Here is a 72,089-nt window from a genome sequence, read left to right as displayed (position 1 = left end):
CTTACCACCCCTAGTACTCCCCCTATTAATAGGCTGCTTGTATAAATCAATCATTGTCAGCATAGGTCTTCTTACAATTGTGTAAACAAAATTTGATCGATTGCACAGTAGGTACATTTCATGTATTGACAACATCTCAAACTTTTATATAAAACTAATGCTGGAACCATTTAATGATACAGGTTTTACCCAACAACCTTCAAAAACTGGCATCATGGTCAGTACAGAATCATTGTTCTTGGGTACAGGACAGTCTTAGACCTAAGAAATGCTTAAAAATGATGCATGTCTTATGCTTTGGAGACTCTGGCAATAATATTAAGCAAGATGTTGAGAAAAAGGAGATCTGAGAAGTGACTAATAAACCATGATATCCCAGACAACACTACCATCTCCTGACATGCAATCACATGTATATGACATTTTTGACCTTGTAACACAAGGGACATTTTTGTTTCACTTCCCAGCTCTGTGGCATTAGGCACAAAGACTGCCTGGTGACTGTACTGTTAGCTTGCTTTTTAGAATCATTTTTATTGTGTAGCACATTCATTTTGTACTGGGCAGTCTATTAAAGAAAAAGACAGTTGACCTTGAGGGCAGGAGTGGATGCCCAGACCTCAGTTCCCCCAAAACAGGAGTGTCAAACACAAAGGGACAAAATTAAAATCTTAAACAAAGTTGCAGGCCAACCTTGCAATTTATTGAAAAAACATTGAGGAAATTCCCTTCTCATTAAATGAAAAACCTTTTCATATGGAAACAAGAGGTTTTGCGCCACATTCAATCTGGAACAAGCTTATAATAGAGAAAGAGGCATAAAAGTTAAATTTTTTTTTTTTTTTTTTTTTTTTTTGAAAAAAATGTTATGCCTCTTTCCATTTGTAGCCTTCTGAGCTAAATTTCAACGGTAACCTTCTTGCACAGGTTAACAACAATATTCTTCTATGAAAATCCAGCCATTCCTTGAAGTAGCAAGAAATGGTACAGTTGGGGGGGGGGGGTGCTGGAAATGCCAGACACAGCCAATGTGGAGCTAAATCTTATGAGTGGCCCGCCTCTGAAACTCCCTCTTTATTGAAACAGCGCCACAACTAAGATTCCCAGCATTATTTGCGATCTAAAAGTCCCAATATGAGGCCATGCATAGGCAGAGAGCCCGCTAGTCTATAGATGCGGCTGATGCCGGGAATCGTAGTAGCGGCACCATTTCAATGCAGTGGCAGGACAGCTGCAGTTCATATCCAGGATTCCTTTGGGGAGCAAAAAAGGAAAAGAAAGGATGTTGGGGGCCAGATTTGGCCCCCGGGCCAGAGTTTAACACCCCCTGTTCCAAAAGCTAACTTCAGGAAACAGTTTGCCTCTCATGTCTTCAATTTACACAAACAACCCAATTCTCACAGCATTACAGTTTTCTAGGACTGTGCCTGTAGAACATTTTATACTAGTTTACCTTTACCAATGCAAATCATTTTATCCATTTCAAGCCTAGTAGAAATTCCACACCACAATTTAAAAGAGTCAGGTTAATTTATTCATTTTTTTAAAAAACATGTCCATGCATAGTTGGATTTCCATACATAAAATTCATAAATAAAATCTTTTCATAAAAAAAATTTAAAACAGACAAGCACAGAGTTTTCTAAGTGACTTTACTTTATGTCAGCGTCTTGTGTTTACCCAGTGGTAGCGATCAATGCGAGGACCTGCAAATGATGCCGACTGCCTGTGGTGCTTGTAGGATTTGTTCTGAGGATAATGGGATGAAGATTGATGCTGATGATATCCTTCACCTGGGTAGTTCTTTCTACGAGGAAATTGGGACCAAGCCTGTATAGGTTGACTGTGGTCTGCACTCTGCACAAAGATCAAAAAATCTGAGTTATTAGAACAAGGCAACAACCTGTCCAAACTGACTGGCATATTAAACAAGGGAAAACCAGGTCCAAAGAATAGGTATCCACTGAACCAGATCTTTAGACTCCATGTATTCCAAATGTGGAACTGTGCCATTTACACATTTTATTCTAAATGATTTGGATTTTGCTGGTATTTGAAGACTAGCAAGGACTAACAAATTCAGTAGCCTTCAATGGCAACCATTGCATGCTGCTAGTTAGTCTGACTGGTCTCATCATATGTGAGCTCTGTACAGAATTTCCACAAACCAAGCATACATAGCCAATCAGGCAGACATGCCCTAAGCTGGCAGAGGTCTCCAACCCTTGGGCTACAGATCACTGCCAATCCATCCATGACTGGCAAGTTAGGAGCTCCAGGTAACACTAATGACCACTGTCCTAGCAGACAAACAGGGTTCACATTGGTTCCTAATGGAAGAGGTCAGGGACACACCTGAATTGCCATCCTAAACCAACACATCTCTCATCATACATAGCTGGGAGTCACAGCAGCCTCGGTAAACAAACAAAAAAGTAATCTCCAGACCGCCAAAATTCTGACTCTCAGAAGAGTAGTGGAAGATTGACATACAAAATATCCACACAGGTACGGTTATTACACTGCTAAAGTAAAATCTCTCATCTGAAATAACCTGCCTATACAGTGTATAATAAAAAAGGGATTAGTTCATCTTTAATCCCTCCAAATGCCCATCTGGCTAGAATACTGAAACGGTGCAAAATGGCAGAAATGAAGCTTTTCTACACATACCTGGTAGATGCTGTTCGGATTACTTATTGTCGGAATATTCTTTGGCTCCTTAACAGTGGTCTCTTCATCAGAGGATGTACCAGAATGGTAATCTGAAGTGGCTTTTTCCACAGCTGTGCTAATTCGCTTAGACACATTTAAGTCCTCCTTACCCATGAAGCTTGCAATTGTAAAAGGGTTATTTTTTTCCCCATATCTAAAGGAAATAAAAATTTTAGGACAAAAAAAAAATAAATAAACCTTTTACTAGCATTTCCCCCCCCCACAAACAAACTTTATTACTGAAGTAGTTCTTTCATTTGGGCAGCACAGTGGCTCAGTGGTTAGCACTAGGTACCTGGTTTGAATCTCAGCCAGGGAACTATCTGCATAGAGTTTGCAAGTTCAACTGGTGTTTGCATGGGTTTCCTCCCACATTACAAAAACATGCAATTAGGTTAATAAGCTTCACACCAAAATTGACTCTAATGACATTAGATTATGCACTCCTTTGGGGAGCAGTTAGTGACATGACTATGGACTTTGTAGAACGCTGCATAATATGCTGGCTATAGGAATACTGTGTAATCTACCAATTGGTAAAGTTGAGAATGGGACCGACTATTTAACCAAACTGTCCACTAGGTGGTACCATGTGACAAGGAATCACACTTTGATTCATTGTGTATAAAGATAAAGCCCCACCTAGTGCACAAATTTGAGAAGGAGTTCCCCTATTAACCAATGTGTATTTTCACCCATGTTATAGCAAATATATTTAGCATCTTTATTACACAAATCAGAAGGCAGGTATACACTCAGGTGGCAGGATGTCTACACAAATGCCATTTAAAAGTCAAAAACAGATAATAGCTCAAGGACTTTTTCATGTGTCACCCCAGTAAAGGAAATAGTTTCCTCCACTTTATTAAAGCAACACCAAAAAGCTACAAGTTTTTGGTGCCACAGTGATGGACATTTTACACTGCAGAGAGAAGCTATAACACAAGTTCCCAATAACTGTGTCAAGCATGGAGCCATATATTCTCAAGTCACTAAACAAGTTGGAAGACAAGCATTATACCATACCATTATATCCATTTTGGAAACATATTAGAAAAGGTTTTACATTGAAACTAAATATGTAGTATTGGGAACCTTCCAGTTTATAGGTCCTAGCCCTGAAATGTTTTACTGCAGGTAAGAGTAAACCATATCATGAAGCAATATTTACCATGACTGTAGGAAACACCTCAAACTAGGCAGATCCCTTAACCAATGCACTGCTGTCTGTGATGCATTGAAATGTGTATTTCTTTTTATGGACAGTCATTAGCAGATTTTTTAGATTGCTTAGTTTCCTTACACCATTCAGGCAAGCGGATTATCACTTCATTTACAAATCCATGCTGGTAAAACTAATGACATTTCCAATCCCCTGTTGTAGTCCATGATTGTAGAGGAAAGTTCTCATTCGGACTAAAAGTTCCTTTATGTAAACAAGCAAATATAACACCTACCTGCAGCAAACCTCAAATGGATCTACCCAGATAGTCATTTCCTTTGGCAGTCCAAGAGCATCATAATCCACATTGCTTTCTGCACATGCTTGTGCCAAAACAGTGTCAACACTTTGACATTTGTTTATCCTTATGCATCTAGGAGAGTGAAGAAACAGTAATGCAGCAGCCCTAAACAGACAGCCTTATCCTACAGCCAGTACTAGTTCAGGGACAATACTGGCTTCCATATAAACACTTTAATATTTCCTTTCATTTGCTAGTTCAGAAATAAAAAAGGCCTACAAAAGAGCATTGCGTCACCATTTATATCGCCTGGATAACTATTCCATGTTCCCACAAAGTAGGGGTGGAGTTTGCATAGAGAAAAGCAAAAAATAATTTCTCAGATGCCTGGTCATAACATGGGATTTGCAGATCTTGGAAAATTGTGAGGAAGAACCCATCTGCAAATTTCTTACTATTGTCAGCTGGGAATAAATACACAATAGCTCCAGGCTTCCATTGAACTGACAAATGTACAGTTTCATTGAATAATTGCGCCAACTACAGACTACTTACACTTAAAGTTTGTTCACAGAGCTTACCTGAAAGCTTGTCCTTTGGTTGGATTTTCTGCATACCAATGAGATTTATATCTTGCAAATAGTATGGTGGTCAGTTTGGCTGCAAAAATGTCCATTTTTTGCTTGCTCAGCTTCCTGTGCTTCTTTACCAGCATTGTGATAAAGACAACTGTTGCTGCGATTTCTTCTTTCATTGTGGAATAGTCTTATGGCACAGGATGTTGGGAAACACTAAATAAAAAAAAATATGTAACTGCAACAATAGATATCTACTTGATAACCAAAGACCAATATGTCATCTAGATGCCCAAGGTAATCTTTTGCAGGCTGCAAGCCCACATTGACTCTAGAACATATATGAGCACAGCTTTGATAGCGTCCTACACGGATAAACCAGGTTATAAGAGACAGGTTTTGATTTTGATATTTTGACAGCAGAGGACTGCTGTCACTATAATATACACAGCTCACAATACATTAGTGTGGTGATCATTAGGAAGAATGCCTCTTACATTGCTGGCCATTGTGAATATTACCCTTACAGATAGCCAAAAAGACCAATGGTGTCAATTAAAAAGTTAGGGTACAAACTGCTCTTGACTCAAGGAACCTCTAACAACCACTGGAGGACTCCTAGTGCCCCATAGAACCCTGGCCAAGAAACACAGAGCTGTATACTACATCAAATTGCAACTAGGGAGGGAACACAACCTCACAGTTTTTCACCATTACAAAGCTTTGTCAATTTGTGATTTTTTTAACACTTAAATAAAGGAAAATATCCAAAGTAACAGACTACTCTATTACTAAGCCAGCCACCACAATAACCCACCATCCGGCTTACCTGAACACAAGCTTGCACTTATACAACACATACAGCTCTGGGTGAGATTTATATAGGCTGGAACATGGACTCAGCCTGATACAGGTGTCCTTCATATACAGGCCATTGTTTAATTAACTCTAGCAACCTCAGAATAGAAGAAATAAAGCTAAGCCACATCTATATTGCTGTCCTGTATCCAATGCATTTGGTTCTGTATCATATTATCTATATTTAATTTAAATTATATAGGTAAATGCAAATTTGTTTACATGTTTTTGTAAATATGTCAAATGATCTTAAAACCTCCTATCAAAATCTCAATATAGGTTTATTTGATTGCTGATAATTGTCTACTATCACTTCCCTGCTTCCAGTTATACCTTATATGCCAGAAACAGTATTCACTTCTACTATACTAAGCTCAGATGGTTCATAATTAGATTTCTATGGTTCAAACCGTAACAGGATGTACAGAGTGAAAAGGTTTTTGCAAATTTAAAATTTGGCTGAAACTGAAATGTTTTTCTTATTGAGCTGCTTAAGCTTAATAAAAAAAGATCTACTGCTTTTTAGATGGTGGGTTTTCTGTGTGGCATATTAAGGATGGTTTAGTGTATTTTATTAAGGGCTATAAATAAAGCAGAGAATTCCTGACATTCCCTGAGACTTTCCTTGGTGGAGAATCAATTACTGCCATTGAAACACATTGACCTGGAAGATTCTCTACCAGGGACAGTTTTCAGTAAATATCAGATTTACTTCTTTAAAAATATTACCCTTTGTATTTTTGCTTTTCTTGTGTGTGTATTTGATCCTCACTTGTGTACTGTAACTTTAAAAAATAACTTTTCATTTTCCCTTATGACTCATGCGTTTTCCCCAGTAGCAAAATTTACTGAAATGTCCAATGGACAAGATGCAAACTCTCTTTTACCGACCCCAGTACCATTTCTTTATGAAAAATTATGTAGTATGTCTATCATTGGTAAACTCCAGGATTGTGTTACCAGTGCTGCCTATTCATCTGATCTGAAAGGACTGCAAAACCCTCCTGTAATTATAACAGCTTGTCCTTTAGCACTTGCACATCTGTGAATCTTTCTGCGGAAAACTGGTGATGTGCACAAAACACATTCATTCCCTGTATGTAAAATACTCCATGCAGAGATTAGGTACCCTAACCTCCTCTACTGGCCCATAGAAGTAAATGATGACGCATAAATATCATGTTTGTACATTTATAGTGCATTTGCACTATGGATGGCTTTGCAATGCATTTCAGCACATCACAAGCATGGATAAGAGCTCTCTTGAATTGTGATGAAGTGCAAGGGTTTATGTTTAGTTGCTTGTGGCTTGTAGCACATTGGGAGCCCATAAAATATGAATGGCTTGCCATAGTGCAATGCACACGAAACCCAAAAATATTTGCACGTATGTGAACAATAGACTATCAATAGACAACAATACAAAATAAATGACATTAGTATTAACACAGATTAGTTTGTTTTTCTAAGACCCCCCTCTAACATAAGTTATTACCTGTTAGTCCTGCCAGTAGATCAGTTATTTTTACACTGACTGCACAGGCCTAGCAGTCCAACTGAAAGTCACGTGATCAGTGTTCAACCAATAAGCAGGTCATTTACTGCACCAGATTGCATGACAACACAGGATGACCATTGTCTTAAAGAATTTCGTCACCCTTTAAAAAAATGCATCAGAGAGAGCAGAAATTAGCAGGCTAGTCAAAGATTTATGAAATAAAATAATTTAATTTGTTTTTACAAATGCTTTTATATATATATATAAATATATACTCGGGGAAGCTGGTAAAGTTTTCATGTAATTGGGTGGAACCCTTGGTGTAGGTAATCAAGGTGTGTTATAACTGTTTTGTACTAGCATAAAGGGATATAAACAATTAAATTATTTTCCCACTACTATTCCCAATACTTATCCTGTTCCTTTCCAACTTCTCCCTTTCTAAAGACTTTTTGGAACAATTATTAAAAAAAATATAAAGAATACTTCTTATATTTGAATTTTCCCTTGTGTCTCACATACACTTCAAATTTAGTCATTGGATCATTATGATCCTGTATTTGAGGTCTGTTCAGTGGACCCTAACTCAAGATTTTAATATCTGGTATGTTATATGTAACATATAAAAATCTAAATAGTGCCTCAGCATTTTTCAGAATCTAACTTTTGTCTGGAATCCTTCTAAAAAATTGAAAATATAGTAACAGTTAAAAATCTGCAGATAGATAAGGCATCATGATTCTCACTACTATAATAGGGATTGCTAATTACAGTAACTATTGTACTACTCACTGTTTTTCTTGCTGGAGGCACTGACATAAAGAAGAAAAGTTCTGGCTCCACCAAGGTGATAACCTTCACATGGGGATACACATGCAGAGCAAGGCATGATAGGTCAGTAATGGATGGGCAATATTTATTTTTAAAGAATCACAAGCAGATATCAACTAATAATGGGAGCAACTAAAAAGTTTTGCAAAATGTTATTGAAAGTGTAATTGTAGTGTATAAAATCTGATATGGTTTCATCTGTCCCTCTCGGAAATACGATTCACTGTAATGGATGGGCAATATTTATTTTTAAAGAATCACAAGCAGATATCAACTAATAATGGGAGCAAGTAAAAAGTTTTGCAAAATGTTATTGAAAGTGTAATTGTAGTGTATACAATCTGATATGGTTTCATCTGTCCCTCTCGGAAATATGATTCACTGCAGTGAGCAGAAGTTCCAGTTTATCTCCAGCTTCCTATAATCATCAAATAGATGATGGAGATGATTGCAGGAACAAATGATCATCTGTTTTGATGAGCTTGAGTTATAAATAACAGAGTTATGTACTATTGTACTTATTTGTATTATATTTTTTATGGTCTACATTGGAAAACGACTTTATCCTTTGCTGTATTTAGGCTTTGTAACCTAGGAGGTGTTGAACTGTTTGACCTCACATGTTTATTTTACTGATGTCTGGTTACTGGTTGGTAATCTTCTTCTTTTGTTTTGAACCTATTCACCCCCCCCCCCCCCCCCCAACATTTTTTTATATATTTATCATTTTATCCTATGCAAATTTGTTATGTAATGTTATTGTTTATTGAAAAAAAAAATAACAGGGTTGGTTAAGGTACCTGGGAATTTAACAAACCAGTGCCTATGAAGGTCCAACCTCAATATTGCAAAACATTTAAACATTGTAATAAACTTAAAGCACCTCCCCTCAGAAACACTTTTAATATCCGAAATTAATAATAAAACCATAATTTATTGAATATTAAAAACATCATAGGACATACATAACACATATATAAATATAGACTCCAGGGATACTTTGAGAAATTAAATTCTATGCTACTTCAAATGAGTTTAATTTTTTAGCCCCATGGTGCCTTATTTAATAAGTTATCATTCAGTATTATTCCATTTTCAAATTTTTACATATACGGCCTGATTTACTAAAGCTCTCCAAGACTATCATGGGGGAACCTGGATGATACAGCAAACCTGGAATTGATGTGGTCCAGGATTGAAAACATGTGTCCACTAAGAGCAAATGATTTTTAAGCAATCCACTTTAGGAATATTGGATCTCCCAGGATCTCCCATGACAGTCTATAGTATTGAAGAGCTTTGTTAAATTTAGGTCCGTAGTCTCCACTAAATAGCCACCAACATAAAACTTTTCAGAACAGTTATGGGCCAACCGAGGCATTTTCCCCTTTTTAGCATTTTTTACCACATTTTAAAATGTTTACAATCATTCTCGCTTGACTTCAACATTGTGTTATTTCACTTTAAATGTTAATAAAGAATGGAAAAGGGTAGATATAAAATTAGGACAACAAAATGCAAAAATGCAAATATGTTGCTGGTTGTTTTGCTAAGCTTGTAAAGTAAGTTGTTGCCTTTGATCAGAGATTTCGGGCCTCTTCTTTTATTTTTTTAGTTTAATTATAAGGGCAAAAGTGGCACCTTCTGGATGAAATTATGTATAAAAGTGCAATAACAAAAGTGTATGTGTTTTGAAAACAAGAAACTAGCTCTCAAATTGCCCCAATAACATTGTCATCAGGAATTCAATGTGAAAAGCCCCAGTTAGCACTCTGGCCTTTGTAGCGCTTAGTCCCAGGTTAAGCCAGGGAACTAGTGGAGTTTTCGTGTTCTCCTCGTGTTTGCGTGGCTTCCCCCCAAAATTGACCTTAGACTGTCATAATAGCATATCACTATGATGGGATTAGATTAGATTGTGAGTCCTTTTGAGAGACAGATAGTGACAAAACTATGTGCTGTGTAATAAGCAGGCTGCAGCAAAAAGCAACAGAGAAATAAGTGCAGGGCCACATGACAGGGTGAGAGGGAAGTCTTGGTTAGTAAGGGGTTAAGGATAGGAAAGGTGGAGTAAGTGATATGGGGTGATGGGGCATATTAATAAACAAGGTGGGGTCAAGGTCAGAAAACAAGGTGGGGTCAAGGTCAGATGATAAAAGGGGTGATAAGAGGGTGAGGTCATTCCAGAAGAAGAAAAGAGCGAGGGGAAGTTGCCCTCCCCTTAATTAGAATATGTTTCCGGGGGGTGATTTTTGTTGTCATGGCAGCTGGGCGGGTTTGTAGGTCCATAAAAGGAAGAGGTAAATTACTGGGGTTCCGGTAGGAGGGGTGTCTCGCGTAACACAGGGTTATTGTGAGGCCAGGAGTTGAGCGATGGTTATAAGGTATTTGTCCCTGGGGCTGGGGCCCTTGTTGGTGATCTGAGGTTTACAAAAGAGTTTTGGAGCAGTTGTTTTCATGGACCTGAAAATGTTTCTATTTCCTGTAATGTTTTATTGTTCAATAAAGTTAAAAGTTTATTATATTTATTAAAAGGCTGCTGGGGCCGGTTTATCCAAAAATGGTGTTTGATGTCGTCATTTAGGAAATCATTGGATAAGGCATAAACTGTAAGGGGTGGGGAAACCTAGGGACGTCTTCCCCTCCTCAGTGGTCATGTTAAGCGCTATATAAATACTAGTTAATAACAATACTCATCATACAAATAATCCAATAGCGAAGTATGTTATATGTCTGAGCTTTTACTTTAGTATGGTAGCAGGGTAAAACAGTTTCTTTACAAAAATGTTTTGCAGCCTAATAATATGAAATAATATTCTTTATTCTGTCACTTTAGGGGCTGATTCAGACTGGTGTTGCAGAACTGTGCAGTTAATTGCTTCCTAATTAATATTATTAAAATTATTAAACAGGATTTATATAGCACGAGCATACTATGCAGCGCTGTACATTAAATAGGGGTTGCAAATGAAGGACAGGTACAGAGAGTGACACAGGAGGAGGAGAGGACCCTGCCCTGAATAGCTTACAATCTAGAAGGTGGGTGAAGTATCACACAATAGGAGGGGAGATATGTAGTGGTGGGTTTAGAAGACAGAAGAAGATGTGTAGGCAAGTTTAAAAAGATGGGTTTTAAGAGCTCTTTTAAATTATTAGAAAAAAGTAGCAAAAGTATAGGACAAGGAAGACCATTCCAGATAGTCGGGGCAGCTCCAGAAAAGTCTTGGAGCCGTGCGTGTGATGAGGTTATGAGTGAGGAAGTCATTAGTAGGTCATTGGAGGAGTGAATAGAGCGTCTAGAGGAGAATTTTTCTACCAGGTCAGAAAGGTATGTGGGACAAGAACTGTGGAGGTATTTGAAGGCAAAGTGCAGGAGCTTGGATTTGATTCTAAGGCAAAATGGAAGCCAATGAAGAGAACTACAAAGAGATGCAGCAGAAGAGGAGCGGTGGGAAGGATGGATGAGTCTGGCTGCAGCATTCATAATAAATTGTAGAGGAGAGAGTCAGATAAGTGGAATACGAGAGAGGAGGATGCTACAGTAGTCCAGACGAGATATGACAAGAACTTGTACAAGGAGTTGCTCCCCAATTCCTCTTTTCAACCACTTATAAGATTACAGGCTTTCTGTTGCAGGTGTCTAGGTGCTGTTGTGGAGCAGAGTGGTTTTTCTTGCATAGGAAACAGTTGTGGAAAGTTTAGAAGGAAGCAGATGGCACAGCAGGCCATCATGAGACACTGCATAAGGAGTTTAAAACAAGACACTGTAAACACACTGCAGCGAACCTGTAAAAAAGGAGATTTCAACCACTAATATTCATTTCAGTGATTACCTGGACTTTGGGCGGTTAAGAACTGGCTGACAGCAGTGGATAAAAGTAACAAACATGACAGTCTGAACAAGCCCTATAACAAGTCAATAATTCTTGAAGGACAATACCATTAGGAAGCATAAAGAAAGCCTTGCTTCAGCCCAGAAATGTGAAAATACTTTGGTATGTAGGGGGCTGAGGTTGTGAATTCACATTCAGTTTCTGCCTAGCCATCTCTATTAATTTATTAAAAAAAAATATTGTGAATATACTGAATGTCAAGAACAGAATCCTGCTTTACATTTTAATCATGTATTAATACTATAACTCTGGATATAATTCATATATTTATTTAATATTATATATATTATATTTACATTGAAACAAATGATAAAAGTCGGTCATAAATCTGCAAAGATGCTGAAGGTATTCTTGCATAATCCCTAAAACTGCTAAGAGAAAATCAGTAAAAAATAGGATGCCTTGTCATACATGTATATTGCTATTATACATATATACATATACCCTGAAATATAATGAATTAGAATTAGAACAATAACAAAGATGCATCAAAATAATACAAATATGGAAGCTGTTTTGGCATCCAACATAGCCAGGTCATCTCTCTACTGCCTGTCAGTGCTTGGACAGCAATAAGGGAGCAGCAGAACCCTAAAGAGATTATCCTTCTGCTCTCTCTGTCAGCATGTTAGTTATCAGTGCATGCCCCTTCATCTCCCAAGCACAAGGAGTCTGTACTGAAGATTATACAAAACCAAGCTCTAATTTAGGTACTAGCTGATGTTAAAATACATGATATTCTACTGGAATCGTATGCTACTGTATGAGGGAATTATGAATGTAAATGCTATGTAATTTCCTGATGAAAACAGAATCTAAAAATATATGTTACCATCTAAAATCAGCAAATGATTGATGGTTTGTGATCATGAGAAGAAATGAAAATGCTGTCAGTAGAAGAGTTTTTTTGGCTATTGAAGCACATCAGGGTATGGTACTTTGAACTTTCCAGTTAGAGGCATTCACCGGCAGGTCCAGGCAAGCCTGAAGCATTAAGACATTCTACTGTGATACAATGAATGACTCAGATCTACAACAAAACAATGGAAATGAAATACTGCGGAGTGGAACACATGATTTACACAAGCAATGTCGTCACCCATCAATAAACAGAAACCAGCTTTTAAAAAAATGCCAATTGATGTTTTTATTGTGTCTTGCTTTTGTCTTTCATTGTGTTTCACAAAACCGTTCACAAATAATAAAGAAAATAAAAAAAAGTTGGTACCGCAATCCTCATTGCTGCAAGCATACTGAAAAACAGGACCTTTGCTATTTTGTGCAAGCAGAGGTCTCTCTGCAGAAGCTAATAAAATATTTCCCTTTCTTTTGGAGACAGCTCATTGTTTTTTCCATATCCCTTAATTTTCTGTTTCATTAAAAGAGCCACCAGTAAAAATTGAGGGGTAAATATTACCAATGGAGATTCAGACAAAAAACTTGAGAAATGTACTGGCATACTGAATGTAAGCAACTGAATGTTTTGTCCTCAGTTGAACGTGGAGAAATCAAAAATGTTGGTAAAAATCAATCGAAAGTACACAAGTCTTTTCTTGTGTGCAAATAATAAAGCAAATCAGATTGACCTCAGCCAGGTCATATAGTCCACCCCCAAAAATGGTAAGGGCAAAATATTATACAAATGAGTGCCATGTTTTGGGACTGACATACAAGAAATCTCTAATTACAAATTTGATCTGACTGGTTGGTTGAGTGCACTAAACATATGTATACTAGGCCCTAGCCCAGTGTTTCCAAACCAGGGTTTCCCAAAAGGTTGCTAGGGGTACTTTGAGCAATGTATGCTTCTCAGGATATTTTACCAGACACCAATTATATTTTTGGTTGTCTGTAGAGTGACATTCCTCCCACTTGTCAGCAATGTAAAAAGCATTCTTCGTACTGACCACCACACTAATATACTGTGAGCTGTGAATATAAATACTATAGCAGGGCTTCCTTAGAACCTGAAAGTTATTTCAAGGGTTCCCCCATGGGAAGGCTAAGAAACAATGTCTTAACCAATAACACAAAAAGCAAAGATAAGGCAAAGATATCCTAGGTTAAAATGAAGTTGGCTCAGATGAAGCAACACAGTATCAGGCTAGCCAATTGCTCACAGACATGCAATATATTACAATACTGTTGGATCAAAAAGTGTCCCAGACATAAGATTTATATAGTGCCAACATATTACGCAGCGCTGTACAATAAATAGCGACTTCCCTTAGTTACATGATCAGGAGCAAGAAACTCAGATAGAAGGCTTCCTCCTTATTATTCTGTGCCGTTGTTATCACAAGCTTGTGATGTAGTGTTTATGTTACAGGTGACATTATGCTGGTGAAAGGATTTCTAGTGCTTTTCAGAATTTACCAAAATCATCCAGAATATTGGTTATTCACTTAATTCTGCAAGAACCACTTTTTATTAATTTTTTTTTTTTTCAGAATTCTGGTAATGTGTTCTGTTATGCTACATATGTTTATCAGTCTGTCGATCACCTGTTTTAGAGTCCTAATGAACAAAAATATCCACAATTATATGGAGACCCCAGTGTGCAGGGATATGTATGTGCAGGAGTACATATGATCCAACACATTGGTTTGGATCCAGTATAAGGTTTACTGTTGGCTAAAAATACCTAATAATGTAAAAAAAGAAATCTCCCTGTGGATTTTACCATGCAGTTAGTAAAAATGTACATCTGTGAGGAATTAAATGCACACCGAACAGTTAGTCTGAATATATGTTTGGGCTGTTACAATATACAGTGATAGCATAACTGAAATAAATAAAGAACATTCATTCACCCTTTGTCCAGGGATTCTGCCAAGGCCTAAAAGGAGCCTCTTGGAAGAAAGACGTCATCAGTCTGCTGCAGGCAGGAGGTAGCATTCCTGGGAACATTCTAGGAAGTCATAAAGTGAGTACCAGGTGGCTGATCTGTGTGAGACAACGTGTACTCACAGCCAAAAACATAAAGAATATTTACAGGTTTCAGGATTAGCAAGCATTGTATTACTTTTGGTCCAACATTTATTCAAGAATGTAAAATGCCAAGTATAGATAATGCCTGAACAATGCAACCATTACACATTACTTCCATGCATACAGCATAAATTAAACAAGGGTAAAACATCAGATGCTAGGTTGACTTTTTCATGATGCAATAAATAGGACCATAGCTATATGTCCATGTAGAACCCAAAAGTTACTTTTTTATTTTCTATACCTTTACCACTTTGCTAGAATTTGGAGCCACCACTGAAGTTTTATAATACCCTCAACAAATTCTGAGTTCCAGGGGGAACTGTTCTGGGATTGAAAAATGTTCCAGGGTAAGGTGGCCATTCCATGTCCTAGGAATTGGAACTGGAAGGCTCATGACAACACCTACACAGAAGAATATGGAAGTCTATTAAGTATCCTGCTCCTGGTCATTAGAAAAATACTTCTCAAGGAATGTCGGTGACACAAGACTGGAAACAGAGCACAATGGAATGTATTTTGGAGTGCTGGTGACTTGTTTCTTGTCTTGTTTCCATGGGTTCTACACAACATCATCTATAGTTATCATTTCAAGGGCAAGAGTATATTCATCATGGACATTGTCAAGACACAAGGCTTTCTAAAGCTATGTACACACATCCAATGGTTTTCGCCAGATAATCGGCTTAGGGTTAATATCGGCTGGAAATCTGCTGTGAGCAGCGCCTGACGCCCATTGTCTGAACAACCGTCCTGGCGGATCCACGGACGATGGACTACGAGCGATAGTAATGCAAGGGAAGGGAGAGAGCGCACAGCAGGGTGCCGCTCCATAGTTCTACTCCTCCCCTCTCCATGAAGCAGAATGGTGCTGTATGTACAGCACTCATTCATGCATCATGCAGTGCTAGTCATTGGAAAGGATTGTGAATAATCCTTTCCAAGGACTTTAATTGTACGTGTGTATGCAGCTTTACTCCCCTATACAGCTGTATTATATTGTATAGCATGCGTTATATTTGTATAGTTCTCATAATCACTAAATTATCCACCAGTATGGTAAGTGGATTCCTAATGAAAGGGTCATGTTAGCAAACACACAAAACACAAATAAATAATACCAGACTCAAACAGAAATAAATATTATAATAACTGTATAAAAGTATAAATGTATAACACAAAAAGATCTCTATCAGACTTGTAATATCAGGCCTCTGTTGCCAATGAAAACCTTAAACGTTGCTATTTTTGTATTATTATTATTATTATTATTATTAATACTAATTATTCATAGTTAAAATACTAATATAAAGACAGCACAACATGGATCAAATCCAGTTAACCTTAACATATCAGTTCACTACACACTACTCCTTCATTTTAGACATCACAAACTAAGCAAACATTCTTACAAAGATTAAAAAGAAACTTTGGACATGCCTGAACTTGTAACATAAAGAAAAACGCTGTCACTCAGCGGGTTTCTATGGTATCCACGAGGTCCATTTAAATCTGGGATTGTCATAAATTTCTACATTAAATACTAGGCCACACAGTCATTTTTTCCTGCTTACTTTACACTATAAGCTTTATTTATTTCATTTAGACTTTTTGCTGGTGTCTGGGGAATTAAGGATCCTTTGAAGAACACAGGAACTATCTCTATGTGGAGGGATCTTATTCTACAGGTTTCTGGAAACATTCCATTGGACTCTCAGGCAAGTGACAGTTGTGGAGTCACTCATTAAGATGACTGATATGGTTGCCGTGCAGTGATGCTGTTTCAGCTTTCTGTGTACAATAGAGAAAGTGAGATTGTTAGACAGCAGGGAAAAGTGGAGGGAACAATGCAGGGAATGGTTAGTAAACTTTATTATTGGTTACCTTGGCTATAGATGCTATGACAAATCTGCATATCCAAAGGCAGCTTTAATATTCTGCCTGACCTGCCCTGGGCTATCAGAAAAAAGTCAAAATGACTCTGCAGGTAATTGAACAACCCGAAAAGCGCAACTGTTGCCTTATATATCATTAGATGTTAATGGAGATACAAATCAGACTATTGTACAATGTGGAGATGGATAATGGTTGTTGAATTTGATGACATTTCAAATAAAACTATAGAGAAGAACTAACTCGCATTTCAAACATCATGTAAAAATAATAAGAATATAATGTAATGTAGAAGTAATAAAACCTAAACTGATTTCTGTGTCCCTGCTGGGGATTTTTACCTGCACTGCTGTTACTAGAAACAATCAAGGGGTTTTCTTGAAGGAGATACCCACCTGCTACATCTCTAGGACAGAGAGTGAGGTCCTGGTTTGTCCATTGTCCACAGTATAGAAAGTGATGTGCAAAACTTAATCTTTAATAGGTATATTCAAATACAGCAAAGAAAGAGTGAAGAGAAACCCAGAATGTTGGAGTTGCTAGTGACGTTGGAGAAAAGCATATAAATGGGAATACTTGTTTCTGTGGCAACTTTCTAAGCTGTTTCTTCTTGAGACGGCATGGGTGACTCAGTGTCTAGCACTTTCTCTGTAGATCTAGTTCCTGGGATTGAATTTCAGGATACTAGCTACATGGAGTTTGCATGATCTCTCTGGGTTGCATGATCTTGCATGGGTTTCCTCTGGGCACTCCGGCTTCCCTAAAATATGCAGTTAGGTTAATTGTCTCTACCAGACATTAATATTGTTAGGTGTGGAAAATAGGCATTGTAGTGCAAAATGATTGCATAAGAATAATAAAGAATAAAATAATAATATAGGATGGTATTTACCCCATTTTGGAAAGATTTTTCATAACATTTACCTTGCCTATCCAAAACAAAAAAAATATTTTGGCTTTACATGCAGGTTAAATCTGACCCTGGACAGCACCCAAAAAACTGCTACAAAACTGACAACTCATAAGGCTTATCAAATATAGGATAAAAAAACAGACCTATTCAGTACAATGTTACCCATTTATTGCACAATCACTCAAAATTGTTTGCAAAAAAAGTCTGAAATCAGTCTTCCTGAATTAAAATTTAGACGGAATGGAATATTTCTACTAGTATATTCTCCTGTCTGTTTGACCCAACAGACTTTTTTAAAGGTGGACATTTGTAGCATTTTATATAGTGTTGCATAGCAAGACATTTTTACCTGCCATTGCTTATAAATGTTCATAGAAGTCTAATGATGCTATTTCCTTATATCCTATACCATAGAGCATACTAAGACTTCTCTATATGTAGCCAAACACCTCTGAAAATGTTATTACTGCAGTGCACAGTTACCATTAGTATGAAAACCTAAGTTTCAGCAGAAACTTGACATGCACCATCCTGGGATTGACAGAAAGGGGGTGATATATACAGAAAGGGGGTGATATATACAGACAGGGGAGGACCCTCAGATTTTGGCATAGCACCCACATCTGGCACTTGCAAACAGAACACCTGAATCGGTACTGTTTGTATTGTGGAAATCACGTTTTTTATTGCTGTCACTGGTGGAGATTCATCTTTTATGTTTATCATTTTTAATGTCACTGAGACAGCAAGTTGTGAAAATAGGACAGGTATTGGAGAAACAGGAACTAATGAAAATTATCTTATTTGTCAGTTTATGGTCCGGTCCACATTGGTTGGTATGTTTCAGAACCTCACTGTTACATAGTTACATAGTAATTAAGGTTACAAAAAGACATAAATCCATCAAGTTCAACCACTAGGGAAATAATCCCAGATATAAAACCCTTTGGACATAGTTGGTTCAGTGGAAATCAAAAAAAAACCCTGGTACAATTTGCTTCAACTGGGGAAAAAGAAGAATCCCTTCCTCATCTGGAGCTTAAACTTCTTTTCCTCCAGACGCAAAAGTGCCCTCTTGTTCTTTGTAATGATCGCAAAGTGAATAATTGGGAACAGAGTTCTCTATATGGACCATTTATATATTTATACAGGGTGATCATATCCCCCCTTATACGTCTCTTCTCAAGGGAGAATAGATTCAGTTCAGCTAATCTCTCCTCAAAGCTGAGCTCCTCCATTCCTTTTATTAGTTTAGTCGCTCTTCTCTGCACTCTCTCCATTTCCACAATGTCCTTTTTGTGAACTGGTGCCTAAAACTGGACTGCATATTCCAGATGGGGACTGATGAATGCTTTGTACAGGGGCAGGATTATGTCTCCATCTCTGCAGTCTATTCCTCTTTTAATACAAGAAAGTACTTTGCTAGCTTTAGATATTGCAGCTTGGCATTGAATGCTGTTATTAAGTCTATGATCTACCAGAACCCCCAGATCCTTTTCCATTTCTGACTCCCCAAAATGTATTCCCCCTGTAAAATGCAAATGTTACTGCAATGTATGTACTGCAGCATTGTGCATTGCAGTACGATTTATTTGGAATACAATCCCAATGCATTAACGGAACTCATGGCAAAGCCCCTGCATTATAATATAGCACAACACACGGATGTGAACTATCTGAACTATCTTTAGGTAGACAAGAACAGCACACCAATCTTCTTTTGTGTATATGCTACAGTTTAGTACTCCAGGGTTTCTAGCAAACCTTTTTACTGGCAGTTGCACCTCTTGTTTGTGTGAGTGTTATCTTACCAGCTTTCATTGTAATTGCTAGGATACTACAGCTTCTTGGAGCCTTTAGCAATGTGAACAAGGAAGAGCAGAACAACAAAGTAAGCTTGTGTTGCTATCTTCACTACTAAAGGTCTAATCACTGAGTATTATGTAATGTGTAGTGTTGCTCACATCTCAAGTTTAGTTTGTTTTTTACAGTTTTATTAGAGACTGAGGCTATAGTGTATACATAACACAAGCAGAGCATGCAGGATGAAAAAAGCAGAATAAAAAGTTTCAGACCCAGGGTGAGCTGAAGTGTTTTGCCTCTGGCTTAACTGTGGTCCCAACCTCTCTCATTGGGAATCATATTTTGCACTTGGCTGCAAATCATGGTGTGGTTTCCAGAAGTGACAAGTTGATTCTGGCCATGTGGTTGGTATTTGAAGATTTAAGGCACAGCTGAATGCAAAAGCAGTTTGCTGTGTACCAGGAGCTGCTAACTATGCAGGCCCATATTTTATTAGTGACTACTATGCATCTAAAGGGTCCAACAAACTTTAAATAATTTTTACTAAATCGTACCTTTTGGGTGTCAAAATATTTATAAGCACTCCCACAGCTCTAGCTGAGCCTGCTCAGGGGAAACTTCACTGGCCAGGATAGACCTCATTGAAAAATTCAATATTTCTTACATGGCAATGCATACAGACCTCCCTACTAGTGCAAACCTGTATGTTTGTGGATAAGGTTATTTTATTAGTTCCATGATTTGGAACTACTAACATTGAAGGTGCCTGACCTGTATGCTACCTCCATTGTCTATTTTTTCCTAGTTTTGTCCCTGTTTATCTTTGCAGAAAACTCCTGCCTTTTGTTTGTAAGGGACACAACCAACTGTTTCTGGAATTGTTGCAGAATGGAAATGTCAGGCCTAAATGACTTGAATGTATAAACTTTTGTTAAACACTGTTCTTTTAGAACACCCTTTTTTCACTGTTTAATTAACACAGCAGCTACCATTCTCTAAGTATAAGCAGCAGTCAGTCCAGTAGTGTGCCCCTCTGCCTGCTATGTGTGCGTACCAACATTTCATACTGGTTAAAAAATGAAACTGTAGTCACCTAAAAAGGTGCTTTTCAATATATTGTATACCAGAGCTAATCTACCCTAAAACCTTGTCAATACTTTCACTCTCCGTCCAGCTGATGGGATGTTAAAATATCTTGGGATGGAGAGGCCACCAACAATTGTAAGAGTAGAAAGGTAAAGGCAGCCCTTATGTTTCTGTCATGTATGGTTTACATTGTTATAGTTAGTTTTTCTCAATGATTTTAGCAGAAGCTGATTTTAGCAGACTGGGTATAAACATTCACCCTTGCATATCTTTTATACATTGAGACACAGGTTGGCAACAAGTGGTTTGTGATCTAAATGATGACTGTGGTCATGTGACTCCCAGTGGCATTGCTAGCAACATGAACCCGATCACATGCCCCACGCTTGTTTGATGTCCAGATTCCTTCCTGATCAAACAGGTCGCTGTTGCTGCAATACTACCTTGTCCCCACCATATATTGCTAGTCTCTGGCACCATGTAACAGGTGTGAGAAAGGTGATCAGTGTAAGGGCAGGTGTGATAAGGGGTACAGTGCTGGAATAGATATGAGAAGGGGTCTCAAATCTGGAATATGTTGGAGAAGGGGTGCAGTGTCATAACCGGTGTGTGGAGGAGGTGAATTCAGAAAAAATGTGAGAAGGTTATGCAGTGTCAGATAAGCTGTGAGAAGAGAGGTAAAGTGGTATTAAAAAATGGAACAGGTATGGGAAAGGGGTGCAATGTTGGGACAAAAATAAAAATGGATTCTATTGCCAGTGCATGCAGTAGTTACAGGGGTGTATCTTACTTTTTTTTGGGGTCTTTCCAGGTTATCTCCCCCTAAAAAGTGTGCTCCGTCCCTGATAAAGTTTGATCATTGGAGGTAGAGCCCCTCCACCCTAGAAATGCACACATGTTTGGGAATGCTTGGAACCCCTGTTTTTTTCTTCTCTCTCCGTTGAGAGGATTTTCCTACACTTCCTGCTAATCGGACACAATAGCACATGAAAAAAAAATCTCTAATTCTTTCCCTTTGTTCCTAGAATAGGTTTTTCAAATAAAAAAAAAAGAAAAGAAAATGGGTATGAGAGAAAATCTTCCCAGACAAATTTTAAAACCTAGCTGGTGATACAATCCTTCTCTAATCCAAGCAAACTAAAAATATAGAAACATTTTTTTGGGGGTTAAACTATTTAAACCTAACTTTGGTGTGCAGGGTTGATGATGGTGGTGATTTATAGCAAAGCTGTGGAGACTTTAAACACTTTGAACTGGTCCCTCTGACGTCTGCTCATTACCAGAACCAAAAGGTCCGATGCTAGGAAGCTCTGTGCTGCAAATCGTAACCGGAGATAGTTTATAGGGGTCAGTGTTTAATAAATATATTTTTTTTATTTATAATTTAATAATGTTATTGGCCAGGAGACAACCCTCTCACATTCCCTCCAATGGGGCCCTGCACAGCCATAGAACACCAACAGAACTACTAATCCTTCTCATAAAACCTGACATGTGCTAAGGGTACATTTATTTTGAAATGCATCCCACGCAGGGGTGTAGTCGTAAAGAAATAAGAGGGGGCAGGGTACTATCAATGGCCCGCCCTACTACACCCCTGCCCATGTGTCACTAAACGGGGGAAACTTCCCCTAGAGTGATGTCATGATACCAGAACCCGCCAACTGTGGGTGGATTGTGTTCAGGGAGACAACCTGCCCCCGCCCTGAGCCTGCAATTCCATACGGTAGACATGACCCACAGCTCTGGCTGATGCACCCCCCCAGCGGAGTCCTTTTCCTGACCCAGTGGGGGGGGGCGGACCAGCCAGAGACGCAGACCACCAAACATAGAATTCTTTGCTAATAAGAGTGGGCATGCATGCCCATTCCTGAAAAAAGTGAGGGCACCCGTGCCTGCCCACTACACCCCTGATCCTGAGGCAATACATGTGCATTTTATCACAACAGGTGACCATGCATAATAGAGCATAGAAGAATATTGCACCGTGTTGTGTTAGAAAAAAAGGCTCATGTGCATTTTTGTGCATAATAAGATGCATTGGCCCACTTATTTTTAATTAATGCACAATAACACACAGTAATGCACACGTATTACACACCACAAAATGGTGGCTGACCTCTTTGGCTGAAATCACTCTATTTCATTGCAGGGAGATGCTCTGTACTCTGAATGGCACCCCTGTGGAGCACCCCAAATGTTGTGGTGTGCTGCATTGCAAGGTTTTGGTGCCATACAAATTAGCAGGTTGCAATAAAGCACCACATAGATGTAATGGGCTCCATATTTATAAGGTTCCATGTCATTCTCATATACAATGAGGTGTGTTGTGGTAGAATCCTGAGGAATGGACATTATGTGATAGTAGCTTTATAGAATATTGTGACAGGAATAAAGTCGTATTATGTATTATACTGTGTGCTTTGTTATAATTATGTGTTATTTTTAACAAAAAACATTGGAACACACATAAAATGTAACACTAAACATTTCAGCTTGGACAAAACTCGGGAGCGTTCATTTTTTAGGATGTTAATGTAACAATTAACTCGTGTCGTTTGTCATAACAACACAACTCCGCTGTGCCCCGCTCCCACACCTCCCCCCCCCCCCCCCCCGGCCGCCCCGGGCTCCCCGGGCTCAGGGCTCTTCCCGCTCCCATAGCTGCAGGTGAGGCGGAGGTGCGCGCGCCTCGATCCCCGGGCTAATTCCCGCTAGGATGAGCGCCCCCTGCCGCCCGGCTCTATATAAAGTGAGAGGTCAGCAGGGAGTCCAATGACAGCATCAGCACAGGGGATCTTCATCCAGAGCCATGGCAGGTGAGCTACCACTGCATACCCACAGAATACTCATCATTTCACTATTTTATTGTCATATTTACTAGAATGCAGGAAACCATTGCATGCAAATAGTAAATATACCATTATATATATTAACTTCTATGGGTGTGTGGTGCCTATTATTCATCCATTAGGGTGCCAATATGCTCAGTATCTTCTTTGCTCTTACACCTGTAATCGCCATTTGCACATACCCGTCCATGTATTTTGAGATTGGACATTTCTGGTCATACATACAGCATTTTAGCAATTTCAATCACTTTCAAGCAGCTTTAAATTCCAAAAATTACAAATCGGAACTGATTTGGTGACCCCTCTCCACCTATCCAATTTGGGGTCCTGAGAGGAGCTGGGACCCTTGTACCTCTCTATGTTCACCCCTGATAATGACTCTTGTGGTCCAGTGCGTAGATCTGCAAGGGGTGAAGGGGCAGCACAAAGCAGAACAGACCATAGTAACTTTTTACCTTTTTTGTATATAATTTTTGTTATTTGTGACTTCTTTTACTTGTAGATCTGTAGGGATGTTTCCAAGTTGTTTTCAGTTCTGATGTCCACCATGTGACATACTGACTCTCTGGGATGGAGCCTGCTGGGCCCCAGGGAGACCACACGGTACACCATCTGCATCTATAGCTGGCCAAGTCCTTTACAAAGAGATGGCAGTGAGCACATCCTGGCATTGGTGAAGTCTGGTTACCAGCAAACATTGCTCCACCTTAGGTATGGAGATTCCTCCTGTAGGTGGACAAGGTAGGAACTTGATGATCTACTGCCAGCTATCTATAAGGGCTCAGCCAGCTTGAAGATGCAGCAAGTGGTGCCCCCCTACTTCTTCATGTACATCCCTGGTCTGCCCAGAGGAGATCTGCTGATAACAAATGACAGCAGATATAGAAAGCCCCATGTAGGCTGCCAGCACATCCCAGGTAACAGAGATGGGGCTAAATAAAAATTTGATGAGCACCCACAAACTATCCAATGCACCATTCATTGGCCATGTGCACCTGTCAAGGGCCACCAGGGAACCACCAGCACAGCGGTAAACCCACCCTGTCTGTAGACATACAATAATGAAATGAAGCTCTCATACATTTCCCTATATAGACATTTTTTTGGGAGGGGGGTTTCTATTAATATTAATCCCAAACCATTATCATGGACTCTGCTCAAAGTTGACAAACTCAAGAATAATAATCTATTATATTGCAGCCTACAGTCCTTGGATGTGGTGGATGCATTCCTTTTCATTTCGATTTTTTTTTTTTTTCTCCCGATAATCCTGCCAGTAGCACAGTTCCTTTCCTCGGGTGGCATTATTTTCTTCATGCACAGAAGTCCACAGGAAGTACAAACTCACCGGAATATTAGATTGTAATTCAGCAACAAAAATGCTAAGGAGAGCAATTTTGTATATGCAATAAGATAATATATTGGGGTGGCCAGCCGTTGTCTTCTATTGCACCTCTTCTACATCTGGGCCTGACATCTTATTGCTTCAGCCATTGGGCGTTGATGCAGTTGCAGGTTTTTGGCAACCAGCTCATCCGTGGCATCGTACACATGGGCTGAGGTATGTTTTATTATTCATTTATATTTTAAAGAATTATAGCTTACAAAATTGTGTATAGCTTATTTCTTGCTCACATGGATGTGTTACCTGCAATTCAAAAATTGTTTTATCGCAAGAGGCCAAAATGATTATCCGTGAGTGCCCTTTTAGAGTTTTTCCTGCTGTCCATGGTAACCCTTTGTATAGCAGAGTCCTAGGTAATAAACTTTAGGTGTCACATGGCTTGGCTTTACCTGCCTTCTTTTTACATCATATCAACATGTCCATGGATACAATCTGTATACACAAACCTTCAACAGACCCAGGGTAGGTGACATTTATGTAGAAGAGCTTCTAGGACTTTCCACTTCTGCGACACTGGGTGCTAAATCTTTTCACTTAAAGCAAATCCTTACAACAGCAATATGTTATTGGTCTGTATGCAGCAATTAATGGGGAGGTATAAAATAAGTTTGAACCTTTCCAGATGGCATTCTACAAACATCAAGTGGACCTAATGGGTAACCCCATGCTCAATGAGAACCTGAAATGTGCCATGCATGCAATTATCTGTATTATTGTAATGGTATGTATATTATTTTGTGTTTATAATACTTTTAATGATGGACTCAACTTTTTATCTTTTGTTCTAGATTCCAGAACATCTTCCAGCCTGTGTTTGGTTTTCAGGCAGTGTAGTTAGCTGATTGCGTTAATACCTTGCAATCACTAACTAGACTACCATCAAAACTGAACATAATGTTCTCCTCTGTGTGGACCTGCAATGCAAGACATTTCATTATATTGTGTTTATGTTAGAGGAGCATAAATATGTTAAATGTTGTTACATTGTAACCATTATTATTATGAAAACCTATATAAATGTATTTAATATGTCATATCTCTTTATATACTACTAACTGTCTAGAAAGTTGTACATTTAGTAATAGAAGTATAACTTGTTTTTGTATCCTGAACTTGCCATATAGAGCCAGCTTTCCTTTGTGGCCATGGAGAGTATATAATACTACCGTAATAATACAATGTGTACAGCCCAGTTACCAGGCAGTGTAGTTAGATGATTTGAAATCATACCAATCACTAACTACACAGCCAGGTAAAAGGGACAGGAAAGCAACAATGTTTATGAAGGAACCTGGATGATTTGGGGCAGCCTTTTTATCCTTGAGGATGAAGGTTAGTGTGAAGCATGTCTGTCTTACCATGGTGGTGCAAACCGAATTCTTATAGACAGGTAAAAAGATTATTGGGGTCATGCTTGTGGTTCTGCCAAGTGGTGTACCATGAGATGAGGGGGGACAATCAGCCACGGCTTAAGAAACTCCTTGCCTGGGTGAGAATGGCTGATTTACGAGAAAATTTACCTGTTTGTTCTAAAACTAAAGAGATAATTATATCATATTATTGTATGCATGGTGTTTTTGCTGAACCCCATTTATGCTCTTAACTTAATACATTTATAAATGTTTTGCCTGTCAGTATGGCAGAAAATTGCCTATTTTTGTTAGGTGATACCGCATTTACTATAGTGACAGCTCTTTTGATAATTGACCACTAGATATTAGAGTCCTAGGTTTAATATGCATTGAAATGAGCAACGCACAAGGATTCGAATGGCTGTGAGTGAAAATATAGCAAATTGATGGGTGAAACACTTAAAAATCCAGCCTTTAGATGTGAACGTGAAAGAAGAACATTTGCCCACTGATTTACACAAAGGATGTAGTGTCATGAGTCCATTATGTTTCTCTCAATGTCTTTCTATGTTATTAGCTACTATAAAAAAACAAAAATATAATAAAGATTGATTTAGAAAACAAATCACATTTTCTGTTCTTTTCAGATGTTGCTAATTATTTTAGGTATCTCTTCCTTGGAGTTTTGTACTTTTATTATTTGTAATGCTGACAAGTCACTTCACAACAAGCTTCTCGGGTGTAAATCAAGACTCACAGGTCACTTTGGGGCTCCATTCACAAAGATATATTAGCAGGGCTGTGTCATCATTGGAGCAGATCAATACATGTCAATAGGCTATAAATCCTTTCTTTGCCCATCTTCATCACTTTCTTCTGATTTTTCCCTTCTTGCATGAATTTTGGGTTACTCAGAGACATAAATCAATGGATGTGTTAGTAGGAGAGGACAACACAGTACTTCCCTTCACGCTGACCCTTATTTAAACATTAGACAGTAAATCACTTCTGTTCTGACTCATTAACTAAAGTCAGCTTGAGATATTGGGCTCTGTAAACAGAATTTGTACAACACGGAGTGTCTGTTTATTTGGGCCATGAGCCAACAGCATCGCTTTACAGGTTCAGGAAGGTTTATGGGCTCCTAGAGGGAAAATATAATTTGAGCTCCAATGCTATTAATTATCAGTAAGTGAAGAATAGAATTACAGAGCAATGAGGACTGAGTCTGAGTGGGTAATTCATATTTACTGCCTCAAGATTCTTTAAATTTTACTGTTATGGCTAATATATTACCATACCTGGCAATTTTGGAACACTTTGACCTAAGATTGTGCAGAGAATAAAAGGGGAATTTGTTTTGCCACACTTGAGAGCTGTCAGTACCATACTAATGTTTTGTGGTTGCAGAGTGTACAAAACAAACAACAATGACTGGTCACAAACAGACACCATAAGCCTAAACTGTGATGGTACGTGCTAAAGTGGTAACAGGATGAACAGAAGTGAGTGAACATAGACAAACACGGTTTGGTTTTTCAGGTGGCCCATAGGAGAAGGGGAGCAGCAGCAGTGAGTGTGTAGGGACCCCAAATATTTTCAATAAGTATACATAACTGAATCTGTTGCCCCGAAGCCCCAGTGACATTGTACAGATTATATGTCAACCAATGTTGACTGCACAGGGCATAGGCATGTGTTCTCAGCCTGAGGGATTGTACAGCTTATTATTACACAGTATTTATATAGCGCCATCATATTACGCAGCGCTATACAAAGTCCATAGTCATGTCATTAACTGTCCCCCAAAGGGGCTCACAATCTAATGTCGCTTGCGTAGTCATATGTCTTTATTACAGTCGATTTTGGGGGGAAGCCAATTAACCTAACTACAAGTTTTTTGGGATGTGGGAGAAAACTGAAGTACGCAGAGGAAACCCACGCAAACATGGGGAAAACCTACAAACTCCATGCAGATAATGCCCTGGCTGGGATTCAAACATGGGACCTGGTGTTGCCGCTAGGTGCCCAGGGGAGAGAGCAGGCAAAAGCCGCAAGGCTTTTTCAGGTGTTTCAAACACTTGATCAGGCTCTTGCAAAGCCCAGTAAAGTCAGACATTGTTTTCACTTTTCAAACAGTTTCATATCAATTCTGTGGAGGCTATTGGGCTGAAAAGCTGCCCTTGTACATTTAATGTATCGTGTCAAAAAACATGCAGCAATGCTACCACAAGCAACTGCCTGGAATAAAAAGGAATGAAAATGAACCAGTCCATCCTAATATCAAAACTGCTAGTGTGAACTTAGCCCTAGAGAATTACATGGTAATACAAGTATTTAGAAATTGTGATACAAACATTAAGGTAGCATTTAGAAAAGGTTTTTGTTTCATACATAAGCCTGAAGGCTCCTGTGTGTCCAAAGAGGACCCAAATCCAGGTTGTGCCGGAGAGTCAAAAAAAAGTATAAAAAAATCTTTTACTTTCTCTGTTTGGGCCAGATCACCTTTAATTTGTGTCTCCCCGGCTAACCCCCTCAGACACTGCAGCTTACAATGGGAGGAGCTCACCAGCGCTGTGGGCAGGACTAGGTGTCACCAAGGGGCGAGGGTTTTTGCAAAGTCCTTTCATCCCCCTTTATTGCGAGCAGCCCACATGATGGTGACAACACTGCTATGAATTTTGGAGCAATGTAGCAGCATTGTCATCTCATCATAGGAAGCTGCATAGCACTGGCAGGTTCAGCAGGTATTGTCACCCTGGATAGCAGTTCTAGCCATATAGATTACAGAGCTGTGTCCATGTACACAGAGAGGGAGAAATATCAGCACTGTGCTCACTAATAATCCAACTAACAATCCCCCTCAATCTGCACTGTGCCCAATAATAACCCAACCAACTCACCCCTCCATTACTCCTACCCCTGGCAATCAGCAGACAACACATATCCAGCTGCATCTGGAAGAAGTGATGCAGGGCGCCATCTTGGATCGCTCCTCCTGACTCTGTAGCATTGATGACGATGAGAATGGTGGTGATGGGGGAAAAGAGGACTTCCTCATTGGTAAAATAAAATTCTAGTGGGGGAGTTGTTGGGAATATTAGTATGATGAGAAATGGACTTTAAAGGAAAACTATATTGGTTCTGAAATAATTTTATTCTAAAATTACCATGGCAATATGTTGTTGTCCCAGAGCTATGGGTTTTTTAAAGGACAGCACAGCAGAACTCGCATTCTCTGAAAATTTGGACCTGAGGATGAGCAGAGTGCATCATCGCTCTGACTATTCCAGTTGTGTGTCCAAGTGTTAGCTTGAGCTTTTGAGCTCTATAAGCATTTCTTAACAAAAACAAGAATACAGATGGGCCACACATGTATATATGTGTTTGGGTGTCTCTGGGCAGTTACTGGGGGTAATTTGTTGGAATTCACACTAAGCCAATAAACTCTTACTGTAGTGCCCAACTCAGCAAGAAACTTTGAACAATATATGTTACTGTTCCGTGTGATTATGAGAGCTATTTCTGTCCACCTCTATGTAAAAAAATGGTTTTACATAGAGGTGGTCAGAAATAGCTCTCCTAATCATACTAATCACACGGAACAGTAACATATATTGTTTTAAAATTGTTTCTTTGGAGCTGCTGTCATATAGGATAACACATTATAAATATTCTCTGATATAAATCTTTAATATTCATGTAATGTGTCAGGATTGGGGAAACTCCATCACAACACATCAGAAAAACAACATTCTCCCAACCACCCAGCAGGTGGCACTGTGGTACAAAGTCATAGAATTATACAGCGGAAGTGATGGAGCACACGGAGATTGTGCGGCGTCCGGTTACCTAGCAACAGGAACTTCCGCTGTAAACATTTCAGCATGGAGAACCCGGGGGAGCTCGGTGCAGATGTCATGGTGTTCGCCGGCTCCTCAGAGCGAGATGTCTTGTGTAGTAAAATATTCTGGAGCTCGCTGACTCTGCAACCACCGCTGGAATCCAGGCTGGTGTCCGGGAACATGAAGCAGAGACTGCGGCCAGCCGGGGAGCCTGGACTGCGTAAGTGATTGACAGGAGGAGGGATAGAAGGATCAATGTATACCTAGGACAGAGACACTGCATGGGGTGAGAAGAGGAGGGGTAGAATGATCAGTGTATACCCAGGGCACAGGGACAGGAGGAGGGATAGAAGGATCAATGTATACCCAGGACAGAGACACTGCATGGGGTGACAGGAGGAGGGGTACAAGAACCAAAGTACACCTAGGAGAAAATAAAATTATAATGGAGTGACAAGTGGAGGGGTATTGGGATTACTTTACAACTAGATCATAGAGACATCCCGGGCTTCCAGGAGGAGGGTACAAGGATTAATATATGCCTAGAGTACAGAGACACTGCAGAGGTGACGAGATGACTGGTTGATACCCCCAGGGCAAAAAGCCTTCCTGGCGTGGCACAAGAAGGGGCACAGAGACACATCCTGGATGACAGGAGAGGGGTACAATGACATATATACCGAGAGCACAGAGACATCCTGGGATAATAGGAGGAGAGGTGCAGAAATCAATGTACACCTGGGGAACACAAACAACCCTGGGGGTAACAGAAAGAGGGGTACAAGAATCAATGCATTCTTGCATTCATCATAGAGATGCATCCTAGGATGGCAGGAGGAGGAGCAGAGTCTGACTTGCCTGTGGGGGGTGACAGGAGGGGACACAAACTCATGGTGAAAGGAGGGAGAGCAGGAGACACACCATGGGGTGCTAGGATGGGAAGCAGAAGGCCACACATCCTGGAGTGGCAGTAAGCAGAGAACGATACTCACCCTTGGGTGATAGGAGGGAATGAAGAGGGCGATACATTTCGGGGGAATTTGGGCAAAGCAAGAAGCACACCCTGGGATTATGAGAGGGAGTACAGAATAAAACAAACCTGGGGTGACAGGGATGAGACACATCCAAGGATCTTCTTGTTGTAAGATAAACATTTACCATTGTGAATACATGTGTAAAATATAAAGGATGCCAGCATAGAAAACAAAATTGTGGCATCATTCTAGCTGATCCTATATTTTGGAGATTTTTTTCTAATTTAGTTCCTGTTTTTTGAACTAGATGTAAGGAGAAGTATAATTATTTTAAAAACGATATTTCAGTTGCATAAACTTACTATGATTATTGAATAAAAAGACGTGTCTATAATTAAATAAAAAGTGCAACCAAGTTGGTATTTCTCCTATTGGGGCACATGTGCACACTCCTGCCAGTATTTACATAGTGTACATGGCCATATTCAATACTAATATTCAGTGTTAGATCAATACATACAGGTAGAAATGCCAAAAGATGTTGTGACATAAAAGGGTTACTCGTGTGCACCAAAAGAGTATTGGATTACCTAATATGGTTGGTGTGCTATCTGTTATTCACTTGTATTCTCTTCCTGTCAAAGCAGAAATGTTAAGCTGTATGGTTTATCTAGATTACTATACTTTGAAATCTAAAGTAGCACAATAAATCCACAGTCTAGGAGAAAGTGCATACTGCATGCAGATAATGTCCTTTGTGAAAAAAAGAACCCCAGTGCTGCAAAGAAAGAATAATAAACATTTAATATATATGTATAGCTAAGATTTTTGCTTGTAGACTCTATGGTAATTTGATTGAATTAAAAAACACTTTCCCGTTTCTCTTTATTGTGTGCACCAGATGAAATTTTGATACACGAGTGTGTATGGGAAACTGGTGGAGAAACAATTAGATTTATAGCTTATATAGCAAAAGTAAATGTACATTGGACAAGGGAGACTTACGACCTCCTCCTTTAAGGGATGCTATTGACACATATCTTTTTACAGCTTCAGGGCTTTCATCTTCCTTTTTCAGCCTAATTACAGAGAGGTTTATTGTCCAGAACAAACATGTGGCCAGTGAAGGCTGAACACAGAAGCTGCATCCCAGAGGATGGATGAAAACCTGCTATTTATACATCAGCTACCTGGAGTTGACCTACCTCCAGCCAAATCTTTCTAATTTGTGCAAATTCAAAAGTATCCATACGTGGAAACATCAGATTCTCTATGCATTGTCTGATTTCCTTGTGTATCACACTTTACCACACATAATGGAAATGAAGCTTTAGTAAAGGGAAGTATGGTCACAATAGAATTACAGAAAAAAAAACTTGGCAGAAATGTGAACTTGCCCCATTATATCCGAAATCTAAAATGATAAAAAAGAAGCATTGGAGGCTTTCAAGAAAATTGCTGCCCTAATGAAAATAAATAATACTAATTGTATGTTTGTTTAAAACAAGAAACTGTTGCTGCCTCCTAAAATTTATTATTCTTTTTATTTGCCCAAATAAATCTACTGTTATGTGGACCTAGCAGGGTGCAGGTTTCTACAATCAGTTAACACAATTTTTTCTAAAGAAATTGATTTACTTTAAAGGGAAACTAGAAGCATGCAAATGAAAATACAGGCACAATGGGCAATTAAATTAAATAGTATTGATTGCTGTTACAATTTAGGACCATCACAGTAAGCTTCGGTATATGCAGAAATTCTGCCCCTCTGGAAAGCAGTGTCATATAGTAAGCAAAGCATTCTGCAGACCTTACGTGACCATTTATTCTCTCATCACTACATTAAAAAGGCTTAGGATTCACTAAAATGACACTTAAGCTGAAAGAGCCTTTTCAGGAATACATAATTAAAGAAATCAATACACATTTGCTTTTACTTGTTGATTCCACACATTTAATTATTTTAAATGAAAAGTGAAATTACCCTGATGAATGGGGGCCTTTGAGGAAAGAAATTCAAAAGCTGCCATGCCGGAATTATTTCTTAAAGGAGCAAACGATTTGGAACTTTCTTGCCTAGGTTGGCTTCACTTTGTTTTTGAAGTTACAGATCATCAGATTATTTCCCAATATCTCCTCATAGCTCTTTCTCCAGACTGTGAAAATCATCATAACTAGAAGTTCTATTAGGTACCAGTATGATGATCGATAGCTTGGTTTTACATATGCATAGCTAGGAACTGAACATTTGAAAGAAAATCAATTCTTATATTAATTTGCATAAAAAGATAAATCACAAGTATGCAAGGTATCTACAGCTAGGGGAATTTTCTGTTCTGTGCAGTCAAAACATGGACAGCTATTGACAATGTTTGTCGATGTGCTTTTGTTCCCTTCAGAAATTCTTCTCTTTCCATATAAGTCTAAGGGAATACAAAACCATCTAAACATTTCAACTGCCCCAGCAACAAATTCTGAATGATTAATATTAATAAACAGTATTTATATAGCACCAACATATTACGCAGAGCTGTACATTAAATAGGGGTTACAAATGACAGACACAGGAAGAGTGGACCCTCACCAGAAGAGCTTACAATCTAAGAGAACGATCTCTTAGCCCTACTGTGGCCAAAAGCACTCTTCATTTTTCTCCAAAAAGCCCGTTACATACTTCTATTATTTGGTTCCCATACCCCAAGAGCCATGGATAACTCCAGTTAGGAACCCATGACCTAAAGCCGTGGTCCCCAACCTTTTGCATGTCATGGACCACTAATTCCGGGGTGTCACTCAAAGGGGAAGAAACTTCCCCCCCAGAGTGACGTCATGATGCCAGAACCTGCCCACTCTCCCATCGCAGGTCTGAGCCAGAGATGGGAGAGTGGGCGAGTTGTGTTCAGAGATAAAACCTGCCCACTGCCCTGAGCCTGTGATGTCTTCGGGGGATGTGGTCCGTGGCCAGTGCCCCCCCGCATGTCTGCCCAGGTCTTTCTCCTGACCTCGCTGGGGGGTTCACCAGCCAGAGCCAGAACGGGGGTTGATGACCTCTGATCTAGAGAGTCACTGGCCTAGTACAATTATGACCGGGGTTCTGGGCTAATACTTTATTGGCTACATTCCCTTTCTGGGCTCATTATTAATTAGGTAGTACAGAATCAGGATGACAGACTTGATGCTTTTTGTACAAATCTGCAATGACAGCTGATATATTCACTCTGATATGCTCAGTTTAAGAGCCATTCAGTGTTAGTGCAATGCTGGTGGTGTTTTCCTGGATTATATTAAGATTAGCTGAACGAAATCTATTCTCCCTTGAGATGAGACGTTTAAGAGGGCATATGATTACCCTGTTTAAATATATAAATGGTCCATATATAGAAATTTCTTCCCAACTATTCATTTAGAATTTGTTAGAAAGGACAAGAGGGCACTCTTTGTGTCTGGAGGAAAAGAAACTTATGCTCCGGATAAGGAAGGGATTCTTCCCTGTAAGGTCTGTGAAAATGTGGAATCGGCTCCCTCAGGAAGTAGTTTCAGCAAGTTCTATAGATTGCTTTAGGAAAAAGCTGGATGTTTTTCTAGAAGCACAGATAGAAGCACAGAATATAATGGGTATTAGGGCTTTAAATTAAAGATAGCAGAGACTGTGGATCCAGGGAACATCCGATTGCCTCATGGAATCAGGAAGGAATTTTTGCCCCTGTTGGAGCAAATTGTACCAGGGTTTTTTTTTTTTTTTGTTTTGCCTTCCTCTGGACCAACTATGTCTAAGTACAGCTGAGGGGGAATGCTGGAAATGTCAGATGCGCCCAATGCAGAGCTAAATCTTATGAGTGACCCGCCGCTGAAACTCCCTATTCATTGAAATAGCGCCGCTAGTAAAATTTCCGGCATTACTATAAAACAGTCCAATGTGGGGCCACCCATAGGCAGAGAGCCCACTGGTCTATAGACAAGAGTGATGCCAGGAATTATAGTAACAGTGCTATTTCAATGCAGCAGCGGGCCAGCTGCAGTACATATTGAGGATTCCTTTAGGGGCCAAAAAAAAGGACGTTTGGGGCCAGATTTGGGTCCCGGGCCAGAGTTTGACACCCCTGCCCTAGTGGTTGAACATAGTGTGCTTTTTTCAACCTGACTTACTATAAACTATGTAATATTTCTGTATGTCTTTAAAATGATTATTAATTAATCTGCCAATGTTGCTATCCCTTTTACTAGGAAAGAATTATACTCAGCAACAACTGGAGGACCTCAGTAAGTGGAAACAAATACAATCACTAAGTATTCTTACTTTGTTTTAATGTAAAAGCAACCACTATTTATTTTCTTATTTTCTGATAGTTCATCTAAAGCTTCTATTCCACATTTTTTGTACTACCTTAGTACAGCCTAATTCCTTGTAGGAAGTTCACATTCCTGCTCCCCCACTTCACTATCCACCCTACTTCACCTCAAAATACCATAGGGGCAATGGATGGAACCACAGAGCACTATGGGGAAAGTGGGCATCTGGCACACTGTCTGGCAGTCTGTTTCTTTCATTTTCATCTCTGTGTTGCGCAAAGCTTTTTTTTTTTTTTTTAAAGGTCTCTTGATCTTCTTGTATTACAGAGACAGATTATTTCTTATTAGAAGCACAGAGAGAACAAGACATAGAACAAAGGGCTCGTTATCAGCAGAAAGTAAGTATTCTATCTAAAATTATACAATTCATAAAATGTTTTTTGAATATTGCTTGCTGGTATAGTTCATGAAACAAGTATTTGATTTGGCTTTCATGCCTAAGGTTTTGTCCTAGCAGCGATTAAAATAGGTGGTTTTACAAGCAAGCAGGTACAAAATGATCTGATGTGGACAATGTAGTGATAAATGATACCTGTGACAACCTATGCTGGAATCCACATCTGTTCTTTATTCATAATAAATATAAAGTGCATATTTGATATTTGATGCATATTTCGGATGCTAAAGTCCAAGGTTTTTTGTAATAATTGGAGTAGGAAAGTGTCCCAACATCGTTGCTGTCTGTGACCCTGCCGGGAAGATCAACTTCTATTTCAACGTGCAATTTTTAAATATGCACGTGCATGTACTCCTTTTGCGCTTTATTGACTCAAAATATGTGCTTACTAAAAATACAATATACTCGACTTTTAAATTCTATACCTAAAAAACTCAATTCCAGTTTGGGCAACACAACTAAAATTGGATCTCTTTAAGCACTGGCTGCTAATTTTTTTCCATTCTTCAGTGTTGTTACTTACAGACTCACCCAGTCCATCCTACCATTTGTGATTCCAAGGTATCAAGATTCTGCCCCCTGCCCTGTACACCCAGGTAAGTTCTGCAGAGAATGATACTATGGACCTGATTTATTAAATTTCTCCAGGGCTGGGGAGAATACACTTTCATCAGTGAAGCTAGGTGATCCAGCAAACCTGGAATGGATCTTTATTCATGGTCGAGGATTCAAACCTTCACTGATGAAAGTATATTCTCTCCAGCCTTGGAGAGTTTTAAAAATCAGGCCCAATGTCTTACTCTCTGCAGTATCTGGGATCCTCCCATACCAGACAAGCGTGCTGGGGATGATTCAAGGGAGACAAGCCCAGAATTGGCTTTTGACAAAACCCGCATATGAAGCATCAAACTCAAACTGATCACATACATAATACCACAATCCTGACTACAATGCAGCAACTGTAGCAGTGAATTATGGCTCAAATACAGGTTGACAATAAATTGAGTGAATAGTCTCTCAGCCCAGGATATTAGAGTAGAGAAGTGATGAGGTCTGCAGGGGATTCAATCATTCTAGATTCTGCCAGTATTAAAGCTTGGCCACAGATATTCTTCAAATTAAAATGGCAGAAGATATAAGAGGTATTTTAATATATCACCTTTGTTAGAAACTTTTTTTCTGTCATGCGTATAAAAATTAAAAGTAATTGTGCAGACTGTAATTTGTCTGTGTCAGACTTTCTATTACTAAATTTAAAAGCAAGTCAGCTCAACTGATAAATGGAGCTGCTCTAGTCTTAAAATGTTCCCTGGTAAAAGGAAACTCCATTGCAGTTAAGTAAAAGCAATTCCTCCAGGCTTGGTATATTTGTTGCAAAGTTTTAAAGAAACAACTTTGCAGAATCTTCTATTCTGTAGTACCTGACAGCCTATTGCTGTAATTTACTGACTATTAAGCAGGAGTTTTGCTGTTGTCATAACATGATCAGTCTCAATGTTGTGAAAAGAGAATGCCTGTGTATAATAAGTGTATTAATATTTAGCCAATATGCACCATTGCTCTTTTTTCCAAACATACAGCTGACTTTGATTTTTGTGTTTATTGATTAGATAGCCTCTGTTCTTACATCTTGACAAGCAGTGTTGCTTCGTGTTGTATTTATGTGAGCCTAGCCCCTATACATTAATATGAATCGGGGATTGCACAGTCCATCTTCTTGGAAAGAAAATCATTACCCATTGAAGTCTGAATGCCGCCATTTGTCTTTTCAGATTGATTGTTGTCAGAGGGATCCAGTATGTATTTAGTAGTTTAATGGACAAATGTCAGTGGTGTATTAAGTACATTAAGTAGAGCAGTTAAATGGTGACTTGGTAAAAACCCTGTATGTATACCTTCAATACATATTTACGGACAGAGTTTTGCATGTCAGGAAAAGGCTAATGGGATTTAGATTGATTATTTGTTGTGGTAATATCAATCTAACTATATATGTTATTCATATTGTAAAGAGAAGCTTTTTATGTGCAATTCAATAGAGGGGAGCTTACTCCAATCTGAATCTGTTGGATCTGCTGTTTTTTACAAGCAAAGGGCCTCATAAACAGTATGGTATTATTCCCTCATGTAGATAGAAGTTTTTTTAATAATGGAAACAGTATGAAGGGTTTGAACCACTGTCAAGTTGGCATTGTTGCCTTTGCCCCATCTTGCACCCTGTTCAGTGTTTTCCCCAGATTTTTTTTTGGCAGTGGCAGCCCCTGACCCAAATTGCCAGGTGGTGCACCCAGCTAGGTGGGGCTAGGGAGAACACTGCTGTTTTCTGAAAGTGATTAGGATTCCAACAATTGCTGTTACAGCAACACCAGTGGAGGGTGAATCTTCAAATGTAGACACTTGTTCCTAAGAGAGAGTATTTCCTTTCTTTGAAGAATTCTTCCCTTACTTCCTATTGTATGTCTGGGGCAAGAAGTGAAGTTATATCTCACAAACTAGAAACAAACAGAAAAAAGAAAGTCTGGCACAGGTGTAAATGCTTCCTTACTTCCTATATTTATTACGGTTTGTGTCCTGGCTGGGAGATTCACTTACTATTTGTAAGAGAAATCCATTGGGGAAGAAAATCTTCTAACGGGGTCACCTGTAACAGTGGCAGCTGTCTGAGTCTGCATTTTACACATTTTGAAGATTTTTCCTATAAATTCCTATTGTGTATGCATTTCAGTGTTGCAACATCTTAGCAACCACCTTTTGCCTACATGCATTGACTGCTGTGCTACATGTGATACACATAAAACTTGTGGAATTTTCTAACGGCGACAAAGGGTCACTTGTTGTATCCATTGGAATCCAGGGTGTGTGTGTGGGGGGGGGGGGGGGGGGGGGGGGGGGGGGGATCAACAAAAGATCACTACTGAGAGACAAGGACAGAACATTGTCACACTATAACAAGAGATGTCTGAACAAATGACTTAATAACAGGATCACCAACAGGTATTTTTTTATCTGCAGATTTAAAGATATTAAAAATGCTTGTAATTTACTTTACTGATAATGTTTGTATAAGGGTTTAGTATTGAGTTTACATATACTTTAAAGTTTCAGAGACTGATACTGTAATGCACTATTAGTAATGTATTTAAAAGAATATTTTACTACATCATTTCAAATAAATAAAAATCAATACCTTGCATCAGCTAGAAGATGCTATTTGGCCCAATTGTGAAAACATTTTAGCTGCATCTTGCTAGAATTTTGTAGTGTATATTAATCTAATATTAAGTACTTGGTGTAGATTTTGCTGCCACTGCATAGTTCACACAGCAGTTCAATCATTACTTAAATCTTTCAGTTAGATTAGAAATATTCATAATTTGTTTAGTAGATTCTCTGCAGGTGTAAAATCAGTCATTTCTCAGAAGACGACATTGCAAAGCTTGAGCGGTATATAAACTTACTGCAGTCTCATAGGAACATTGGTTTCTTAAAGTAACAGATCCCTGGAGAGCATTTGTTAAAGTACAAGGTTGTAAACACATTAGTTTGTGTAACAGAATGAATAGACAGTGGACTCTATTCAATTACTATTCACATTATTCAGGCTTCTTATTGCTAAGAATCCCAGAGGGCGTAAAAGAAAACCTAATGGTTTATTAAAGCTCTACTAAAGTTTTCCTAAATAACCAAGATTTATTGAAGTTAGAATTTGTTTACTCTCTAAGTAAAGGAAAATATATACATATTATATACCTATTATGAACAATTATCAAAATGTTGTGTAAGTCCCCTATGCGCTGCCAACACAGAATTCCACAATACCTCTAAAGTTGTCCAGTGGGGGACCGATGTGCACTGCCATTCAGCTCTGGTGACTCTTGAGTGTGTATGTAGCTGGAACTAAAGTCAAAATAAGTGGAAAATAAGTGGGACTAAAGTAAAAAAAAAACACGTACCTTTAATCCCGCAGATCTGTCGATCCTTTGAGTCCCGCGTCGTTCCGCTATCCTTCTTCGGCCCCGTGTGGAGGAAGCTCCAGGGGCTGTCATTTTCTTCACTCTTCTTCCCGGTTGTTATTATTATTATTATTAATAAACAGGATTTATATAGCGCCAACATATTACGCAGCTCTGCACATTAAATAGGGATTGCAAATGACAGACTAATACAGACAGTGATACAGGAGAAGAGGACCCTGCCCCGAAGAGCTTACAATCTAGTAGGTGGGGGAATTTCACACACAATAGGATGGGAGATATGTAGTGGTGGGAAGTAGTGATGGTTTCAAAAGACAGAAGAAGACGGTTTGGCAAGTTTGAAAAAATGGGTTTTGAGCGCTCTTTTAAATGATCAGAAAGTAGAAGTAAGCCGAATAGGATGAGGAAGACCATTCCAGAGAATCGGGGCAGCTCTAGAGAAGTCTTGTATCCGTGCGTGTGATGAGGTTATGAGTGAGGAAGTCATTAGTAGGTCATTGGAGGAGCGGAGAGAGCGGCAGGGGGAGTATTTTTTTAACCATGTCAGAAATGTAAGTGGGACAATAACTGTGTAGGGATTTGAAGGCAAAGCACAGGAGCTTGAATTTGATTCTAAGGTGAAATGGAAGCCAATGGAGAGAACTACAAAGAGATGCTGCGGAAGAGGAGCGGAAGGAAGGATGGATGAGTCCGGCTGCAGCATTCATGATAGATTGTAGAGGAGAGAGTCGGGTTAGTGGAATACCAGAGAGAAGGATGTTACAGTAGTCCAGACGGGAGATAAGAGCATGTACAAGGAGTTTGGTGGTCTCTGGGGACAGGTAGGGGCGGATTTTGGAGATGTTGCGTAGGTGAAAGTGACAGGACCTGGAAATGTTCTGAATATGGGGGGTAAATGAGAGGGCCGAGTCAAAGATGACACCAGGACAACGTGCCTGAGGCGAGGGCCGAATAACAGTGTTGTTAACAGTTAGATATATGTCAGGGGGGGATTTGGAATTTGAGGGGGGATCATGATGAGTTCTGTTTTATCCAGGTTGAGTTTCAGGAATCGGTCAGACATCCATGATGAGATGGCTGACAGGCAGCATGAGACCTTATCCAGGACTGAGGGAGACAAGTCACAGGTGGACAGATGGATTTGAGTGTTATCAGCATACAGATGGTACTGTAAGCCAAAGGAGGATATGAGAGTACCTAGAGAGGAGGTGTACAGAGAACAGAGAACCGGTCCAAGGACTGACCCTTGGGGAACACCAACAGGGAGGAGAGTGGGTGAGGAGGAGTTACCATTGAAAGGAGCGGTCAGACAGATAGTAGGCAAACCAAGAGAGAGCAGTATCACTGATACCAATGGAGCGCATGATTTGTATTAGAAGGGGGTGATCAACAGTGTCAAAAGCAGAGGAAAGATCAAGGAGAAGGAGCAGGGAAAAGTTGCCTTGAGACTTAGCCATGATGAGGTCATTGGCCACTTTAGCAAGGGCTGTTTCAGTGGAGTGGGCAGAAACCAGACTGGAGGGGGTCAAGGAGAGAGTTGGTGCTTAGGTAATGGGTTCCCAGTTCTTCTTCGTATGTCACGGGATCTCGCACTGCGCAGGCCCGAGATTGGGCGACGTAGATGGGGAACAAGATTGCCAATCTCACTGCGCATGCGTGAGATCGGCAATTTTTTTTTCTCCCATTAAAGAAAGGGCTCCTTTCTCAGGCATGCGCAGAAGGAGCAGCCAAGGACCTAGACATTCAGTCTTGAATCTTACATTGTCTTGATTTAAAAAAACAAAAAAAACAACGTGTTGCACTTAAAAAAAAAAAAATAGAATTTTTACTTTATATTAAATGGTTGCCTGGGCAGTGCTGCATACATTTATGATGGAAAATGCACAAGAATAGGATATATTCAATGAAGACTGAACAAGAAAATTATCATTCGATCCTTGGATATAGGCAATAAAGTCCCAAAATACAACCAATAATGTATTGTAACGTAAATATAAGCACATAAAGACTTTTCCTGTTGCTTTAATTACGCCCCTTATCCTCCCAAACCTCCCTGATACTTATTCCAGTTCTGTTCTGTATTAAACCAATTGGCTAAATACAATGGATTTGCTGTTGCTGTTGTGTTTGAAGCCCTCTTCAAAAAACACTTTTCCAAAATGCTGTGTCACCCAATATGATCATTGTGTATTGCAGTTATTATGTGAATATTTATATGGAAATGGCATAAATGTTAGGGGTTAAAACAGACAATGAGATAATTAGCTATCCTAATGTCTGCCTAACTCTTCTGTAATCTAAACCAGTATAGACAGCCCCAATTTCCATATTATTCTCCATTACATTATGAGTGCATCCCATGAATTTTATATTCAGCAATCCTTTTAGCATGCAGTTATTAATGTAGAATAATGAATTCTTTCTTAGCAATCAGAAGCTGGCCTTTGAATTAAACCTGGGACTTTGTTTTACTTTTTTTTGATCACTGAGCTTCATTGATGAAAGTGTATCCTTGGAGAGCTTTAATAAATCAGGCCTAATATTTCTAATTTTTTCAAGCAATATATATTGTATATGGTGAACATCATGTCTATTTAATATTATTTGAAATTATACAATATATATGTAGTCATTGTATGTTCGTATTCAACTTGCCTTTTTGAGAAATGTTTGTATGTTGGGATTTGTAATGTTGGGATAAACACATTCTGTCTCTTTATGTGTAAAGTTTTCTGTTTTTTCCAGCCATTTGTTACCCTTTGACCATAACTTCACGAACTGGCACATTTGCTGTCATTCCAGTAAAATTGTTTCTTGGATTTTAATGTAAGAAAAGCATATTCTATGCCCGGGACAAGAGCCAGCCACACATATCTTTATAGTAGACACTTGTAAGAGGCTGAGCTGTGCAGCATGGGGCATTCTGCAAGTCAGCAAATAACTGCTTCCAATTAATTGCAGGAGTAGTGCTTTGCTTCCATTAGGAAACATTAAACATTTCTTTACAAATCAGATCTGCTGAGAAGCATGATTCCACTGCTGGTAACTTTAACTGTTTTGGGGCTCTGTGCTGTATGTGTCTGTGTTTTTGCATAAATGTTCTATTTTATTCAATTAAATTAAAGTACATTTTTACTAATTATGTTGCAGAAAGTATTTGGATATATTCACACTGTTATGTTTCTGAATCATTTTTAATATTATTTTTATTTCCGATCAAGCAGTTTTTTTGTGGCTTGATATAATTCTTAAATATTATAGCTGGTTCCAACAAAATTAATATTTCTGTAAATAAATCAGTTTTTTTTTCTGTTTTAAAGTGAGAAAGAATAAGAACCCCTACCAAGTTTTAACTATTACCTGGGTCCCTACCTGTAATGTGCCTTTCTTTTTTCTTAGCTCTACAATAAGACTTGTTACCGTACTTTTTTCATTAAAAAATGTACAGTGTTATAATATACATAGCCATGTGCACCAGTTCTTTTGTTCCAGAAGGCCATGTTGAGATTGCTTTTGGTGAGGCAGTTGGGAGAGTGTAACAGATATTAGCACAAAGAAACACTGCAAATAAAAGAACTGCCTTCTTCATTGATTAGCACCTTCACTTAAATGATGAATGAACTTAATGAACTTAGCTCCTATTTCTGTGCTATATTAGTATAGAATTGGGAGGTTGTTCCAGTTGAAACATTGGGCCTGATTTATTAAAGTTCTCCAAAGCTAGGCAGAATACACTTTTATCAGTGAAACTGGATGATCCAGCAAACCTAGAATGGATTTATTCAAATTTATTGGCTATTTTCTAGCAAATGTTTTCAATCTTGGACCCAATCCAATTCAGGTTTGCTGGATCACCCATTTTCACTGACGAAAGCCTTGGAGAGCTTTAATAAATCAGGCCCATTGGCTAAACATATATTCCAATACTACTACTGATGGAAAATCTAGCTTCATGTATTGGGGTAAGTTCATACATACACTTATGTGATTAATAGCCAGCCAGCCACCACTCAGCTTCCACCTCTATATTGGATCACAATCAGTTTTGATGGACTGTTGTCAGGCATTCATTACCCACTGCTGTAGGCACTGTATTTTGTGATATTTCTTGCAATGTCTAGCAGTCCGCTGTGAATACATGCCGTTGCAAAGTGGTAATTGTAAAACTTCACAACTATCCCTGTAAACTAAACAGAATATTCACCGAAGAAAATACAACCCCAATGGAAGTAAGGCCAACCTCCTGCAACAATACTCTTCTCTTTTCTCCTTTCTTTTCACCTTTCTCTTATCTTTTCTCTCCCTCTCCTACTGTTTGTTTTGGGCTGACTTTTCCTTTATTGAAAAAAACACTTTTATATTTTTGGACTTTACATTTTTGTAATTAGCTAAAGCAGCCATTTAGTGATCAAACTAAACACATAAGTTTGTCTTCTATGTTCCCATAGGCAAAAAGAAGAGAAGAAATCATGGCATTACTGAAAAGACAAAGAGAAGAACGCATTCAGGTAAGAGAATAGGTAAGGGTTATAGTAACAATATCTAGTAACCTAAAGCATAACTCTAGCCAAATGTTTTTGTGTGAATTTGGAAATTCAACAGCTTCTGTCAAGTTTTTATTGTTATCTGCGTGTATCTTGGGGACATTTCCAAAACTATCTCTCTAACTGGAGGTTGCATGCCCTAAATGGGCAAAGTGACAGTATTTCTATCCCTTTCTGCACTCCCTTGACCATTGTGATCGCTCCATGCATTTAATAGATTCAGGAATCAGTCCTTCACTGTATGTTGTAGTTTTATTTTCCTGCTAAAGCTGAAGGCCTTACCTTCTTGTTGAGTTGTACAGGCTCCTTTCCTTTACTGCTATACTGCTTGCTATGATTTTAATGTCCACTGGGAGATACAAACAATGACACAGGAGGAGAGGACTCTGCCCAAAAACACTTAAAGAGATATTTGAATCATGGAGGATCAGCATCACCTGCGGGCATTACCACAGCTTACTGGTCTAAGATAGTTATGTATAGGAAATTGACATTCTCCTCCTACAGTCATGACCTACCTGCATTACATGGAAAAGGCCTAGTAATTATGTCATTGTGTCCTAAATTAGGTATATATTGAAAACAATGATGTTATTTAAGTTCCAGCTTTAATCACTAGCTTTTCCCTGTCCAGTATTGCTTCAACTAGATTGTGCTTTTATATATATATTTCTAAATCCAAATTTCTAGTTCATGAACTACCTAGGAAAAAAAGGTACTCTGTAGCTCTTTGTCTAGAAAGACATTTTGTCTAACCAGTTTTAAAGGGTATGAAAACACTGCAGTGTTCTCCCCAGACCCTTTTAGCCGGGCACACCACCCGGCACTTTCCAGTAACCAACCAGCTGTTTTTGTGTGGTTACTATGACATTGGGTCACAATACAGGGGCACTGGACGTAATACTGGGACATAATACAAAGACAATAGAAAATGGAACATACTAAGAGGGTGGGCATTGGAAAGTTGTAGTAAATTATAGGGGGAGATGTTGAAAGTTTACAGAATTATAGCATTTACTGGATTCTTATGGTAACAGCTGAGAACATTAAATTCGTTATGTGTTGTCAGCTGAAAAATAATCCTGGAGAGAACACTTCACCAACAATTTCCTTTATTTAGTCCATTTTAGTGTTTTGCAATATATGTTTTATAGTTAGATAAGTGCTTAAATAAACCTATTGAGGCTTCCAAAAAGTTTGTCAGATGATTTTTTGTGCACTTTCTGTGCTGCACTCCTGATGGTTACAGCTTTATTACTGAAAAGAGAAGGTTTCTGTAGTCCTGTATCTGTTATCCTGATAAAGTTTGGTGAGTTAGAATTGCCACCCAAGGACAGATTACTACTGGCAGAATCACCAAAATAATATAAAAGCAATCTAACTTGAAAAATGAAGACTCATAAACTGCAATATACCGGTATAACATTTTGGAGTTTTAATTATTCATTATTAAAGATGATTTAAAATGGCCGATGAACAATACAGTGTAAAGTCTGTTAATCCAATACAGTAATTTGAATTCTGCACAGTAAAACTTCAAAAGTCACAATAAAAATACCTTCATTACTATTGTAACATATCTGTATTTCCTGAACTACGCTACGGGTTCATTTTAGATACTATACAGGTAGTCCCCGAGTAAGGACATCTGACATATGAACGACTCCTAGATAAGAACGGGGCTTCCCTGCTTGCTTGTGTGCAGGACGGAGACTTGATGGGGGGAAGGGGGCAGTTTGCATGGCTTGCAGAAGAAATCTTTTGCTAAACACAGCTGAGGTTGTGGGTGATCTGAAAGGCTGAGCTGTTCTGCAACCTTCTGTAACTCTTTAATGACCAAGACAAACTCTGTAGTTGGTTCTTTTTGCATATCAAAGCACAGCTTGCTACAGAAGTTAATGAATGTCTGGGCTCCATAAAGTTTTTTTGTTTTATTTTTTTTGCTTTGTTTGTGATTATTTCACAGTGCTGATTTTATACAGTAACTAACACTACTTTGCTTAATAATATGTTGAGACAAATATTGTCCCTAATTGCATTTACTAAAATATTGTACATGTTCTGACTTACATACAAATTCAACTTAAGAACAAACCTACAGTCCCTATCTCATACGTAACCCGGGGACTACCTATATATATATAAATTATGCGTGTTATTATAAACACTGTCTATCTCTGGAGTATTTTCTATACAATAAGCCCTGAATATTGCTTCTCCATATAATACAACCCATTACCTCAGAAGTGTGATACTGTGTTTGCCAAAGTTACAATTGGTTATCCAAAGCACATAGAGTTTTAGCCCTATTTTTGTCTGTTTAAACATAATCCCAGGGCTTCTCCCTTGTCTGGCATGGCTTCAGCTGCAAAATAGAGAGACAACAGGTTTAATATTATATTGTCTCAATAAAATTGCCCTGGATATTCTATCTCAGTTCAGCAACCAGTGATAGTAATTATATCAGTCCACTTTTAAAAATGAAGATGTTGTGCAGAGGATGAAATTTAATGTAAAATACTGTAGGGAAGCACACAAATAATTATATATTGCTTTGTCTGAAGAATTTTCCCTATTATCAGTGAATACAATATACTAAACAGGCTTAGAGTTAAACTGTGTGGATGATTTTTAAAGCACATTTGTATTTAATGGTAATTTGATAAGTGGCCACTCTCTTTTTGCTGAAAATAGTTAAGTAAATATTCCATGAATATGAATGTCAGGCTGAAAGATGTCCAGTTAATGTAATTTGATTGCTTACTGAGCACTCATTAATTATAATGCAGTGCTTGGAGGATGTTTAACAGGCTGATGGCTGGAGGCTCATCATATATTGGTACCGCAGTATAGCAACGTGAAATGCTGTATATCAAACTGCCACTGCTGTTTCAGCTACTGCCAGTGATTTATGAACCCATTGCACTGCCATTCTCAGTCTGCCATCCTTATCCTTATTGATCCTTTTTTAAATTGGGTATTAATAATACATTGTAGGTTATCCCATTGCAGTACGGCTGCAGCTGTAATTACTGCATGGGCTTTTGCCTGCTGGATCAGTTTGCAGTTGATCGATGTAAGCTGTTTGTAAACACAGCACAGACTTTATTACTCTATTTCAAAATAAGAACAAACTCATTTTATGTTCAAAGTTAATCTGGCTAAATACAGATTGAAAAGGTATCCATTAAAAGTATAATATTAATACTTGCCAATACCACCACCTATCAGCTAGACCTGTCAATAGAATTTCCAGTATCCAACACTTTGCATTGTGGTCAATACTTTTGTCTCCCTGCTGCATATTTGGGGTTCCTGCCGCCAGCTGATATGTTGCTAGCAGAGACTAGCTTGTAGAGTGATGTTTGTATGATAAAATCACAAAGCGCAATGGGGGGACACAAGAACCTGACGCAGTAAATGATATTAGACCTTCCACAAATTTTTAAATTGGTTATTAATTAAATAAATTATCTGGTTATTAACAATGTTTATTTTTTAAACAAACCTATATTTTTTTCCACTTCATAACTAGTTTTTCAAGGGATGACTGTGTATTTCTAGTTGCCAATCCGTGTTTTAATCTTGCCAAACCAATGGTGCAGGGAGCTCCGTAGCCTAGAAACATTGGCAATATAAAATATATATGCTGCCTTTTGGGAATAATGACAGATTTGCTTTAAAAGTAGCTTGCAATTTAAATACCAATTAAAAAACATATAAGCAGTAAACAAAATAAACAAGTGAAATGGTCCAGGCCAAAAAAATGATTTTGAATTTTCTTGGCCTGGACCTTTATAGTAACTGAATAGTTGGTTGATGGGAGCTTCTTCAGGACACACAGGTTTACAGTAAATATTTTAAGTACACTATCTCCAAATAGATCCAGAAGAAATTTCAGTTTCCAGACAAATAAATGCATTTCAGACTGCACAGTCCTCTTGTTTTCCTGTCTGCTTTAAGGCATCAAACTGCTCCTATAATGGACTTGTCTTAGTTTGGATCATTTTATGTCTTTCTAAAAGCATTTTGGTGGTGTATTTGTGCTCACTAGAGAATAAATGGTTTGTCACGTCTCTACTCTGCCACATTGGAGCAGAAACTTTTGTCAATGCTTTGCTGAATATATAGCTAGACAGCGCAGTGTTTATATCTTCAGAGAATACCCTTTTAGCTTCTGCTTAATCTATTTCACACAGCATGACATGCAACTGGCAAGCAGTCAGATTCAAATATACCAATTCCTTTTGCTTTGTACAATTAAAGCATTTCAACAAATGGATAATTGAGTTTATTCATTTAATTTAATTTGATTTGATTTCCCACCATTGAGCATGGAGGTGATTTTTTTATTTTTAAAGCCCAACACAGTTTACATTTAAAACTCCGGCAACCTCCGGACCTGAGGTGCTCCAGATTTTCGAAAATTCCGGATTTTTGAAGGTTATACTTACCTCCACACACAGGCCAGCCTTTCTCTCGCAGCACCTGGACATCTGGCACAGTTCCAGGGAGCAGGCAGCAGGGATGTCTCAACGTGTAGCAAGTGGCTACATAAAAACATAAGTGGCCAAACAGTGTACTGCAGTGCCTGTATTGAAAATGCGCTCCCAAATTCATGCAGGAAAACTGAAGGAACCGGATTATCGATGACCAGATTTTCGATTGACATTTTATAGTTATTAGTTCTCACCATATGGGTGCTTATACACAGGGCAATTACTTTTCAGGACAGACTGTTTTAGAAGCACCCTACATAGAAGGTTTTTTCAGTTTAAAAGAATGATTCCAGTGTTAATATATATGTTTTTAAATAGGTGCCTGAACCTCTCCTGTATATCCAAAAAAAAAAAATGTTTTCCAAGAAGTAGGCACCCTTTTCATGATCCAGCACTATTCCATGCCTCCTTTTGCTTGATATAGGACTCATTTTCCCTAACTTTTTGTGAGCCTAGGGGGTCCAGGACACTCTTACCGAGGTGATTTGTAAAACTGCAAATAGCTAAGTAGAATGCTACAGAGAGCATGGAGCCACATCATTATGCGACAACAGCTTTTCTCAGCATTCACTACCAGTGGAAGAAGAAGGGGGGAAAGTCTTTTGGCATTCCTTGGCAAGTGATAAGAAAATGTCTATGTTTATATATTAAAGCTCAAACTGTTCAACAAATGTAAATTTAAAATTTACTAGCAGCTTAAAGTGCTAAAGTTTTGGCAAAGTTTTTGGATGTCTTTGGACATTAAGAATACTATGATGTGATTTTCATTTCAGTAACTTTGATCCTTTAAACAATTGGACTGGTACAATTTCTGGGTATTCCTTCCATTGGAGAGACTGGGTGAATAATGTAGTAGTGTTTCTCTGTATTTGAAAGGTAATATAAAAGTAACCATTAAGGATGATTTCCAGTAGAAATAGAGAAGTAAGAGGAGGGAAAGATGAGGGGAGACAGGCCACATTTTTTTTAGCAGCACCTAAGAAAAGGACTTTAATGTCATACCATATTGTGTGGCGGAAAGTTTCAATGATATCTCACAGTTGAACTATGTTGTGTGGCGGAAAGTTTTATTGATATCTCACAGTTGAGTGGGGGTTAGAGTATATTGTAGAAAGAGGATCCACGTCTAGAAAAAACATGAGGTATGTGTATGGGGTGTTAGATAACCAAGAAGGTTTGAAGGGACAGTCTATAAAACCAACTAAGAAATTTTACTCTTCTGGATCAGGTAATCTTAAAACAAAGCAGAACTTTCATAAAATCTGGGTAACCTAAAATGAGGGTTAACATATATGGCTGCCTCCCACTCCCATCATGTTAACACAAGGCAGCATCATTATAAAAACACATTGAAAGAAAGAAACATGAACATCAAATTACTCCCATGTTTCAGATGTTTCCATCACCGGGCCACACAGCTGAATTTTAGAAATGTTCAGGATCCCAGTTCTCATTAAACGATTCTGGAGCACTGTATCTGGCGTATGCGCTGGTTGGATTTAGTATCCCTTAACTTTCCCTGGGTCTGGGCAACTTTACCAATTCTGACCTGATTCACCCATACAATTCAACATGTTTGTCTCCTGTGTTTTAAGTCCTCACTTACTAATTCTGGTGTGAACAGTAAAGCTGTTGAAGCCTGTTTTTTTAAATGAACATAGTAAATTACCACACCAGTTTTGTAAACAATTTTCTGTGTATTTTGAACAGGTTGTCCTGATTTTTAACATTCAAACTGGGTCAGATACCACCCAACTTTTATTAATAATCATTCATGTAACTATTACAAAAGTGATGTTATGGCATTGTGTAATTCCATTATACCAACAACTCTAATGTACATATTGTCCTGTATTTCAGAAAGAACTTGTATCTCTTGGGCATAGACAAACAATTGTAGCAGAAGAGCCGAGGTAAGCTGAAGATTATGGAGCTGTCTAAAGTCTCCCAGTGTGCAGACACCCCACTTTCCATTAAATGATATGTTTTAGCACAAAGAGAAGGTGTTTTGATATTTATCCAAACATTGAAGCACTCTATACTTTCAACTAAGAAAATGTAAGCATGCATTAAAGATGTCTTCATTTTTATGACTAGTGGTTAGTTTTGAATCAGTGGCTAGGTTTAAGACTAGATGCAAAGTAGAAGTTTATTTTAAGCCCAATTCTTTCCTTGGATTGAGGATGAATATTATGAGATTTCCTTGCAACATGTATTCTTTTTGTTATCCTGCACCTCTCAATTTGGTTGCTAGGACCAGGTAAAGGAAGACATAAGTAAGCTTCAAATTTATTGGAACTTACACAAAATTATGGACACCATCCCTATCCCCAACACTGGGTAATGCAAATAGTTCAGAAATCCATGTCCACGAGTATTAAGTATTCTCCCTGGTTCCATTTGCCAAAAAAAGTGTATTGGGAGCAAAAAACAAAAGGGTAAATATAATGCTTAGGTATAGGTGAGCTAAGTAAATGTAGGGGGTAGTTTAATTGTAAGGACTTGTGAAATGGATAATTGGGTCAACCTAAGTGTCAGATAAACGTTAGGTATCATGGTCACTTTACGTCTATACTTGTTTTCTGAGCTAAAATAGGGCCAGATTTTCATCATGGGACTAGAAACCAATAAATAGTGCCCTAAGCAACACCACTCTATAATGATCACCTATATTGTTACACAGAACTGTTTATGTTTACCTTATTTAAAAAGAATTCTTCTTTAATGATACTGTATCAATCAAATATCAATTCAATGTACAGAGATAGTAAACAACAAGTGTTACAGTGAGTAATACAGACTATGGGCCTCATTTGTTATAGCTCTCCAAGACTGGAGAAGATAGCCTATCATGGGAGAACCTGATCCAGCAAAGCTAGAATAGATTTCATAGAAAAAAAAATCCTATTATTTAAATTGTGTTTAATCCATAATTAATTCATTCATATTAGGTTTGTAAAATCACCCAGGTTCTCCCATGATAGGCTATTTTCTCCAGTCTCGGAGAGCTTTATTAAATTAGGTCCTATGTCTGGCAAAGACAGCTGTACAATTTCAACAGACAATAAGGATAACCCTTGCAAAGTTAAAATCAAATGGGATTAGGAGGAAACAAGGTAAGGCAACATGGTTGATTTATTAAATGAATATAGACTGTTCACTTAACAAAGTAAATTATCACCTTGCATGTGATTTAGCACTTAGCTTATGCAATGTGAAGCTTTGCTAAGAATACCTAATCACATACAAGGAAATCTAAAAAAATAACCAAACTTTTGCTTGCATAAGATTGGATGATTAAAGTACCAGAGTTTCCCCCGATTCACAATGTTAAGTAAAATATCTTTAAGGAGATAATTCATGTTGCTATGAGAACAGCTTATATTCCTTAAATTTACCCCAATGAGTCAGCAAATTGTATATCCAGAATTTCCAAATTAGATTCTGCAAGAAGAGATTCATCAGTAGCTAATCTGACCTAGGTTAGATGGTATGCTTACTTGATGTGTTAAGGGTTCACTTGAAGGTTGGGGAGTGGTGATTTGGAAGGGATCTCAGAAGAATAGAGAGGCTTTCTCAATCTTTTTACCTCTGAGGAGACCTTAAAATAATTTACAGGTCTCAGGGAATTAATTTTAAAACCAATGTATTGGGGATCAGTGGGGGAAAAAGCCTCTTAAATTTGTTGCCAGTGTAAAGAATGCCTCCCTTATAGTGGTGGCTGGAATAACACATTTATAGACGACTAAAGCATCATTAGTACATTAGAGCAGACTCTAAAATGTGGTGTTAGCCCGAGAACTATTCAGCCATCAACAAAGGGGAGATCAATTAGCCAGAGTTGGAGGAACCCTAACCAACCTCTGGTGGTGATGGCTGCTTTAGGTAATTGACATTCGGTGAATATCTTTGTTTTTAACTCAGAAAATGGTGACAGTGTATAAATAAACTTATATAGGATTACATTTTAATACTGAAGGAAATTCCTCGCTAATGATTATTTAGAGAAAAGTCACCTACTGTGCCCATTGATAAATCCATTTATAATTGAAAACCAGCATATTACACATTACATTTTTAGATGGTGCGGCAATCAGGGCTCTATTTGATGCCTCAACATTAATTGTTCATATTCAGTCCCCACACTTACCTTTCAGGAAAAGCAAAGCAAACCAGTGGCTGGCCTTAGCCAAAGCAAAATTAAGCCTTTAAACTTTGTGCTTAAATAATCTTCTTAAACCCTGATGACTGTGAGGTGCTTTGCAGAGGTCTGGTATGACTGTCTACTGCTGTTTTCCTGATTTATTAATTACCAAACATTATAGTATTTTCACCCTGGCATATTTATTTGGCATACAAATGCAGGCTGTATGGTCACTTTAATTATATGTTTTTCTTGCCACATTTTTCATTTGGCTAATTTATTCATTTTTAACTAACCGCTCACTAAGCAAGTGTGTTTTAATACATTTTGGTGCAGTTATTTAATTAGCATTATGAAGTGTCTGAGGTTTACATCTTTTGCTGCAGTCTCTTGCTGCAGCCTGGACTGTGGTTAAGAGAGCACTACAAGGCATCGGTATTGATTTCCTAGCAATTTAATCAGAGCTGAGACAAGGGTTTACCCACAGTGCCGCTGTTGCAGGTGTTTTGGATAATGTTAACATCATATAATAACAACAGTAACAGACTTCAAGGCATGATTCATTATCTACATCTTTGTTCTAAGATCAGACTATATGTCATACTGTGTTGTTGTTAATGTAAAAAGAAAATCTATGTTTTCACACCAAAAAAAAAAATTAGAAGCAGCAGAAGTATAAGACCACGTGCAGTGTAATACATCTTTTTTGTCCTATTCAGTATAGGATGGTTTGGAGCAGGCATGTCCAAAGTCCAGCCCGGGGGCCAATTGTGGCCCATGTTCAGCTTTTCACCGGCCCATGTTCAGCTTTTCACCGGCCCACAGCCTCAAAATCAATAATACGTCACAAAATCAATAATATGTGGTCCGCCAGCACTGTTGACCACAGTATAAAATACATGTGTACAAAAAAAGCTATTTTATATTTCATTAGAGTTGATCAACCACCTTGCAAATATCTTCCCGCTCGGCGGGCATAATTAGCAGGACGGGAGTTCCCATGTGTGCACAGGGAATCCCCTACTTCACGGTGTGGGACCCGCACGGACCACGCCCACTCTGATTCCAAGAACGTGCTGTGCACTGACAGCGGACTCCATGCACAGGGAATCCCTCATGTCACTCTGGCGGGCGTGTGTTGTGCGGGACCCGCGCGGACCACGCACACACTAACCCCCACACATTTTCACCTCACCAAATCTGGCCCTCTTTGCAAAAAATTTTGGACACCCCTGGTTTAGACGGAACAAAGGTGGCCAGGGGGCCAATGGTACCTTCTTCAGTGAAGAATCATAACAGTTTGCAAAATAATTTTTAGTTTTGGATAGAATAGCTAGAGGCAAGGAATAGACAAAAAAAAGTAGTTCATTCATTCATAGTCAGTAACCTAGTTTTTAGTCAGTTCAGATATTTGCCCAATTGTGGGTGTGATCATTGTTCATGTTGGGTTTATATGTACTTACCACTTTTTCAATTACATCCTTTATTTGCTTCAGAAATGTGGAGAAATAATGAGTCTTGACAAACTTACCCCATGACTGTAAAAAGGGTCACATAAGAACTAATGCTTTTTGCTTTGCTTTGTCTGGCTTCATTACATTCTTAATCACTGATCCAGACCAATCATACAGTAAGTGAAGTCAGAACTTAACTTGCTTAACTCTTCTATTTTAGGACTTAGAAAACGATGAAACAAAACGATTAGCATGATACCCAGACAACTAGCATTTTCTATCAATAAAAGCAGCTATCAATAATAGCAGCCTCTTTATTTGTATCCAGATTTGAGTCCTTTAAAGAAGACTGGTCACTTGTTTCTGCCCTAACAGGAGCAAACACACATTATACACAAATGATACATTATGCTATGTACAGAATGCAGGCACTCAGGTGCTTTTGTTTAGCAAAGTTAATGGATTCTTCATGTGGGAACGCAGTACGCAATAGGGATCTGTGGGTGGATTTATCAAAGGGTAACAATTAAAAAAATGAAAGGCATATGTAGTGAGCATAGCAATTGTTTTGTTCAGGCTGCAAATACTAACAGACAGAAAACATTCTTGTTTTAAGAAAAACCCACTGACACAGGCCTATAGGCTACACTGAGAGCATTGTTATATTTTATTGATGTATTTCTAATTTTGTTTATGATTAAAACTTTTTTCTAGGATTTGCTCACCTAGCACAGATCTTCTGGAAGATATACAGGCTGTGAAACTGCTTGAGTGACCAAAATCTGAAAAGAACTGCAAGTAGATGACTTCATTACCTAGATCCTGCTAAATGTTTCAAAACTCTCCCTAACCAGTTACTTTTGAAGAGCGCTAGTTGTTTTCTCATTTATACAGCAAGTTGTTTTATTGGCTTCAGTTGACATTTATGTTAACCAGGACACCCAGTTTTGTATTAATATTTTTGCATTTTTTATATTTGTTGTCTTTAAAAAATCTCTGTCCAGTAGTAAGGAAGGGATGGGGGGGCACTGAGAAAGTCATGCTCAACACTTGTGCATAGAGAATGGAGAATTATATATACTCAGTTTTCTAAGAGCTGCCAGCTGCATCACTTTCTTTAAGGACCTGCTCCCATTTCTTAACTGTATTTTTATTGCAAGCCCTGGTACTGCCAATGGGTACCCTGAATCCACGGTATAGAAGATCCTGAGAGTAAGCAAGATCTACTTAAGAAAACTGCCCATCCTGTTAGTGCCACCTGATACTGAACCTCAGTCACTTCCCTAAAGTTAACTTACCGGGGGGATAGTTGGTGGGGGGGGGGGGACTGTTTTTCAAATGCATTGTGTTTCCAGACCTAGACCCTGCAACCTTCTATCTTACCCTAAGCTCTTAGTTAGGCTCAAGTTAATAAATATTGTTACCAGTTCTTCCCAGTCCATTGATACCTCAAACCTAAAACTTTGTTACATTACTCCAAGTGTTTTAGGGGGACCTAAAACATGGCACCTTTATCTATAGATCATGTAAGGCCAAACCTGCAATTCATATTAGGCTGAACATTTAGAGAGTTTCTAAGTGACTAAGACTACATATTTGAATATTTCTTGGCTTTCTCCACAAATTACCGCTTTCATTAATTCCTACATTCATTATCTGCTATACAAATAGATAAAATAAACTTTTATTTAGTTAGACGATACTTTAAACAATGTATGCAACTGTTACAAAAGCATTTTTAATTTACTGTTATTAAAAAGCACCAATTCTTTTCAGTCTGCTTTTTTTCTGAACTGGCAAAAAATTATGTAATTTGAGTATATTTTTGTACTTGTTTACACAATGCTAAATAGGTTTGATAACATTTTTAGCGTACAGAAAAGGTTTGCAATATACTTAAAGTTGGTTAATTAAGTTACTTTTTTTTTTTTAAAAAAACACATCTTCATCCTTTATTTGGAGTTTGGGGCTCTTTGTATCTCACCACTCTACTTTAAATCCCATTTGACACACAATGCTAAATAGGTTTGGTAACATTTTTAGTGTACAGAAAGGGGTTGCAATAAACTTAAAGTTGGTTAATTTAGTTTTTTTTTTTTAAATAAAATCTACATCTTCATCCCTTATTTGGAGTTTGGGGCTCTTTGGATCTCACCATTCTACTTTAAATCCCATTTGAACTCTTGTTAATATATAATATATATGGGGGCTTTTTTGCTTGTTTTTACTGTAAATGCTGTAGCAGGGTTAAAATATCCTGTGCTGCCAGCACATAGTAGAGTCGGACTGTCAGACTCATCAGGAAACCAGATAATTTTTGAGACTGTACACCTAGACAGTAATGTGCGACCTCTATTAGGGCAGCAGTCATTGATCTCACCAGCGAGGGAACAATGCCATAAAAGCAGAAGAGTCCTTGCCAGTGTCACCACTCCTAATATGCCATGACTTTTAGAAGTGAGAACTGATTTGGGGGAAAATTTAAAATGATCAATGCCATGCCATCAATGCCAGTCTACCGGTTGCTGCATCATCCAACAATGGCTCCACCACTGACCATGATTGTAAAGTCTCTCCACTGAATGTATGGCTACATACATACTCTGCTTTTCTTGGTCTATATGTGAGGGGTTTATATTCTTCTCTGTTTGTTCTTTGTCAGGAGCTAAGATGTTTGGGTTATACAGCTCAGAAAGGGTATATATATATATAAAAACCTCTTTATTGGGAGCTTATAATTCAGATTGGAAACACAGTAGCCCACATTTAGATATTATAGCCTGGCTAAAATCCATAACTTGGAGAGAATACAATTAAAGAACAGGACAAACAACTGTTTTGAGAACTAAAGTTGCACTTCTTGCAGGAGTGAAGAATATATAACTGGACATGGACATAACGATATGAAACTAGTAATAGTGGCATTGCTGATTCCAGATTCAGGATACATGGGGTGCCACAATTTTAGGTCCAGAATGACACAATATGTGTTACCCAAATAAAAAATTACGCCTTTGATATAAATTGACATAAAGCACTACCTTTAATACATACAGAAATATTAATAAATACAAAGGTCCGGTTGATAGAACTTGTTTGATTAATGGAGTCCATCTAATAACATTCAATGACATTAATTGCATTTCATACATAAATCTTGAATCTAATGTATTATTGGTATGATACTAAAGGTATAAAGGGTGGAAATAACTGACAGGATATATATACATGGTAATGGTCAAATCAAGCTATTTGTTACTTTTGGAATTAAAAGCCATTTTAGCATTTGTTTTTTTTGCCCTTGTACTAAATGTATCATTTACATTGGACATATCAATCTACTGTTACTGGTTCAGCAAATGCTCAAATTTTGCGGTTTTGATCACTGATCTAGACATCATATACAAAATAATACATTATTCAGGCATGACATGAAAACCTGTAACAAGCATAAAGTTTTGTTTTTGGCAGTAATTCAGTTGGAGAGATTTCCCATCACTTTCTATCCTGACAGGTTCCTTGAGTAGGGACAGAAATCCATAGTAGGGCTAAAAAGACCAGTGGGAACAAAAGACATAAGTATTGAAAACATACTAAGATATTAGGCTGTCATATGCCCCCACACTCATTTTTCTATTTCATCTGAAAGGGGGCAAAGCAAGGAACTTCTCAGAACCCCCTTGTACATTGAAGAACAGATTGCAAACATGTAGGTAAGTTTATTTTATTTTATTGAAGAATGGACATCAATAAATAAAGCATTAAAAAATGAACTCATATTATAAAACAGTCATATTAGAAACATATACCAGATAATAAATAAATATTATAGACAATAGAATGATTACCATGGTTTTTTGCTCTTATTGTTTTCACCTTAGCATTTTGCATCTAAATACTGCTGATTTCTTCCAGCCCTATTCAGCCAGTTCCTGTCTACATGTACTTGTTTTATTGCTTAGGAATTGCTTTTTGATGGCGATAACAATGACTTAGCAAGCCTGTGGTCTCATTCACACTATAATAGATGTGGCTGCCATGTGTTATTCTGTAACACAGGGCAACGCAAAGCTACATGTGCTGATGTACTGATTTAAAAATGCTAATCAGCTTTTAAAATGATATGGTACAGCTTATTTGAGATTTTAATGACCGGAGATCTGCTTTAATTGTGAAGCTCCTTCCCTTCTCAACAAGAACTAGTCTTATGAATGTATTGTTTTTAATTAGTATGGTAAGGTAATGACTGAACATGAGTTGTACAATTATCTTCCAATGAATAAAGGAATAATTAGCCAGTCAGAGCTATTTCAACTACAGAGAAGGAATTTCCCAGAATTCTACAACTTACTATAATGCAGCTCTATAAAATACGGATGTTTTGGAGCTGTAGGCATATAATTAACCCAGAATGGAAGGTTTTATTAAACAGGAGAACTGGCATTAGGGGAACATAAAAGATATTTCTTGATAAATACATTTTGAAGTCTGCTGAGAGGGATTTTTATCTCCGATAATATTTTATACTGGTGCAGAAAACTCTAGTCTCTATCGGCATCAGGTTGGTGACCATTCCTTGTCTCAGGTCCTGCATATATAGAAATGACAAGGTTTTACCATACTGCGACCGTCAATGCTGTAAAAAGTACATATGATTTATGTTGTAAATTAATATACCCATTATTAAAGTAAATGCTAGGAAAAAAGATTTGCTAATTTTTTTTTTAGTGCAAAGCATTGGAAAGAGTAATGTATACTAACTCCTTAATCACAGAAAAAGTGATCATGCATACCCTCCAAAATACTGCCCAGCTTTCCAAAACACTTCCTGACCTTGCCAAAACTGCTTATACAAATAATGACTTTCCAAATGTCCAATCATTAAGACACACCCTTGCATTCCATTATGCATTATCATCATTTAAGTAACTTTTTAAGCTGCCAAGTCATTTGAAATTTGAAGTTCCATTCTTACTTATCTCTGCACACTTTATCGGTGGGTTTTAAAAATAATCAGATTATCAAATTATTGGTGCCTTCATGTATTGTGCATCATTACTGGATAGAATTAGTTTTTTCAACTTTCAAACAGTAAATGTGTCATGTTTTTAAAAGACCATTACAGTTTTATAGTTTTGTAACAGAAAGCATTTTCCCTGTTAATAATAGATCAGTTGGCAGGTTTACAAATAAATAATGCTTTAATACAATGCTGATTTTTAGAAAATGTTTTGATACATTGCATATTGTCTGAGTGGAATGGAGACCTAGCTAATTTTTTCCTTGTGTCTTTGGCCAAGTACATCATGCATTCTTTTTCAAACTGGACTCTAAATAAATGACAGCCTGTTTTTTAAATCTGCACCTTTATATTAGCTGTGTTTGTGAATAAATTATAATGTGTTTGAGATGGAACTTATATTCCAATTCTAGGCAGAACATAATCAAGGGCTATCGTAATACTGTGGAATAAAAGTTTCCCCTTTAAACTTGCAAAATAGCAACTCTCCAGCAAAAAAAGATGCAGTAGGGCCAAAATAATAGCATTACACAATCAAGTGTTAGCCGTTAGCGCAGGCATATCAGGATTAGCTAGATCCATGCCATTTCCAGGGGGTTTCAGGGCATAGTAATGCAAGTGGTGAGTTGGTAAAAAAAAAACAGGTTGTGGCTTTCTAGTACCAAGGTATAAGACACTACTACTTGTCGCTGCCTTACCTGATATTGCTGACTTTTGCACACGCTCCTTTGTAATGTGGACATATGAGAAGACCGTTCTAAAAAAACATTCTTCAGAACAAGGAAACTTGCCTTCTCTGTGTTGATTTTGGACAAACGAACTTAGACCTTGGTTGGTAAAAGATGGGTAAAAGGTATTATTAAAAGATATAAGTATTAGTCTGATGTATTTGGATCAAGTGAAAAAATATATTAAATTTAAAGCAAATAAAAATGATGACAAAGCAATATGTACTTCCTTTTGTCAAACATGGCAAAAATGTATGATGAATGTATGATGGACCTGAACATTCTTTGAAAGTCTCCATGTCTCACTGCTCCATGTGAGAGGGAAACGCTTAGTTTTCGTCTTTATTACAGTTAAAGTAAATCTGGTAAGTAATCAAACTAACAATAGTGTCAAAATGCCAAGGTAAATTTACTGATCCACACCTATGTTACTGTGAACCTGGGGAGTCCATGACTATGCTATACATAGGACTACACCTGCTAGAGCCTAAGCTTAGCCATTTTTATCCCAGGACTAAGTGACGATGCTACAAGTAGTTTCTACCTGTGGCAGCCTCATAGAGTGAATATGGTGTGGCAGTGACCGGTACTTATATCTATAGATGCCTAGGAGTCACTGCTGTGTGACTGACCCACTGGCAAAGTGCCAACTGCCAGGAGCCATTTGGAATTGCTTGATCCCAAGGCAGGTTTGAACCTATCCTCAGGTGTCCTAGAAGTTAGGGCTCCATCTGTAGTGTGGTCCACACAAAAGTAGTTGAAGATTAAAGTTCACCTAAAAATAGAGGTTAAATGCAGGGCGAAATGGACATAATTATAACAGTTTACCCGACAGATATACCAGCTCCAATATATGTAATTGATATGTGGAACAAATATGTAGAGAAAATAGCCTACCTTTGTCAAAATTTTCGCTATGTTCAATGTACCCAAAAGTACCACCAAGCCCCATTGGGGTTCAAGATTAATAATAAATTGTGTCTATTTTCAGGGCTAATAGGCATGATCTTGTAAACAAAGGGGTAATGGGGGGGGGGGTTGCTGAGCGGTGCATGAGGGATATGTACCAATGTAAAAAAAATGTTTAAAAATACTTTTTTTCCTTTGTTGACAGTCTATTTTGATCCATTTAATTGCAGATCTAGTATACTGTAAATGATTACTGGCTGAAATACCATCAGCTGCTCCCTGGTGAGTACTCATCCTGAGTCTTTATGTTTCCTGATATCTGTATTTCATATATGTCCTTTTGTGACTTTCCTTTGTTGATGTATTTCCGCACTGTGATTTATATTCTCTCCATTTTTTTCTCTTCCCTCTGTGCTTTCCTCTGGTATTGAGTTTTGTGCTTCTGCACAACAGTTTTCTCTTACAACCTGTCCACACTCAGTGTTATGATTAAAGTATACATGTAGACAGGCTGTGAACATTCAAATAGTTGTATAAGCTTAAAGCAACTCTATTGCCATTATAAAATGTAAAACAAAAGCTGTTTATCTCTTACTTCTATGTAATTCCATTGCATTTGGTAGTGATGTTGAGATTGAATTGAGAAACTAAAAAACAAAGCAGGGGACACAGAAGATTAACACTGCAGGAGGTGTTAAGGTGCGTACACACTTCCAATTTTTATCGTTCAAAACGAACGACGAACGATCGATTGGGCAAAAATCGTTCGTAAAAAAAGTAACCAACGACGCCGACGAACGAGGAAAGTCGTTGGAAACGAGCAACCGGACCGGCGGATCGGATTGGACGACGATCGTTGAACATCGTTCGTGTGTACGGTCGTTCGTTGATCGTCCATGGGCTGAGCATGCGTAATGAACGAACGTTCGTTCACTTTCCTGTTGTGCACATAGTTCCTCTATCGCTCAAACGATCGTATCTATTGTGTGTACAATATCTACGAACGATCGTGTCGTTATCTCTATGTGCAGGATCGGTGCTATACGAACGTTCGTAGATATCGTGCAGGATCGTTCGTCGTTCGTTTTCCAACGATAATAATTGGAAGTGTGTGCGTAGCTTTAGTTTCCCAGCAGATTTTACGGGACAATTCCTTAGCACCATAGCCGGGTTTGGAGGTGTAGCCAGCTGAAGATTTAGAAAATCATTCTTTTATTAGTTTATTGGTGATCCGACAAGCAATAAATTATCTTTAAAAAAAGAACCCTCAGTGACCTCTCTGATTACAGGCACTGGGAATCAATCTATTCTCAAAGTTCAGAATAGAAACTGAAGTCCTTCAAGTAGAAGTCCCAACACTTTCTCTCCCTTCTTCCATTGCACCTGCTCTGTATCTATTGCTTTTACACTTGTGTTCACATGTGTTGCACAGTTAGCCACTACCAGGCACATAGCAAACCCAGAAACGCAAACCACATTGCAGGTCAGCGCATTTACACGCATTGCCCTTGTGTTTGTGGTGGCATGTGGTACTTCCTCCACGGAAAAAAAAGTAACCAAATGATCAGAAGTAAGATAGAGCTTTCAGAAACTGCACCACAGTCCCAACTCATCTCTTCTGTAAATGCCAATAGGAAAGTACAAAAAAAAATTCGAATACACTTTCTGAATACTTCCAGAGTATGTATACTCTTACTCTGGAAACTACCTTTCCCCCATCAACCAGCTTGTGCTTCCATATAATCAACAAGGTCATGCTAATGGAGAATGTGACTTGGCATTATCGGATGGAATTTACATACTCTACATCAACCTTTCTCAACTCTTTTACTCCTGAGGACAAGATAATTATTTTGAATCCTTGAGGAACCCTTTCTAAAAATCAATTCATTCAGGTGGAAAAAAGCCACCTAAGATAACCTTCTTGGTCGTAGAACTATGCAGTCATCATCAAATGAGAAGACAATCAGCCATAGTTTGTATGTTCTCCCAGTGTCTGTATGGGTTTCCTGTGGATACGTCAGTTTCCTCCCACATCCCAAAAAACATGCAATTAGGTTAATTGGCTTTCCTGCAAAATTTGTCCTTAGATGATGTTAAACACATGTGACTATGGTAGGGACATTAGATTGTGAGCCCCTTTGAGGGACAGTTAGTGACATGACAATGGACTTTGTAAAGCGCTACGTAATATGCTGGTACTATATAAATACTGGCTAGTAATAATAATTATATACAGTATATGTATATTAACTTTTTATTCTGCTTCTTTGGGGTTAGCACTACAGAGTAATCTAAAAAAAACAAACAAATCACTTTTACAGACTCAGAGAACACGGGTAGGTCTTCAAACCCCTTGCTCATCCCTCGTGCATTCTAACTTTCCCTTTCTGGCATCTCCCCACCTCTTTTTACTATTGGAGATCTCCTTGTTCTCCTTTATTTCATCTATATATTCTCATCACTCCTCCCCTGCTTTCCGGGCAGGTGAAATTTTCTTGTCATCTTTATTTCTTACATTCAATGTGAAAAAGGCCATCCAGGAACCAAGCTATATACTTGCCTTACTTTTTCAGCCTTACTGTGCATAAATGATTTTATCAATATTCTTTTATTGATCTGTTCATTTTAACTTTTTATGCTTTTTACATGTTTTTCCATTGACACACCTGTTTATGGTCCTTTGTTAAATAATGAATTAAATATGTGCTAAAGTTAGAAAAGTTAAAACAATCTATTCTGCTTATATTTTCCTATGCCTGGTACCCTGCCTTTTATCAATGCTAATGACATTTTTAAATAAAATCTGTTGTAGTTGACAGTTAGGGTGGATCCTCGAACTGAAGTGATTAGCATGAGCCTGGGCACATTTCCCTTCTTATTTAATCCTGGTGAGTAGTGTTGGTTGAATATCTCACTATTCGATTCGACAGCTATTCGATCGAATAGTGGGATATTGTTCGGGTGATCGAATGCCAAATTCGAACACCATTGAAGTCAATGGTGGGAGAATTCTGATTATTTTTAGGGACTATTAAGGGCTTCAAGAGCAATCAGATTGCTCCTGCAGCCCTTTACTAATTGTATGTGTTCTTGGATAGAGTTTCTTAATCAAAGAACACGGGGCACTAGATGTGATGAATGGGGAAACTTGTCCCCATTCAACCTCTAGTGCACGGGGATCGCCTGCAGTCACAGCTGTGACCACAAAGTTCCCAAGGTCATGTGACCGTGGGAACTGAACTGCAGATAAACTCTGCAGTTCCACTATGATCCCTGGGGCACTACAGGTTAATTAACTTGTAGTGCCCCGGGGATTGCACACTCTTTTCAATGATTGCAGCCTTGGCTGCGATTATTGAGAAGATGCCCCCCAAGTATCTCTTACTCTGTAACACACTTTCCAGCACAGTAATATGATACATGTTACATTTTTCTCACAGTGGATACAAGAAAAAAAACATTTTACACATTTTTTTTTAAATTTAAATTTGTTTTATCCAAATTTTAGCCGTCAAATCTCGTTTTTTTTTTGGGGGGTCGGGTCTATCCGAATTCGAACAGCCATATTCGGATCGAATATAAGGACAACCCAAATTCGAACACCAACACTACTGGTGAGAGCTGTATTTAATGGACTTCTCTACATCAAATAATCACACAACATATAGAGATCTAACTGCATGGGCAGCTACATAGTTACCTTTTAGTTACATAGCCAAAAATCCCCAACAACTAATGTTCACATGTTGTCATGCATTTAACAGGCAAAATGCTTGTGCTGCTAGCTCATAATTATTCAGTCATGGAACAAATACACCAACAGAAGTCAGCATGATGTTTTTGTGATCTACAGAAGCAAATCAGTGGGGGCCATTTTTGGCAAGTTGTGGCAGAAATCCGTCTTTTATTATTCATGAATGTGTGTTTTGTGACTGTAAACATTCTGAAATAGCCCACTTACTTATCCCCTTCAGTGTTTTCCCACATCATTTTTAACAAGGAGAAGGATAAGTCAAATCAATAAAACACATATAATACAAGAATAAAAACATAAATGTTTCAGATGTAAACAGCTTTTATTGCCCCATTGTCAAGTCACAAACATATTTATGTAGTTTACTTCTCCTCCTTCTCTAAATAGTATTTACTGTTTATTTTCATTAGGTTTCCTATTGTCCATTTTACAAAAAGAAGCCTCTACAGCAGGATTTCCTGACACGTCAAGCAGCTTGGAAGAATAAACCAAATGGACAGTGGTCAGGAAATTGTGCACATCAGTCTTTCTCCACCGCGGAGAAGGGAAAGCCGTACGTAAAAGTAAAGCTTCATTTATGTGTAGAAACAAAATACTTACCACATTTAACATGTTGTTTTATCATTTGAAGGTCTGTTATGACAAAATGCATGTATTTTTTATTATTCTTCATACTATTTTTAATTGTCAAGCTTTCTTAATTCTCATGGTGCTGCAATAGGCTCTTCATATACTGGCCTTTATTATGGATGGAGGGGTTGTCTAAAACATGCTTGCTGTGCCTTAAAAGATGTTTATTACTTTAATTCTTATATATTTTTGCTTTTTTGAGTCCTTGAATCGTGTGTCACATCCATATATATATATATATATATATATATATATATATATATATATTTTTTTTTTTTTTTTAAGTGATAATGTTTCTCTTAAATAAAAATAGGAAACAATAACATATATATACACCAAATATTAAAAACCAATGTAACAATTATTTTACAAACAACTTCTCATGTAATGTACTTCTCATATGTGTTTCACAAATTTAACTTCATCAGGAGAAACACCTTTTGTGTATATTGGTTCACCTAATGTTCAGTCATGGTCACAGCTTTATGAATACATCAGTACCATAGAGAGAGGAATCAAGGGTCAGTAACCAGTGATTAGGTAGCATCTTATGTGAGTGTAATGCCATGTAAACTGCTTTTCACTGTGTCCAATACAAAGACCACACCAAACTCTGTGCTTTTCAAAAATGACCGCTGCAGAGAACGTGTCTGTTTTATGTCCCAAGCACTCACATTATCCCATTGACACCCCCTCCTAGTGTGGGGCCATTACATGTGTGTTGTACCTTAAAAAAGCAATTATTAATTTTAAATATTTTTTAAAAAATAAGACATATGCATAAGACATAGTCATTCAGAGGAATATGTGCCCCTGCTGACCCCCTTCTAAAGACATTGCTTGCTTGGATGTTGGATCCATTTTTACATCTGTCCAGTTACATGAGGAACAGTGGTTCCTGTGCATTTCCCAGCTTCAATTCACCATGTGTTTGCACATTATACAGTGGGTGCCAGTGGGCAGTACTCTTACTGACACCCCTATTCATTCTCAATGGGCTGCTGTCGGTGGGATTCTACATGTAGCATCTCACCCAAGGGGCGTGAGGAAGAGATATCCACAATGCAACCTCACAGCCAGCTTGGGCATAGCTTTACCCTTGACCTCCAAAATCTGTGACTTATACATGAAATGCCTAAGATCATGTCTCATTCCAGGACTGTATGAGGAAGACTATGATATAATATAATAAAACATTGCACATCTTGCACTTTCCCCATGTTTTTCTGCCTGTGGCTCAGGCCTGTGTGGCCTGTCCAAAACTTCAAACTTGGTTTTCCTATTATCTACATGTATTTTGTTATCTGCGGAGGGCGTTTACAATATTATTCAATAACACGAGTCAGGGAGGCAGTATGAATCATATTTAAGTCAGACACACTTTTTATTTAATGTTACTCTGGCTGGAAAAACAAGAAAATGGGTTCTGTATTAAAGAAAATTGAATACTTCACTGTGCATGAAGATCAGACTGACATTAATGCCAGTTTTACTCAGCGAGGAAGCTGCTCTAATCCTGTTTAAAATAAATTGCTTTCCAGCATAAAGTTCTCTTTCAGAAAGGTCTCTGATTTCAACTTGTCTCTTTGGAACTGTCATGGCCACTACTGTGATGTAAACATTAGCAACTTCTGTGCAGGACAATTCTGCTATTGTACTAATTATAAGATGTCAATGGATTAGGTTTTATGTAATCACGTTGAACATTTGTTAACAAACACAGCAATGTGATTTCAGACTCTAAAATTGGCAAAAGACATTAATTGCATGCAGATGTGGAAACATGGATTATATACCAAACATGTTTTGAACTATATCTACACCCAAAACCAGACCTTTGTAGATGCAGTAGTTTTTTTAGGCTATTTCCCCATTTTATTCACTTGATAAATTTGCAGATGACCCTTCCTGTCCCGTTGTGGCCTTGTCTTCTCCCTACTGTATTTATAAGGGCAGCCATGGATGTTGAACAAGCTGGGCGTTACACATGTCTGCCTTTAATTATCTCCATTACATCGATGAATCAGTGGGACTAGTAACTTTTTTGTGCAACAATAAATGACAAGGGCATTGCATTTCTGGCAGTATTAATGGGTATTTTCTATACAAAGAATGCAGCCACCACATCCAATGACTGGTAAGCTGTATTATATTACATGTTACTTGTGTATATTACATGTTACTTGTGTTGGGTTTGGATATTCTTTTATGTTCTATTCTAATTGTATTGATAACTACCGCTGAGAGATGGCTTGTTAGTATAGGAAGCACTTTGTATGGCTATGTTGTTTGTTTTTTAACTACTAAAGAATTCTGTGATATTTCGTAAGAATGTGATGTATAAGCTTCATAAACATAAAATTCTTCACCTTCCCTGACTGATCAATATTCTCCCCCATTTGTGTATCACAGGTTCCCCCTCTCAGATACTACAGCTCACAGTGTTAGGGTTTCAGAAGCAAAGATGTCATTCCAGAAAACAGTGGGAAGGACTAGATGTGGCCAGGTGGTGATTGACTTACAGCAATCTAAATGGTGGCAATGCCTAAAACCCTCTCCATAATATTTTTCATGCCACTATACTACAATAAAACAAAACAGTACAGCCTTCGTAGTAACCCTGATTTGAAAGTAGGTGAAGTGCAGCAAAAATGCCACAACACCTCTGGGTTAGGTGGACTTCACTGGTAGGACTAACAGACATTTGTGGAGGATGAAGAGGAGACTCTTAATGCTGATGTTTTTCTAATAAGGTGCTACAGCACATATCTTCTTTGATGGGAGGTCATCATTCTACCTAAAGGTCAAAAAACTAAACCCTAATCAATATACACTACCCTGTATTTAATGATCACCACCTATTAATCACCACCCATGATTTCCTTCTGATGGTCCCTGTAGAGTCACATTCAGCAATGAAGTGCTTCTTCATTGACTCACAATAGAAAACGAATTTTAAAAACGAAATGTAACTTATAACTAAGAAAGTGGCTGTATTTTATATAAATGTAAGTAACACTTTCTAATTTATTATTTAATATAAACAGATACTGGGTACTATAGTTCTAGTTTAATGCATGCATATAATATTGAGAAAAAAAAATATATATATATATATATTTTAAATATATATTTATATATATATATTGTTAGTTTCCATATCTACTTTGCAGCCTGGCTCTTATAATCATCTGTACAACAGCACTAAAATTGGAAAAGAGAGGTACTAGTACTCTGCTAAAAGCATATGTATATTCTGATAGGAGGAAAGAGAAGAGAGGAAGAATAGTTATATGTTACTGAGCTTTTATTATCCAATCAGCAGGCTGGGGGCGTGTTCTTGACCCAGCTGCAGTGAAGGACCAGCCCTGGTAGGGTATTCCTGGATCATATAACTTGCTACACAGAATGACAAATCCTTTGGTAGGTAAAATAGTTTCCATTTATGCTGTTTATTTGTGTAATTATTTTCTTAGAATTGTGGAAATGTAATCCCTTCTCCATAAGGGGGTTTGCATTCTTCTACTTGCAGTCTGCACTTGTAATGTGAAGTATACTTGCACTGACTCCATAAATAGCTTCTTTTACACATTCCATCCCCTCAGTTTTTACACAGCAGGATTTTCAATGTTCATTCTGGCCGCAGCATACAGTCACTTCTCTGCAGAAGGGGAAATAGGAAATACACTGTGCTTAAGATAGAAAGAGAGAGGACTGCAGACAGCAGAACATTGATCACCCAGCCACCTCAAACACCTACAAACCTTATGATGAATCAAGCATACAGATTTCATTTACTGGGGACTGCAGAGCAATCATTCACCCCAAACTCCCGCTGAAGCCTCAGCTTTATGGATATTTTCTGCTGAGTAAGTTTTCCAGAGAGGAACTCCTGAAAAGTTGGACCCCCTCTGTGTATGTGAGTGCAGAGACTTTGTGCTGACGCAGCCTATTGCTAAAAAAGAAAAATGTCCATTTTTTGTAAATGCTAAGAAGGTTTTAGGAATCAATATCTGTCTGACACTTGTATTAGCATTGAGCCAAGATTTATACATTTTTCCACATAAGATGCTGTGATTTAATGACTATTGGGCTCTCTTATTAGTGGAGCAAAGCTTTCTCAGCAGGCTGTCAGAATATTTAATAACGGTGGGGTTAAACATTTCTTTTTTTTTAAGGTATTCACGCTCCAATTTGCTTTTTTTATTATTTATTTACTGTTAGCAAAAGTCTCTGTTCGAAAATGGAGATGTTTGTGGTTAATTATTCTCTTGTATGTTTTAAATTTAAGAAACTATTTTTAAGAATTCAGGTTGTGGAAAGAGATTATCTGGGAAGGGGAGGGGGGTTACTTTTAATGTATTTTCCAGAATTTATCCAAAGTAATCTATTTTTTGTTCCCCTAAAGTGATCAGTTTATTGGAGAATAAATGTTTTGTACACTTTGTGCATGGCTTAGTTTCCAGTAACTCTTGTTGATGTTGTCAATAGTCTGACTATTGATGATGATTGTTCGATTAGTGGATTTCCACTGTATGCCAAGTGGCCTTTAAAGGATCCGATTTGACATTAAAGTCTATACATGATGGGGGGACCTCCAAGCCAGGGGATGATTGGAAGAAGAGAGAAGGGTTCTGGTCTTAGGCTTTAAGGCTTATTCACATGGCTGTCCAAATTCAGCCTTTCTTTGTCATGTTTGTGCATAGCTGCAGTGTAAGGTAGGGAGGAGATGGATAACAGAAAAGGACAATGTTTAGTAGTCAATAGAAAACTGGCTTGCTGCATTTTTTTCTTGCATGTCTCTGACAATAATCTTTTGCACAATTATCTATCTGTCTCCTGTCTGTTACAACAAAAGTAATAAAAAGGAATATAAAACACAGGCACCATGTACACAGAGTCCTAATGCAATTTACTTTCTAGATCTTATTACCAGTATTTGCTTCTTTTTTTTGCTTTGTACAGTACATTATACCAATGAGATGCTTCACTAACAAGTATCCAGAAATCATTGATGGAAGAAACCTTAGATTTTGGATTTAAAGTACATGTCAGCTACTCCTGGAAGCTGCTTTAACAACAGCAACAATCAATCAAGAAGGTTTTAAGAAGTCATTGCTTTCAAGTAATTAAACTGACAGCTTTGGGACTCCCATTAAGTTCCTACTTTAATGAAGCAGCAATCGAGCAGCTGCTTGGATTGGTTTGGCTGGGGCAGAATCCTGCCCCTCCAGAAATGTGTCTGATAGCGTTCTATTGATCATTGTGGCATTCGTCGTATGCAGTGGGGAGTGGTGGGACCCACACTGCTCCCTATGGACACCTGATCACTTGTTCAGTGAAGAGGAACCTAGAAGATGCTCTGCCTTCCCTGCACATCTGGACTACAAGCATCAGCACTGAGCAGCTACATACACTGACAGCACCACTGAGCCGTGGATGTCAAATCACTCTCTTACTATAAAACTCAACTGGAATAATGGATCTTCTCAGAGCTTTTGTCAGCTTTATCATTTTCTGCTTTCACTTCTGCAAAGGAACAAGACTGCAAAGTGGTGAGTACAATCTATATGATCATACATTGGAAAGTGCATAGTATTTAGAATCATATTCATGTTATAACCTATACTTGTTGGATGCACTTTTAATTAAGTTTTTTTTAAATGTGTTTGTATCATATTTTATTAAGCTGCAGGTACATTTCAATTTATGTTAACCTGATCACTGAAAGCTTCCATAAGCTTTGATGTGTAAATATAATATAAAAAAGTATATGAGTTGTCACCCAGAGCTCTCGAAAGAAACTGCAAGTGTCAGTTTTAAAACACATTTTGCAGCCATGGTCCACTTTTGTAATTAGCAAGAAAACCACTCAGAAATGCAGCTGTTAGTGCATATGTATAAAAGAAGTGGCAGCAAAGAAGCTGCAAAGCAAACAGCAACAAAGGTGCAACTAAAGAAAAAATCTAATAACAATGTATATTTTTGTTTTTATTGTGTTTTCACTTTAACTAACTATTTTTACTTTCTTTTATGCACGATTCAGATATATTACACCCAGGATTTTTAAACCATATTTACAATTTACACCATATTTATGATTTAATACACTCTTTAATATGATTCGGTTACATAGTGACAACTACTTCTACTTCTATAGTCTACTTTAGTCATCTGCAATCTGCAGATGACTAAAGTAGACTATAGAAGTGACTTATAACAAAAGAGAAAATCTGACTGCTTCCTGTGGGTTGCCATACCTTGCACACCTTCACTGCTCTTTTGCACTGTACTATTTATATACATCTTTGAATCATGGTTTGCAGCAGCAGAAGGTAGTGCGTGTAGCCTTAGGAGGTTCCTGGCTTTGAACAACACGTGTGCTGGCTGGGAATTATCATAGGCTTTCAGGGCTCCAATCTGTGCTTAGCAGGCAAAACCATTTATAAATACAAATTTTGCATTGATTTAAAGTGAAATAAATGAACACAGAACAGAAATGGGAATGTTTTACAAAAGCAAACTGAAAAATATATTCCAATGGGTAATAAGTTTAAGAGGCTAAAATTAAAACCTATGTGGCTTACGGCTGATGTTAAAAAAGCCACAAGGAACAAGAAAAGGGCATTTCAAAAATATAAAAATGAAGGATCAACTTCATCATTTGAAACCTATAAAGAATATAACAAAAGATGTAAAAAGGAGATAAAATGTGCAAAACTTCAAAATGAAAGACTGA

At 38.1% G+C, this 72,089-nt stretch overlaps 3 protein-coding genes across 11 annotated transcripts in view; 2 read left to right on the top strand and 1 right to left on the bottom strand.

Annotated features, from left to right (window-relative positions):
• Nucleotides 1-1,511: 1,511 nt before the first annotated feature.
• Nucleotides 1,512-7,152, bottom strand: BTG4 (BTG anti-proliferation factor 4). The gene is made up of 5 exons (XM_072426406.1): nt 7,107-7,152; nt 4,760-4,969; nt 4,173-4,310; nt 2,674-2,869; nt 1,512-1,857 (listed from the first exon to the last, which is right to left on the bottom strand). Exons 2-5 carry the CDS (start codon nt 4,930-4,932, stop codon nt 1,663-1,665), a joined length of 702 nt encoding a protein of 233 aa, XP_072282507.1. The 5' UTR covers nt 4,933-4,969; nt 7,107-7,152; the 3' UTR covers nt 1,512-1,662.
• Nucleotides 7,153-29,982: 22,830 nt separating this feature from the next.
• HOATZ (HOATZ cilia and flagella associated protein) lies at nt 29,983-57,593 on the top strand. Its single transcript, XM_072426892.1, has 6 exons — nt 29,983-30,190; nt 35,169-35,204; nt 35,562-35,632; nt 44,114-44,173; nt 50,569-50,621; nt 55,021-57,593. Exons 1-6 carry the CDS (start codon nt 30,013-30,015, stop codon nt 55,079-55,081), a joined length of 459 nt encoding a protein of 152 aa, XP_072282993.1. The 5' UTR covers nt 29,983-30,012; the 3' UTR covers nt 55,082-57,593.
• An 8,083-nt stretch (nt 57,594-65,676) lies between these two features.
• LAYN (layilin) overlaps nt 65,677-72,089 on the top strand; it is a 24,739-nt gene continuing 18,326 nt past the window's right edge. Inside the window, exons 1-4 of one of the 9 annotated variants that reach the window (XM_072426886.1) lie at nt 65,678-67,487; nt 68,676-68,773; nt 68,956-69,219; nt 70,316-70,905. In XM_072426886.1, the coding sequence (XP_072282987.1) occupies nt 70,830-70,905 (76 nt within the window). In that variant the 5' untranslated portion in view covers nt 65,678-67,487; nt 68,676-68,773; nt 68,956-69,219; nt 70,316-70,829. Of the gene's footprint in view, nt 67,488-68,613; nt 68,774-68,955; nt 69,270-70,315; nt 70,906-72,089 lie in introns of all 9 variants that reach the window. The other 8 variants (XM_072426884.1, XM_072426887.1, XM_072426885.1 and 5 more) reach the window with 8 other exon arrangements.

The sequence above is a fragment of the Pyxicephalus adspersus genome, chromosome 11 (genome assembly GCF_032062135.1).
Source record: "Pyxicephalus adspersus chromosome 11, UCB_Pads_2.0, whole genome shotgun sequence".
NCBI classification, from domain to species: Eukaryota; Metazoa; Chordata; class Amphibia; order Anura; family Pyxicephalidae; genus Pyxicephalus; species Pyxicephalus adspersus.
Note: the sequence above shows the minus strand (reverse complement) of the source record. Positions and strands in the feature narration are given on the sequence as shown.

Bases quoted from the DNA above. Each gene is read 5' to 3' on its own strand.
- BTG4 (XM_072426406.1), bottom strand. From the start codon at position 4,932: ATGAAAGAAGAAATCGCAGCAACAGTTGTCTTTATCACAATGCTGGTA. The intron at 4,311-4,759 runs GTAAGCTCTGTG...TCACTCTCCTAG, and splicing joins ACCAAAGGACAAGCTTTCAG to ATGCATAAGGATAAACAAAT. The intron at 2,870-4,172 runs GTAGGTGTTATA...TATTTCCTTTAG, and splicing joins CCATTTGAGGTTTGCTGCAG to ATATGGGGAAAAAAATAACC.
- HOATZ (XM_072426892.1), top strand. From the start codon at position 30,013: ATGGAGAACCCGGGGGAGCTCGGTGCAGATGTCATGGTGTTCGCCGGC. The intron at 35,205-35,561 runs GTAAGTGGAAAC...CTTGTATTACAG, and splicing joins GCAACAACTGGAGGACCTCA to AGACAGATTATTTCTTATTA. The intron at 50,622-55,020 runs GTAAGCTGAAGA...ACTTTTTTCTAG, and splicing joins ATTGTAGCAGAAGAGCCGAG to GATTTGCTCACCTAGCACAG.